The sequence below is a fragment of the Bufo gargarizans genome, chromosome 5 (assembly GCF_014858855.1).
Source record: "Bufo gargarizans isolate SCDJY-AF-19 chromosome 5, ASM1485885v1, whole genome shotgun sequence".
Taxonomy (NCBI): Eukaryota; Metazoa; Chordata; class Amphibia; order Anura; family Bufonidae; genus Bufo; species Bufo gargarizans.
Window position 1 is genome coordinate 74,388,090 of NC_058084.1, and position 72,089 is coordinate 74,460,178.

The following is a 72,089-nucleotide window of genomic DNA, read 5'->3' on the forward strand; positions in this document are numbered from 1 at the left end:
CTTAGGCCTCATGCACACGACCGTTGTGTGCATCCGTGGCCATTGTGCCGTTTTCAGTTTTTTTTCACGGACCCATTGACTTTCAATGGGTCCGTGGAAAAATCGGAAAATGCACCGTTTGGCAGCCACATCCGTGATCCGTGTTTCCTGGCCGTGAAAAAAATATGACCTGTCCTATTTTTTTCACGGCCAACGGTTCACGGACCCATTCAAGTCAATGGGTCCGTGAAAAATCACGGATGCACACAAGATTGGCATCCATGTCCGTGATCCGTGTCCGTTTTTTCCTATCATTTCAATGGCAAACTTGACTTTTTCATTTTTCATGTCCGTGGATCCTCCAAAAAACAAGGAAGACCCACGGATGAAAAAACGGTCACGGATCACGGACCTACGGACCCCGTTTTTGCGGACCTTAAAAAAAAAAACGGTCGTGTGCATGAGGCCTTAGTCGTCCGTACCAAAGGAGCCTTGAAAATTGAAAGCTGGAATCTGTTTTCCTTTAAAAAGTTTTCCTCTACATCGTTTTTGATAAATCTCCCCCATATGTTCTGGTTATTGGTCTGGTGCTAGGGGACGAAGGCCCTCTACCTCCTCAGGAGCTAAATGTCAGGAAGCACCGGTGGCACATCATCAGACCGTCTGGAGGATAGAGATCAGGCCCTGTCACTTTCTTTTTGTGGTATTTTCAGTGGCATTTTTCACTGATTCGCACAATTTTAAGTTAAAAAATGCTTTGGCCAAATCTAACTTTAGAATAGCCAAATATTGGAAAGTACTTACACAGCGTTGTGGGGGTGAGCAGTGTCGGGGTGACTAGTATTTTTTTCCAAAGACATTGGCGGTCATTTATCAAAGACCAGCGTTTCAACATCGCTCTTTGATATCCCTGCGCCGCTGTAGGATGTGTCTAATGTATGACTTGGCGCATGCCTCATCATAAATTAAGCGCATCTTCCGGCAGTCTCTGTGCCTAGATTGAAATCTACTCCAGTACAGAGCCACAGTAGATCTCAATCATCATTTACGCCAGAAAACTGGCAGAAATGATGGTGAATGTGCCAGGACCGATAGCCCAGCCCACACAATATCATCGCCAGGCTCCATTTTCAGAAAATGGCAAGGGCGGAGTAGAAACGTCACTTGTGCCTAAATTTAGACGCAATGACGTTTAAAGAGTCACAAACCTGCCGTGATTTAGAACACAAAAAAGTGTGTGTGTGAGAGGGGCCTTAACCCCTGCAGGACAGGGCCATTTTCCGTTTTTTTTTTTTTTTCGTTTTCTACTCCTAGCCTTCCCAGGGCCATAATTTTTTTATTTTTCCACTCATATAGTCGTATGAGGGACAAGTTGTACTTTCTAATGGCACCATTTACATTTGCATACTATGTAGTGGAAAGCAGAAAAAAAAAATCTAATGGGGTGGAATTATAAAATAAAAACACAATTACTGCACAGTTTTATGGGTTTGGTTTTTACAGTGGTTTCTATGCGGTAAAATTGACCTGTTACTTTCATTCTCAAGGTCAGTACAATTACAATGATACCGCTTCAATATAGTTTTTCTTGCGTTTTAAGGGTGCATTCACACAACCGTATAAATGGATAAGTTTGCAGAACAGGTGCGGACCCATTCATTTCAATGGGGCCGCAAAAGATGCGGACAGCACACCGTAAAAAAGAGAGAGCCTGTCCTATTCTTGTCCACGGTTGCGGACAAGAATAGGCATTCTCTATATAGCGCCGACCATGTGCGGTCCGCAAAATGCGGAACACACACGGCCGGTATCCGTGTTTTGCGTACCGCAAAACACTTACGGTCGTGTGAATGCACCCTTATACTGTTGAAAAATAAAATTTTGAAAAACCTAATTTTTTCTTTGCATCGCCATATTAAGATGCACATAACTTTTTAATTTTTATGTCTACGGAGCTATGTGAGGGCTCATTTTTTGCAGGACAATCAATGTTTTTATTAATATCAGTTTGAAGTGTGTAAGACTTTTTAATCACTTTTTATTCCATTTTCTGGGGGAAGCAAAGTGACAGCAATGGCCAATAGTTGATTTTTATTTATTTTTCCATTACGCCATTCACCATATGGGATAAATATTTGTATATTTCAATAGTACAGATGTTTTTATATGTTGCGATGCCTATGATTTTTTGTTTATTTTTATTTTGGGGAAAGGGGAGTGATTTGAATTTTTATATATTTTTTTTATATTTCCTAAAAACTTTTCTTACACTTTTTAATAGTCCCCTAGGTAACTTGAACAAGCAATCATTAGATTGTTCCTCTCATAGACAGCAATTCATTAGCATTGGAGTCTATAAGCATTTCACTATGTTTCTATAAAGATCTGCCACGGGCCATAGGAACCTATCTGTGGCAGCCTGTCTGTGGCACCCACCATCTGGCTCACCTGATCCTGCTATGGGGAGCCGTTGCTCGGCAGGGAGTGCGTGCTCCCGGTTTTTGAGTTCTCAGATGCTGTGGTCACATTTGACCACATCATCTGAGAGGTTAAATGTGTGCAATCAATGTTATTGTCAATCGCATACCTTAACCCTGGGTGTCTGCTGTTTAAAACAGCAGGCACCCAGAGGTCATGGCACCCGCTGCGCTCACGATTGGGCACCATCTTTAAATACCTGACTCCCAACGTATATTTACCCTAAGCAGTTGGGAAGGGTTAAAGAGATTGTCCCAACTACATTTATCACCGATCCTGTGGATAGGTGATAAGTGTATGATCCTGGGGGGTGCAACTGCTAGGACTCCCAGTGATTAGGAGTCCCCTGTATGCATGCGTGACCACTGCCCTTACATTTTAGTGCAAACATAGTCTCCTTGACAAGGACCTGATTAATTTATCATAAAGGGTTAGTCCTATCTCACCAGTTCCACGGCAAGATGAGAAAGTCGCTCCTATGTTTCCGTAACTCCCATTGCAAGGCACTGGGGCTAATGAGCGCCGTGGAAGGCGTCACATGGGACAACCTCTTTAAGAAGCACTACAAAGCAGATGGTAAGGGTACGGCCACACGGGCAGGTTTCTGCATGCAGTTTTGGCAGTCAACATCAGAAGTGGACAGATACAACTTCTCTTTTTTCCAATTTACTTCCGGCTTTGGCTTCCAAAACTGCATGCGGAAACCTGACCATGTGGACGTACCCAAAGAATTCCTCTGTTAACAATATACTCCTTTTGTGTCAGCAGTGTCGACAAGGAAGAGGGTGGAAGATGATGATGACATGCAGATGCTGGCGGCCTGGGCTACCTAATCAGGAACTATATCAGCCGGCATTCCCCAACCAGTGCCTATATGTGCCCCCCCGCATTTGACTTTCCAACAGGTGACAGCTGCAGATGCTATTGTGGATCAATGACACCTGGGATGCCACAGCAATGATGAAACGTGGTACCAGGCTAAGGACCTCATCATTGTCACTTGGCTTCTGGGTCAGGATGATATTATGGAGACATCTGGCACCATAATGTGGACTGACAAACTGAACACTAACAAAGCATCACTGCCATGTGGCTTTTTTCGCAGCAACAATTTCTCCTTCATTATTCGAATGTCAAATTTTTATTTTATTTTTTTACATGTGTTTGACCTCAGTCAAATACAGCTCAATGTTTGGACGGCGGCTCTCATGATAGTACAGGTTGGGGACCTCTGCTCTATACAGATTTGTACAGATGTGTAAATTGTATGATTTATATTGCCTATATCCATACGTGTGCTCTTGTACCGCAGCTCAGGGAGAGCAAATGTGAGATCTGTTCTGAAATACACTCATATATCTATGTAAATATTCATAGAGAACATCATTGCAATTGATTCTAGACACCGTTTCTCATTCTTAGGCCTAGTTCACACTTCAGTTATTTGATCAGTGATTTCCATCACTTTTTGCGAGCCATCATCAGATGAGGGTCAAAAATAGAGAAGAGGTACAAATCTTTCCATTATACCGAATCTCTGTGGACATCACTGACCAAAACACTAAAGTCTTGTAAATTAGTAATAGTCTGTAACTTCCGTTTTGCACCGCAGTTATAGGGTTATCTGCTTTCTATCGTTTGGTGGTCTGAATAAAATCCTATTGTGCTTACAGTTTGGTATCTACAGTGTGATACACAGAATGAACTACTAATAGATGTGGTACTGACCACTAGAGCAGGACTCTCTGGTTGGTGTGAAACTACAACTCCCAGCATTTTGTAGATCATTGCTATGAAGTTTGATACTGCAGTCTAGTTGTCTCCAACTTTTATAACTTTACTAAATAATAGGGGAAAAGTGCATCAGATGTTGTGCTGCTTTCCTGAAGCTAAGGCTACTTTCACACTAGCGGCAGGACGGATCCGACAGGCTGTTCCCCCTGTCGGATCCGTCCTACCGCTATTTCGCCGGACCGCCGCTCTGTCCCCATTGACTATAATGGGGATGTGGGCGGAGCTCCGGCACAGCACAGCAGTTCGCGGTGAGATGTCGCCGGACTAAAAAGTCGGACATGCAGTACTTTTAGTCCGGTGGCCTTTCGCCGTGCACTGCCGTGCTGCGCTGAAGCTCTGCCCCCGTCCCCATTATAGTCAATGGGGACGGAGCGGCGGTCTGAAGGCACGGCAAAATAGCGGTAGGACGGATCCAACAGGGTGAACAGCCTGTCAGATCCGTCCTGCCGCTAGTGTGAAAATAGCCTAATTTAAAAAAAAATTAACTAATTTATCTGTTATATCTGTAAGCAATCCAGCGGGGAATTTATCAATTCCTGCACGTCAGAATTCTTGCTTCAAAAAGTCACTAGTATGGGCTTTATGACTTTTTGAGGTCAAAAATATTTAGCAACTTTTTGAGCACCTACCTATTTGAAGTGAAATTTGGTCAGAATTTCAGAGTAGATGACTTTTCTGACACATTTATAATTTGCAGCTCCAAGTCAGGCATCCCCAGGAGTGCAAGTTCTGAAATATGCTCAACTACCTTGCACTGGCACCAAATGTATTATTACTGTGGGCCATATTCACATGATTGGTGTAGGTAAGCATAGCAACTCCAATCTAAAAAGTAAACTGAAATACAGCTACAATGATAAATTCCCCCCTTAGAGTTTTTGCAAGTTTGGCCCATAAGAAACCATTTGTTCATACTGTATTGTCATACCTCATGTGACCACCAGATGGCAATACCATCATTGACTGGGAAGTCTATTGAATATATACATTTATTTTTTTAAACTTGGGGAGGGGAGAGAATTTATCATGAAGCTAATATTTGAAGTCAGCTTTTCTTAAGGCCTCATGCACACGACCGTTGTTTTAGTCCACATCCGAGCCGCAGTTTTTTGCGGCTCGGATGCAGACCCATTCACTTCAATGGGGCCGCAAAAGATGCAGACAGCACTCCGTGTGCTGTCCGCATCCGTTGCTCCGTTCCGTGGCCCCGCAAAAAAAATATAACCTGTCCTATTCTTGTCCGTTTTGTGGACAAGAATAGGCATTTCTACAATGGGCCGCCCGTTCCTTTCCGCAAATTGCGGGCGGCTTCTGTTTTTTGCGTGTGCATGAGGCCTAAGCCTGTATTGGCATACTTTAAACCTAACAGTTTTGCTTCTCTGATTTTTTTAATACTAGAGTGAGTTTACCACTTTTCCCCCACATTCGCAGTTGTTAAGGAAATGATTCCAATAAATATACATGTTACATGTGCACTTGGCAGCTGAAGACATCTGTGTTGGTCCATGTTCATATGTGCCCGCATTACTGAGAAAAATGATGTTTTATTATATGGAAATTAGCCTCTAGGAGCAACGGGGGCGTTACCATTACACCTAGAGGCTCTGCTCTCTCTGCAACTGCTGCGCCCTCTGCACTTTGACAGGACTAGGCAGTGTAAATGCTATTATGTTTGGCCCTGTCAATTAGAAGCGCAAAAGAGGGTGCAGCAGTTGCACAGAGGGCAGATCCTCTAGGTGTAATGGCAACGCCCCCGTTGCTCCTAGAGGCTCATTTACATATATGAAAACATCATTTTTATCAGCGATGCGGGCACATATGAACATAGGACCACCACAGATGTCTTCAGCTGCCAAGCGCACATGTAACAGGTCAGCCAGTGTCATAGGGACAAATCTGCTGACAGATGCCCCTAAATACCTTGTTTCCCAGCCTGGGTTACCTGGAGTTATGGAGCATGTTGGAACCAGGTCAGGGGGTTACCTTAGAAGACAGGAACAGTAACATGTGTCACTTTTAGGAAGAATTCCCATGTGGCAGATTTGTTTCAGACATTTTGTCTTTTCATGTAGAATACAATGACACGTATTTACTAAAACAGACATGTCAGGAGTGGTGAGAGGTCGTCTTTAGGAATGACAACTGAAGCTAATGATAGTGAATGTGGTTGCACAGAAATCCAGCAGGTTTGGATGATTATATTTTAATAGCAAGAAGAATAAAATATATAATAAACGGCAGGTCATGAAGAATCACTTTAATATTCATTGAACAAAAGCAGACCGTACAAAATCCCAAACCTGACTAACCCAGGTGAAGCTGGAGCCCATTCATAACTAACATGTTAAAAGAAACAAATAGATATATATAGGGATTCGCTCTGGTAGTTAGGACTAGCGGATGCAGTATAGCGGCACACATAGAAGTGCACAGTTCTTGAATCAAACAGAAGTGTTTAGTCACACATTGGTGTATAACAAAATGCAAGTGGCTTGGTGTTTGTTCACACACAAGTAAAAGTCACCTTTTCTTCTGGGTGTTAATTCACAGCCTGTTAGCCATTCAGCCTCATCAAGTCCATAGGCGACCTGTTCACCTTTGGAGGGGCCTGAGTCCTCCAGCCCGGCTCAAACCTCAAATCCAAGCACAGTCCTCAGTTCACAGCACACCGACTCCTGAGCTCCACTGTCAGAAGGAGGTAAATCCACACACCTGGCAGTTCTGGTTGGTTTTTATGCCTGGCAAAACCTGGCCTGGAACATGGGGAGTAGTCACCCACCCAGCACTTTGACTACTCCCAGTAAGAGCCGTCCTGGATCAGCTATAACAGCCATGCTAATCTTTAGGTGTCAATTAGCAATAGCTGCTGCTGACACATAAAATACCGGCTCTTACTTCACCGGGGCCAGGAACCTCGGTGACACATACCTTGCATCCATGATGATTCCAGGTACCTTCTTACAATATAATTTCCGGCAATTCCTGCAACTCCTACTTTTTCTTGGTCCTATTTTGTCTCATATTACTATCAAGGACTGTGTCCGGTTTGCGGTCTGCAAAATGCTGATCCACAAAACACGGATGCCGGCTGTGTGCGTTCCGCATTTTGTGGAGCAGAATGTCTGGCCCTCAGTAGAGCAGTCCTATCCTTGACTGTGATACGGACATGTTCTATTTTTTAGCGGAGCCGTGGAACGGACGTACGGATGCAGACAGCACATAGAGTTCTGTCAACATATTTTACGGCCTCATTGAAGTGAATGGGTCAGCATCCAACCCGCAAAAAATGGGGCTCGGAAGCGAAGCCAAACCACAGTCGTGTGCATGAGGCTTAAAACTGAGACAAATATGTATTATAAATAAATATTTTCTGTTTCCCAGAATATCAGACACGTCCTCCCTCCTCCTCACAGTCCTGTGAGGAGCTGTAAGACAGGGTGATTGCAGCAGGAGCCTCCCTACTGTCTGCAGTACAAGAAAAGACTGTTAAAGGCGTTCTCCGGGAATTAAGAAAATGAAAACACTTACTGTAAATATTACTTTATTATAAATATAAATGAAAGTATAGACCGGCACTCAAATACAGGAAAAAGCAGGATTTATTAATATTAAAAATAGTTGATAAAAAAGACCTAGTGAGGGTCAGTCCAAAGTGTCCAATGATAGAGGTGAAGGGATAATGTAATAGAAAATGTATTATATAGTAATAAAAATTGTATTATATAATAAAAATAAAATAAGGGTAAGGTGACCCTATGTGGGTGTTCTCGACTCTGTAGCAACCGTGAGGAGTGGCTCAAAATACTGATATACTGTAGATGACAGTTAGTAATGTTCTTAAAGATCACAGGATAAAGCTGTCAGCGTGTAGTGCTTTCCTGGCTACTTTGCTGCAGTCACTGTTATTAGCCAGGTCTATACTTTCATTTGAATTATACTCCTTCTGACTGGGTGAGCCAGACCAGATCCAGAGCACCTCTCATATTGCAACACTAGATGAGCCACCCCTTCCACACAGTCTTTATTATAAATATATTCCCAAATACTTTTCATTAGTTATAATGGATCGTTTTGTCTGGGGAGCAATCATTAAGAGAAATAAAATGGCCGCCGTCCTATTAGTACATACAAAACCTGTCCTCATCCCACAGCAGGACAAGTTACTTCAGAACACTGAGGTAAAGAGCTGCCTCATCCTCCTCTCTACCTGTCAGAGATTATGATCTTGAATACAGATGATAAGAATTTCAGCTGAATCTCTGTAGGAAACGAGTTCATGAGGAGAACATGAAGTACAGCGAGGATGAGCAGGACAAACTGGGAATAGAGACTGCATACAAGATCTGCTGCTCATCAGCCACACCTCACCCTCCTCTCTGTACTTCATGTCTCCTCATAAACTCTATTCCACAGAGATTCAGCTGAAGATCTTATCAGCTGTATTCAGGATCATAATCCCTGACAGGTAGAGAGGAGGATGAGGCAGCTCTTTACCTCAGTGTTGTGAAGTAACTTGTTCTGCTGTGTGATTAGGACAGGTTTTGTGTGTACAAATAGGATGGTGGCCATTTTATTTCTCCTAATGATTGCTCCCCAGACAAAATGAGCCATTATAACTAATTAAAGGTAATGGAATATATTTATAATAAAGTAATATTTATGTATTTTCATTTCCTCATTTTTGGAGAATCCCTTTAAGCCTTATCCCCTCTGTGAGTCTCCAGCTGCAGACGGAGCAGATTAACCAATTTATTCTCTGCAGGATTTCGGCAAGACTGTGTACAAATGACGCAGAAAGTGCTGGAGACTGAAAAACGGTGGGGGCAACTATACTTCTTTTCTACGTTTAGTATTCATTTCTAGGTTTGGTGTTCCTTTAACCAATACCAAGCCCTAGCCGCTATACAATGAACAGCGCTGTGCTTGGTATGCTGAGGAGGCCGCAGTGCTCACTATCCTGAGGATAGGTCATCGATATCTTAATCTCAGAAAACCCCTTTAATTCAAAGGGAACATGTCACCTCGAAGTGCAATGTAATTTGCAGGCAGCGTGTTACAGAACAGCCTTCCCTGTATACTCCCTCATGCAGCTAGGCTACATGCACACGTGAAAATAAAATCCATTAAAAACGGATAAACTGTCCAGCGGACGATTTTTTTTCACTAATGCCTTTCTGTGAAATGGACGTTAAAAACGGATCCATTCAATTGTATGGGGGGCAGTCGGTCAGTGAAAAACGGACAAGAAAGAACATATTCTATTTTTTGAAGTCCATTGTTCACTGGCCGTCAAAAAAACTGCTGTGTGAATTACCCCATGGACCACCATTGGTCTTAAAATGGCCGTTAAAAAAACGTCTATCACATGTCCGTTTTTCATGTCCGTCGTGTACATGTAGCCTTAGTTGTCAATGACTGAGTAAGACCGCCCTCATGACTCCCATGCATAAAAAGAGCAGAAGTTTAAATAAATAAATTGCAAGCTTTTCACACAAAATTGCATATCAATCTGCTCAGCTTCTCCTGGTCTATAACATGAGCTTTAGGCCTCATGCACACGACCGTTGTGTGCATCCGTGGCCGTTGTGCCGTTTTCCGTTTTTTTTCACGGACCCATTGACTTTCAATGGGTCCGTGGAAAAATTCAGAAAATGCACCGTTTGGCAGCCGCATCTGTGATCCGTGTTTCCTGGCCATTAAAAAAAAATATGACCTGTCCTATTTTTTTCACGGCCAACGGTTCACGGACCCATTCAAGTCAATGGGTCCGTGAAAAATCACGGATGCATACAAGATTGTCATCCGTGTCCGTTTTTTCCTATTATTTCAATGGCAAACTTGACTTAGATTTTTTTTTTCATTTTTCATGTCCGTGGATCCTCCAAAAAACAAGGAAGACCCACGGACGAAAAAACGGTCACGGATCACGGACCTGCGGACCGTGAAAAAATACTGTCGTGTGCATGAGGCCTTAAGGTAGCAGCACTTGCAGTAGCGCCGCAGCCTTCTTTATGCTCACCAAGGACAGCGCTATACATTGTATCGTGTACATAGCCTTTAATTTCTAAATTTAGATAAAATAAAGACAACTTTTTAAATAGTATACAGACCTAGGCCTCTCCATGGTTACAGACTACAAACACATTTGTGTAGTCTGATCCATAGTCGTCATAGGGGCACATCTGCATATAAGATGTTGACACTTTCATTATTTTCTTCTTGGAGAAATAGCAAAAAAAAAAAAAAAAAGTTGCAAAAGTAAACCTAGTTAACTGTAGGCAAATGGCAACGCAATACATTAGGAATGGTCAGCACAGCACTACTCGATGGATGATAAATACAATATAATTTGCATGAGGAGGAAGTGAGGAAAAACAAAAGTGCATTACTGATATAATAGATCACAGGCAATCAATGATCTGTGGGCAGGGAATGTAATGAATGCATATAATGTGGCTGATCAGGCCATGGCACAATCTTATATAATGTGTCACTTCCTTCACAGACTGAGATCATTCTGCTGTTTTTAGCTTTGTTTCTACCATATACTAGAGACAAATGCCTTCTTCTAGAGCTATCAGTGGTTTTCTTCCTTTTCAAAACTAACATTCTCTCTGAAATGAATGAGAATTAGGCCTCCTGCACACGAACGTGTGTGCTCCATGGCCGTATTGCGGACCCGCAATACACTGGCACCGTTCCATGTGCATTCCGCATCACGGATGCGGACCTATTCACATCAATGGGTCCGCAAATCCGGAGATGCGGAATGGTGCGGAGTGGAAGCACGGAACGGAACCCTACGGGAGCACTGCAGAGTGCTTCCGTGGGGTTTCGTCCAGGACTTCCGTTCCGTAAAAAGATAGAACATGTCTTATCTTTTTGCGGAACGGCTAGATTGCGGACCCATTAAAGTGAATAGGTCTGCGATCCGCTGCGGCTGCCCCACGGACGGTGTTCGTGCACAACCACGGGGGGGGGGGGGGGCACACGTTCGTGTGCAGGAGGCCTTATTGTGAGACTAAAGGCCCTATTACACAGAGCGAATATTGTACAGATCCTCGTGCATGCGAGCGAAAATGAACGAGAATCACATGATGTAATAAGTATGAACGATTCAAAGAAGAGCGATAAATCAAAATCACTCGTTTCCTGTCCATTGTGATATTTCAGCCTGCTAAAATATTATCGCTTCTCATTAATGGATTGGTTTGTATAATATGGAGTCCTTTACTCACTAACGATCTCATACATGCCTTTTGACCAAGTATCTGTTCCCCTCCACCATCTTTATATGTAATAACTAGGAATGATTTAAAAGAGAACGAGTAATGACCGCAAGTACAAACGATTATCTATGTGTATAATTAGCAACATTTTCGTTGTTAGCGAGTCACTCATCTTTGTGATCTGTATGACATCTGCTGGTGTAATAGTAGCAAAATCTTCGCTTCGCTCATTCATTGGGTAATCAGTATCACCTTTTGACCAGCAGATAATCACTTACAAGTGTTTGTTAACAATTCTTGGCCAGTGTAAAAGGGCCTTAAGACGGGCTGCCTGCTCACCGAAGAATCACACTACAACATTCTATAGCCGTCTATGGAGAGAGGAGGAGGGAGGTATAGGTACAGAGACCAGGGAGCACAAGCATGACTAGGAGCTGATTCACACGGCTCTGCTCAGTCCGGAAAAACATGTCCTGTATCTCCCGGATCGACTGTGGCAACCCTGACCTGAACTGACTGCCTCATAGTGATTTCTGATGTGAGCACAATACAATATATCACTACGATGCACTCAGTTAAGGTCTGGGTTGCCGCAGTCGGTCCGGGAGATGTGGCCAACACACTGGTCAGGCTTCCCAAACCAAGCACAGTCACGTGAATCAGCCTTCAGCCAGTGTTAGGCCTCTTTCACACAAGCGTGTCCGGATAAGTCCCGGTGAATTGCGGCAAACCCCCGCGAGTAGGTACGCAATTGCAGTCAGTTTTGACTGCTATTGCGTTCCGTTGTTCAGTTTTTATCGCACGGGTGCAATGTGTTTTGCATGCGCGGGATAAAAAAAACTGAATGTGGTACCCAGACCCGAACTTCTTCACAGAGGTTCAGGTTTGGGTTCAAGGTTGGGTAGATTGTATTATTTTCCCTTATAACATGGTTATAGGGGAAATAATAGCATTCTGAATACAGAATGCATAGTACAATAGGGCTGGAGGGGTTAAAAAAAAAAAAATATATATATATATATATTTTAACTAGCCTTAATCCAGTTGTTCGCACAGCCGGCATCTCTTCTGTCTTCATCTGTGAGGAAAAGGACCTTTTGATGACATCACTACGCTCATCACATGGTCATTCACATGATCCATCACCATGGTGATGGATCATATGATGAGCGTAGTGACATCATCAAAAGGTCCTTTTCCTTACAGATGAAGACAGAAGAGATGCCGGCTGCGCGAACAAGTGGATTAAGGGGAGTTTAAAAAATATAAAAATTTTAACCCCTCCAGCCCTATTTTACTATGCATTCTGTATTCAGAATGCTATTATTTTCCCTTACAACCATGTTATAAGGGAAAATAATAATGATTGGGTCAGCATCCCGATCGTCTCCTAGCAACCGCGCGTGAAAATCGCACCGCATCCGCACTTGCTTGGGATTTATACGCAACCCCATTCATTTCTATGGGGCCTGCGTTATGTGAAAAACGCACAAAGAGGAGCATGCTGCGATTTTCACGCAACGCACAAGTGATGTGTGAAAATCACCGCTCATGTGCACAGCCCCATAGAAATGAATGGGTCTGGATTCAGTGCGGGAGAAATGCGTTCACCTCCCGCATTGCACCTGCGCGGAAATCTCGCCTTAAACAGTATCTCACCCCAGTAGCTTTATTCACATCTATACTAATCAACACTTCTCTATAATGTCCTACACGGTGGTTCTGAGTGTGTAAGAGAGAACATTAGGGAGCAGAAAATGCTGTCTCTATGTATAGTCTATGGTCAGACATGATAGACTGTCTCCACCCACCAACTCAGAGACAACTGAGAATTATTAATGTAGCCGTCTAAGAAAAAATACCCCAGATACAAGTTATATAATGGTTAGATATAGTGCACTTATATGCATACATTACAGCTTATTCTGAAAATCTATCTGAAAGTGTATGTGCCCTTTAAAGGCTATGTACACCTTTGGCTATGCTTTTTTTTTATCATTGCATTGTACTCATTTTGAGCTAAAAATCATTTTTTTCAATTGGTCTTTATTAAGCATATTGAGCCCCTTTCTCTGTGCAGCCTTGAGTTTCTCTAGTAAAAGGCTCTGTATTTTTATTCTTTCCATCAGGCAGCCCAGCTGATGGCTCCTTATGTCTGACCTTATAAACACTCATTATAGCTCAAATCTTATCTTAATGATAAGAATGTGGTTTAAATAAGTGTTTATGACATTTAGTTATTTGGAGATAAGAGTTATTAGATAACCAGCAAAAAGTGAAAGTGAAAATATTATTCACTCAGCCAGACAAACAGAACGGCTGAATATTTTTAAGGCTGCTTTCACACTAGCGTTCGGGTGTCCGCTCGTGAGCTCCGTTTGAAGGGGCTCACGAGCGGACCCGAACGCAGCCGTCCAGCCCTGATGCAGTCTGAATGGAGCGGATCCGCTCAGACTGCATCAGTCTGGCGGCGTTCAGCCTCCGCTGCGCTCGCCTCCGCACGGACAGGCGGACAGCTGAACGCTGCTTGCAGCGTTCGGGTGTCCGCCTGGCCGTGCGGAGGCGTGCGGATCCGTGCGGATCCGTCCAGACTTACAATGTAAGTCAATGGGGACGGATCCGTTTGAAGATGCCACAATGTGGCTCAATCTTCAAGCGGATCCGTCCCCCATTGACTTTACATTGAAAGTCTGGACGGATCCGTCCCAGGCTATTTTCACACTTAGCTTTTTTTTGCTAATATAATGCAGACGGATCCGTTCTGAACGGAGCCTCCGTCTGCATTATTATGAGCGGATCCGTTCAGAACGGATCCGCCCGAACGCTAGTGTGAAAGTAGCCTAATAAAGACCAACTGAAAAAATTATTTTTAGCCCAAAATGAGTAAAATGCAATCATAAAAAAAAAAAAATTGCCCCGGAAGGTGTACATAGCCTTTAAGGCTCCGTGTATACCATCCTCTAACTGTTCATGCCATACAAAGTCTGTGCACACAGCAATGATTTATGCATGGATCGTAAGTTTGATGTAGGCTATGTGCAATCCAATGAAATATCACAAATTAGGCCTCGTTCAGATGGCCATAATGTGGGAACATATTAAGGTCCACATTACAGATACAAATCCTGGCCAACTGTGGATCTAATGACCCAAAGTAACATAATAATATAGATCTGCGATGCTGTAAGCGTGGATCATTAGACTGTGGCCGGGATTTGCAACTGTAATATGGATGCTAAAATACCATGCATTACGGACGTCTTACTGAGGCCTAATATCACGTGTATGATTGCCTGGGCACTGCAGCTTGGCTCCATTTACACGAAAGAGGTGGTTTGCAAGTTCCCTAGGACACCATGTAGATAGGAGCAGAGAATCAGCACTGTGGTCCCTCCATTCTCACAATTAGTGATGGTCCTATAGACTGGAAACCATGATCAAAGTGTGGTATATCCTAGCGATCCAGATCCAGTTTTAGGCTCTAATCACATTTTATACTGCGTGTCCTTTTAAAGGCTAGTGATGAGCGGCGTAGGCAATATTCGAATTCGCTATATTTTGTGAATTTTTGCCCGAATATTTGCCATAAATTTGCAAATTCGGGAACTCCAGTCATTATTAACTTGATTGCGAAAACTGGTAATGTAATATATTCGTCATTAGAATATTCGCGATCAACACTAAGGGGTAGGCAACTTTCCTATTGGTTGCTAGGGATGTTGCTAAATGGTGATATTCGCGATAAATTCCCGAAAAATTTGCGATTAGAATATTCACGATCAACACTATTTGTGAATACGAATATATAGCACTATATTCTAAATATTCGCAAATTCTCAAAGTGGCGATATTCACGATTAAAATTCGCTATTCGAATATTCAAGCTCAACACTATTAAAGGCATGAAACACAAACTGTATCCACTTCAACCATAAGGACCAGTGCGAGATACTGCCATAAGGTGTGCTTGTATTCCACCGCCATAAGGTGTGCTTGCATTCCACCGCCAGCACCTGCAGGAAAGCCGTGGAAACTTTGATTTCCATGCAGTCATAGTACAGATCTATTCGGAAATTTTGAACTTTATTTCAACAATAAAAAGAGAACTAAAAGCAAAGTTAAAAGGCACTTCCAGAAGACAAGAAATATTACTAAATTACAGTCAAAGTAAAAATAAAGGCACAAGGGAAAAATATACAAACTTTGGCAGAACAGAAATGTGATCACTTCAATTAGAGAGAACAATGATAACCTTTAGGCCGGGTTCACACAGTGAAGACTTGACGCAGTTTTGATGTGTTTCTTTTCAGCCAAATCAGAATTGGATCCCAAAGAAGGAACAGTGCACATATTTCTATTATAAGTTTATTCACTTTAGTATTAAGACACAGATGTGGTAAAAACAAAAGGCACTGTGTGAACCTGGCCCAAGTTAGCTTCCATTAGACGTGCTGCGTAAAGGTCCAGGTTAGTGACAAAACAATGGAGTGAATTCTCCGGCAGTCCCATAGAGATGCATAAAGAGTTGCTGTGCATGCTCGACTAACGCTCCCTCCAAATGGGGGTCACGGATACCCCCCTTCCTGTGATCGGTGAGGTTCCCAGTGGATGGACCCCTATAGAGTGGATAATTGACATCTGTTGATTTATCACCCAATATAGGAATGTGGTCAAAGCTTTTAACAATATACGGTATGTTCTAATGCACTACTGTGTCTATATACTACATGCTGTATGTCACTTAGAATGCATTGAGCAGCTTTTCTAAAGTGTCTTCATCCCTTCATCTAAGGTCACATTCACCCAGACTTAAAGGGGGTTTGCAGGGGCGTAACATGGATGTCCTATCCTCAAGATAGGTCATCAATATCAGATTGTTGGGGGTCTGACTCCTGGCACCCCCACTAGTCAGCTGTTTGAAGGGCTCCTGGTGCTCATGCGAGCGCTGCATCCTCTTCAAAGTTTACTTGCGCATGGTCTCGTTCGCAATAGGGGCGCAGGGTAATTAGAACACCTAGTCCCAGTCACTTGAAGATGAGCAGTTGTATTTACACTGCAGCGCCATTATAAAAGGAGAAGATATACAGGTAAAGATTGAAGAGGGCGACACAGGCCCCTCAAACAGCTGATCGTGGGGGTGCCGGGATCCCTGCCAATCTGATATTGATGAAAGGTCATCAGTTACGCCACTGCGCAACCCCTTTAACATGGCCTCATTCAGGAACGGAGCAGCGGCGGGATTGAGGTCAGATGACTGGGAATTTTTTGTTAAGGGGCACAGATTAGGACCCAGTGGGTTGTTGGCTCCAAGGTTGGGCCCCCTTAGGGCTCATGCACAGGACCATATGTATTTTGCAATCACACAGATTCGCAAAAAAAAAAAACAACCTGATGACATCTGTGTGACATCAGTCTTACATCTGTATTTTTTTTTGCGGATCCATTGTCACAAAGCCTGTCCTTGTCCTATTGTCCGTTTTGTGGACATGTTCTATTTTTTTGCTGAACGGACTTACGGATACAGAAGGTACGCAGAGTCATTTCCGTGTTTGTTTTTTGCGGCTCCATTGAAATTAATGGTCCCGCATATAGGCTCCAAAAAACTAAAGGAATGGACAAAAAATAAGTTTGTGCGCATGAGCCCTTCTAAAGGGGTTGTCCAGGATGAGAATTTCTAAGAAACAGCACCACATCTCTCCATAGGCAGCATGTGGTATTGCAGCTTAGCGTTATTGAAGTGAATAGGACCAAGCTCCAGTACCGCTGTGTTTAGGTCTGCTAGACTGTCGGCATTGTGATGTTCTTTCAGTCACGAGTTCCAATATTTTTCAGATGGAGCAGCAGTTAAAAATAACCAGAACCTTGACAGAGCTCTTAAGAAGTCCAAATGTGGGATCCGTCAGGATACGTTGTAGCTTGTCTCAAAGCATATCCCACCATTATAAATGGAAGCTGCAAGACTAGTGTGAATACAGAGATACCAAGCAGTTTTGGAATTTCTTCCTGAAGGTCCTCTACTATTGGGCCTCATTTGGATGGCCGTGGACATGTATTAGGGTACCTGCAGATGTTGCGGATTATGTTCATTTTTCCCACACAGAAAAACTGCAGGGTAATACAGTAGCAGCAAAAGTACTATTCTCATGTATCATTTGTGTGGAAATCCGCAGCATGCCGACTGTTTGTGCGGTTTTTTTTTTTTTTAGCGGATTTCATCCTTGTCAATGCAAAGGTGAGATCTGCAGAAAACCCACATTAAATCCGCACCGAAAACTGCAAGTAACACATGCATTTTTGGTGTGGATTTTCTATTTTGAAATCTCCATTTGTGTGCCCGTACCCTTAGGCCTCTTTCACACAGGCGTCACAGATTTGGGCCGGATAGGATGCGGGTGCGTCGCGGGAAAATGAGCGATTTTCCTGCGTGAGTGCAAAGCATTTTAATGCAATTTACACGCGCGTGAGAAAAATCGGCGGGTTTGGGATCGGTGTTGTGTAGATTTTATTATTTTCCCTTATAACATGGTTATATGGGAAAATAATAGCATTCTTAATACAGAATGCATAGTACAATAGGGCTGGAGGGGTTAAAAAAAAAATATTAAAAAATTTAACTCGCCTTAATCCACTTGTTCGTGCAACCCGGCATCTCTTCTGTCTTCTTCTTTGAGGAAAAGGACCTGTAGTGACGTCACTGCACTCATCACATGATCCATCACCATGGTGATGGATCATGTGACGGACCATGTGATGAGCGCAGTGACATCACCACAGGTCCTTTTCCTCCTGATCATCAAAGAGGAAGAAAGAAGAGAAGTTGGGCTGCGCAGACAAGTGGATGAGGCGAGTTAAAAAAAAGATGTTTTAACCCCTTTATCCCTTTTTTTTACTAGGCATTCTGTATTAAGAATGCGATTATTTACCCTTATAACCATGTTATAAGGGAAAATAATAATGATCGGGTCCCCATCCCGATTGTCTCCTAGCAACCATGTGTGAAAATCACCCTCATCTGCACTTGTATGCGGATGCTTGCGATTTTCACGCAGCCCTATTCACTTCTATAGGGCCTGCGTTGCTTTAAAAAAAAAAGACAAAATAGAGCATGCTGCGATTTTCACGCAATGCACAAGTGATGCGTGAAAATCACCGCTCATGTGCACAGCCCCATAGAAATGAACGGGTCCGGATTCAGAGCGGGTGCAATACGTTCACCTCACGCATTGCATCCGCGCGGAAAACTCGCCTGTGTGAAAGGGGCCTTAAGAGTCCATATTACTGTCACAAATCCTGGCCCGACTGCAGGTCTAATGATCCAGCCCGCATCTATGATACTGTAGGTCCAGATGCTTAGACCTGCAGGGTTAATGGCCGTAACGTGTCCACGTTAAGGCCTCCTGAAAGACAGAGCACACAGACCCTAAATTGCACCCGTCTGAATGAGGCCATCTTCAATGACCATCCAATAAAGCAGAGCATTTGAATCCATCAGGTCCCACTGACTCTGGATTACGGATCTACACACAGTCACTCTGAATGTCAACCTCAATAAACGGAATGAAACCTATTATCCCGGTAGGGGACATGTGAGGCGCACAGCCGCCTGCGAATGGACTAAAGCTCTGTCCGCTGATATGAAAGAAGCCAGAGAAATGCTAGGCGGATGGCAGAGCCGCACTTTCATGCCGCCATTGTACAGGCTGTGCCATAAATTAGCAGAGGTATGTCAATGTACTGTACATCTGAATGTGCACAGTTTGCGAGTTCTCCTACATCCAAACTTTTTAATGAGTTTTCCTGCACTTTGCTGCCTTTTAATCTGCAGCTCTCCAGAGAGCATTAATTTAACACCGGGGGAATTCGGCGCATATTCCATTCTTTCCAGACGCGGGAACCTGCGCTGCCCTTGGCTAACAGCATAAAACAATTTCCCAGATGGTAATAAAATCAGAGCATTGAGATGGGAGCTGCTGAGCCGCCTCTCGGTGCCACATTCCTCCTCGATGATCTACTGCCTTTTATTCTGACACAAGGGGTTTAAAAGTTCCAATGAAATCCTATCCGAAACGTTATCCAATTTACTGATGAAAACAGAGTCGAGGCACCAACAATGCACTTAGAGCTGGAAAGGACAGCGAGGCCAAGTGGTAAGAACCGTCATAGGATGTCTCCATAGAGCTGCCCGGGACATGATACACATCAGGATGGGGCTGGCAGAACTCAGATTTAGGCTAGGTCTACACCGTGACAATAAGTCACGCAACACATAGGGCACAACTACACTGCAACCAATGATGCACCGATGTCGCGCGACAATTTTTATAATGGCAGTCTATGGTGTCGCACTGCAACATGACGCAGCAGTCGCAGAAAAAGCCATCTCGAATGGATTTTCTGCGACTGTCGCGTCTCAGTCGCAGCATGTTGCATTGCGACACCATAGACTGCCATTATAAAAATTGTCGTGCGACAAATGTCGTCGTGTAGACCTAGCCTTAAGGTGCCCATACACATTAGATGAAGGTTTAGCAGAACCGCGGCTTTTGGCAGGACTACTTGATGGACGGTGGGGGCTGTGATCTCGACTCCAATATATTGGAAAAGAAGGGTCGGGCATGTTGGATGTCAATATGCCTGATGCGTTGTTCTCAGGGCAGATACGTATGAGGGTGTGGGGTCATGAGGAACAGCTTGTAGCTGAGGGAGCATACAGCCAGCAGCTATCTAGTTAAAGGGATTATCCAATATCCTAAATATCCTCCCCCCCAATGCCAGGACCCCTTGTATGGATTATACCTACCTGCTCCCCGGCCGCCGCGGGCTGGTACTGGCTGATGCCCCCGTCGCAGGATGTTTTGATCCGAGCGATGGGGAGATGCAGGCGCTTCCGCATGTCGTTTGTTCCCTTCTGCTTTTCTGCACTGATGCATTTTTTGCTGCAGAAACACCAGCTCCAGATGGCAGCTGACCGCCTATGGGAAATAGGAAACCATGGACACACAGGGTCTTTTCTTTTTGCTACTGGAGTTTTTGTACATTAGTTAGCATTTTTGATCTTTCTTGTTTCTTTTCAAATATGCTTTTGGTGTTTTTCCAGGTGTTTGACAAACCTTCTCTATAGGGGAAAAAAAAAACAAAAAAAAAAAACGGAAAAACCACTAGCGGTCCGACACACTGAGGGACATTTATCAAGACTGGCACTCGCATACCGTATGCCGGTCTTGATCCCTTAGTGGGGTAAACGCTTTAGTAAATGCCCCTCATAGGGAGAGTGTCATCAAAACTAGTGCAAATGAAAATTGACTTAGTTGGCCCAAACAACCAATCAGATTGATTCTTTTATTTTCCAAATGAGCTCTGAAAAATGAAATGTGGAATCTGATTAGTTGTTGGGGGCAACAAAGCCAGTTTTCCTTTGCACCAGAAAGGCACCCTGCAAAAATTACACAAAGCCAAAATAAAAAACGCCAGCGCTTATTCTGGTGGTTATTGTTTTTACAGGTAAAAATTTCAAATTCATATGTGCAGGACCCCTTAGGAAAGGGAGCAGATTTTTTTTGTGGGATCTAAAGGGGTTGTCTTTTTCCTTTATTTTTTATTTTTATATTGATGACCTAGGTCAGGTCATCAATATCCGATCGGATGAGCAATCTCATTGAAGTGAATGGGGACGGCGTAGTTGTAATGACACTGCTCACCGCTGCGCTTGCGCTGGCGAGCTGGTAAACAGTGCGGGGAACACAGCACTCGTAGGAGCATTGCGTTCTCTTCAAACAGCTGAGCAGCGGACGTGCCGGGATCCAGACATCCCCGCTATATGATATTGATGACCTATCCTGAGGATAAGTTATCGATATAGAAAAACCGGAGAACCCCTTTAAAAGCCTTGGATGAATGTGAGAGCAATATTGGTCAGCAAAGAATCCAGCTTTAATCCAGACATTCAGACTCGATGCTAAGTAAAACCGTCATTTCCAGTTGTACAAAGATTTTTAATGAATAATGAATGGATAAAAATGAAGCTGAATGGATAACAGAGCCAGCATCTGAAATGCAGCATTTAACCATTTAGAAGCATACTACTATTAATCATTACACTGTTATCATTTATGAAGTGTTTACTGGCAAAGTAAAAGATGGGAGATGACTATGAGTTTTAAGGCTTGTGCTAAAAACAGGTCCAGATGACAGTGGAGCGAAAGAGATTTTTTTTTGCCCTTGTTGGATAGAAAAAAATAAAATAAACTCTCAGCACGTTTTACTTAGTTGTCCTAAAATCTGCCAAAAAAATAGTCCCTAATAGTCCTCCCTGTCCTCGAATGTCCCCTGTACCTGCGTTAATACACATATGGTATGGTAGCATAAGGATATAATGAGAACAAATCCTTCAAGGGTGTGCCATCAATGTCTGACTGGTGGAGCTTCAATTACTGGGACCTCCGCCTCCCAACCAGACAAAGCAGCCACAGCACAGTGCCGTAGTACAGCTAAACCCTCCCCGATTAAACATTGATGATATTGCCTATTCTAATACTATAGTAGTTAAAGGGGTTTCCTGAACTTTGATGTTGACGACCTACCCACAGGAAGCTGAATGACAGGATAGGTCATCAATAACAGATTGGTGGGGGCCCAACGCCTAGCACCCACACCCCGATCAGATGATCTGGGTGCCCGCTGATGCTGGAAACTATACAGTAGACGGAAGGATCTGTCTACTGTATAGTTTGCCGCTCAGTTCCCATTCACTTGAATCAGAGCCGAGCTCCAGTACCCCGGCATGGCCGCTGCACAGTGGACCGAACCTTGTGCTTACAATACCATTCCCGGGGCTGGCCCGAAACAGCGGATCGCTGGGGGTGCTTGATTACCATAGATCTGATATTTAGGACCTATCCTGAGGATAGGCTATCCATAACTAAAAGCCCTTTAAAGAGGTTTCCAGTAAAAAAAAAAAAAAAAAAAATTATATATCTATCAATCTCAGTAAGGTCAGAAATATATATATATATATATATATATATATATATATATATATATATATATATATATATATATATATATATATAAAGTTACACACCTGAATAACCCACAAAAGGTTGGAATGGTGATCTTGATTAAAACGTAACTTTTAATTGGTATAAGGATAGAAAAAAAGTCCCTAAATTTACACCAATAATCAATTTTTTCCACCTGAATAACCCCTCACTGCTCTTGGAACACGGACGGTGACTAGCTTTTTTTTTTTTTACACCCCCGCATGGATAAATTTTTTATATGTAGAATTTCCCCCCCACCCCGGAAAACCCCTTTAAACCAGAAGAAGGATAAATGATTAGATATCATATGAACACACATATACACGAGCACAGCAGACGCTGCAATTACACCATAAAAGACCAGCTAACTATGGTGCACGTTGATTTAAATAGTGGGAGCAACTACTTTACCCCAATATCAAAATGGCTGCCTATGGTGTTTGATGAGATTATACGTATATCCCTCATCTTCTACGAGTGCAAAATTAAAAAGTACATTTCGCTCCCCTCTGCCCGCGGCGTAAAATATACATGACCAGTCAGGTTCTCACTGTATAAATACAGTACTTTTGCATTTGGTACATCTAGTCTTGGATTGAGTCTTTAAAATATTGGAAATTCACAGAGCTCCGTCTTTAAATAAAAGCAGGCGTTATTTGGAGATATGCAAGGGTTGCGATTGTGCTGACAAACAGTATGGTGCCGGTCTTACCCGTCATGTCTGTGCAGAGACTCTGCTTTATTCAGACAGCGGCACTCGCACTGGGTTTAGGCAATCGCTATGACAGAGAATTGCCGGGCGCCAGGCGTGTCTCCTATGAATCACTCTAATAATACAACCTATGGTCGAGTTCGGTTATTTGCGGCTTTTTTCTTCTGAGCTGCGCTTGATAAAAATAACTGTTGGCAACGTCCACGGCACTAAGCAATTGCTTCACGGTGTACAAAAATACAGAAATCAAGTCTTGGCAAAGCAGAACATGCCCTTGTGACACTGGGGAGAATAGTGACAATTTCTACAAAAGTGCTTGAGACAGTGCCGCAATCAGACAGATACAGCTAGGCCATTACTGGTATATGGAGAGTACGGGAGTTGTCAGATGGGCCTCAGTTCTAAGACTCCGGACCATTAGATCCTTAGGTAGGTCAGCCGTCTCCACTAGACTGGTCAATTAGCAGCAAGGGCCACACATCCTTCTCTAGAACTTGATTGTGTAAACTATTTGTGTGGGTCCCCGATAAAGGCCCTGGTATGTAAGGATCCACAAAACTCAGGCACATCAGACTTCTTCGTCGGGGTCTGCCACCTCTGCTACTTCAATCTCCGGCAGGGACTCATTCCAGCAGATCTCATGGTTCTCTTTAAAGGAGCTGAAAACCAGGGTAACAGAAGAGGTCATGGGTTAGATACATACCAACAGAACCTGGCATCCAAAGGTTTCAAGAATTCATCACAATCATACGGCAGAGCACTTCATAGGGAATTTAGCCATGTCCTTTAAACATTAAAAGGTATTGGCCCATCTGGGACACTGATGGCATATCGCTAGGATAGGCTATCAATGTCAGATAGGTGCAAGTCCCAACTCTGGGACCAACACCTATATAGAGAACGGAGACCAGAAGTGAAGGCCAGTGCATCACGCATACACGGCGTCCTCTCCTTTCATCGCTATGGGAGTTCCAAAAATGGCTGAGTGCAGGCACAAGCTTGGCTATTTTCTTAAGTCCCATATCGGTGAATGAAGAGTGCACCGTGTAAGCACCGCCACCTCTCCATTCACCGCTATCTCCTTAAAGTTTATGGCAGTACTGAAACACTAGCCTGTCCCAGCAACGCACAATAGCGAAAGAGACACTTTCTGGAGTGCGAAATTAGGAGAAGGGGACCCCAGATGGGGGTCCTGGAGGTGGAGCCACCACCTATCAGTTATTAATGGCAAATACTTTACATATGCCATTAATGTAATAGATGGTAAAACCTCTAAGTTTTATTGTGGCCCTCGCTTGGGAATGGTTCAATCGGGCAAAGAGGTCCTTGGACAAGAGAAGGTGGTCATTGCCCAACATGAACGATACAGAACTTCCATTCTGGTGATACTAAGCAGCCCTAACTAATAACCCTGGAGGTACATGTGGCTCCAGAGATTTATAGGATTGCTATGCCTGGAATGTATATAATGGTGTCCATGTAACATGAGAGCAGGGGGTATAAAAATCTGCATAGGAAAAAGTCCAAAAGTGAAAGCAATCATAAAAAATTCCTCCAAGGTGTCCATAGCCTTTAAATAACCCACAAAGGCATAAATTCCCCATTGGAAAAAATCAGAATGAATAGAATTAGAGTCCAAAGGTGCAAGACAAGTGCCCATTTTCAAGACAGCTGATCCATAAGTAAACATGATTGATGTGAATCAAGCATGACCACATGCAGATGCAAAGTTTTGGGGTCCAACTGCTTCCTCAAGATGGTGGACCCAGAAAAGTTGTATCTGTGTGCGATCATGCTCGAATTCACCTCCATTGTGCATTCCTGTGGAATACCAGTCTTGAAAATTGGCACCTGTATTGCACCTTTGTACTCTATTCACATTCAGAATTTTTCTGATGTGGAATTTATAACTTTGTTATGTGGGATATTTAAAGGCTATGGACACTTTTGAGGAATTTTTTGAAATGCATTCTACTAATTTTGGGCTAAAAATTAGGGATCGACCGATATAGATTTTTTAGGGCCGATACCGATAATTTGTGAACTTTCAGGCCGATAGCCGATAATTTATACCGATATTCTGGGAATTTTCATTTTTGAAAAAAAAATAAAAAATTCCCACAAATCTGCTGAAAATTAATGTTTATTGTTAATGTGTATTTTTGTTTTTGTAAATCTTTCTTTTTTATTTATACTTAATATTTTGGTGTTTATTTTTTTTACTAACTTTTAGCCCCCTTAGGGACTAGAACCCCTTGTCCTATTCACTCTGATAGAGATCTATCAGGGTGAATAGGAGCTCACGCTGTCCCTGCTGCCCTGTGCTTTGTGCACACAGCAGCATGGAGCTTACCATGGCATCCAGGGCTTCAATAGCGTCCTGGCTGCCATGGTAACCGATCAGAGCTCCAGGATTACACTGCTGGGGCTCCGATCGGAGGAGCAGGGGAGAGGGGATCCTGTGGAGGTGCGCACTGCGCCACCAATGATGCGCCACCACTACTTAATACTGGGGGGAGGGGGGCGCACTGCGCCACCAATGTTTAATACTGGGGGGGGGGGGGAGGCGCACTGCGCCACCAATGCTTAATACTGGGGGGCTTGCGTGCGCCACCAATGAAGCGTAATCTCTAATTTATTCATATACAGGAGGCAGTAGCTGGCTGCAGGATCACATAGCCGGCTCCCGACCTCTATGAGCAGTAGCTGCGATCCGCGGCACCTGAGGAGTTAACTACCGCAGATCGCAGCTACAGCTCATAGAGGTCGGGAGCCGGCTATGTGATCCTGCAGCTCCCGCCTCCTGTATATGAATAAATGAGAGATTAAGCTTCATTGGTGGCGCAGTGGCCATAGCTCCTCCCCTCCTCTTGTCCCCTGTCCTTTCATTGGCGGCTGCAGCGCAGGGGGAGGAGACACTGCTTCCTTCTCCCCTGTGCTGCTGCTGAGGGAACACGGAGAGCGCTGTCAGCAGCGCGATCTGTGTTCCCCATACGCTATCGGAATATCGGCAAAATAAATGCAGATACCGATAGCGTTCAAAATCCTGAATATCGGCCGATAATATCTGTAAATCCGATAATCGGTCAATCCCTACTAAAAATGGCCATATAATCCATCGAAAATGTAACAGGACGCTTTGAAATATTTCTTCACTTTTTTATTAAAGGGGTTTATCCAACCCCTAAAATGCTGCCCCCCCCCCCCCCCCATATGCCCGGGCCCCTCACAGAGATTGTACTTACCTGGCTCCCCGGCAACTGCGTCACTTCTGATGCCCATTACTGCATCTCCCTATGCAGGGGGGAAAGCAGCCAATAGCAGGCCATGAGGTCCCCATCGCGGCCTGCTATTGGCTAAACAGACCCCCCCTCCCCGAGACCGGATGCTTTCATCTGCGTGACTGGGAGATGCAGCGGCAGCTGTGTGGGCGTCAGAAGCGACAAGGGTGCTGGGGAGCCAGGTAAGTACAATCTCTGTGAGGGGCCCAGGCGTATAGGGGAGGCATTTTAGGGGTTGGATAACCCCTTTAAAGGCTATGGACACCTTGGATGCAATTTACTCATTTTGGGCTAAAAATCTTTTTTTCAATTGGCCTTTATTAAAAATTGTCAGCAGCTTTTGTGATACATGCAGTTAAAAATAAGTCTATTTTTAGACTGTCCCTCCTTAGTTCTGTCAGCTGACCTCTCATGTGAAGCCTTATCTCTGATCTAATTTTTTTAATAACGGCAAATTAAAAATGATTTTTAGCCCAAGATGAGTAAATTGCTCGTAAAAAGGTGTCCATAGCCTTTAAAGAAGGACTTAAATGGGGGCGACAGAATCCCTTTATCAATTTTCAGTTTCGGACAATAGCCATTTGCTAATGTGAGTTGAGTCCATATATATGACTCTTACCTCTCTCTGTGCTGTAATTTCTTTAAAAAAAAATCGTACTTTTATAATATGCTAATTACTTCACTACCAGCAAGTTGGGCGGTTACTTGCTGGTAGCCGCCGCATCCTCGGACTATAAACATCCCATGAAATCCAGCACCTGCGCCGTACCGGTCCTCATTCGGCGCAGGCGCTCTGAGAGAAGGACGCTCGCTTGCCCGCTCCTTCCTCAGTGCGCCTGCGCCGATGACGTCAGCCTACACCTGGAAAAGCGTCCTTCTCTCAGAGCACTCAGAGAAAGACGCTTTTCCGGGTGTAGGCTAAAGTCATCTGCGCAGGCGCAATGAGGAAGGAGCGGGCAAGCAAGCGCCCTTCTCTCAGAGCGCCTGCGCCGAATGAGGACCGGTACGGCGCAGGTGCTGGATTTCATGGGATGTTTATAGTCCGAGGATGCGGCGGCTACCAGCAAGTAACCGCCCAACTTGCTGGTGAAGTAATTAGCATATTATAAAAGTACGATTTTTTTAAGAAATTACAGCACAGAGAGAGGTAAGAGTCATATATATGGACTCAACTCACATTAGCAAATGGCTAATGTCCGAAACTGAAAATTGATAAATGGGGGTGACAGAAGCCCTTTAATAAAGAAGTGAAGCAATATTTGGAAGCCTCCGGTTGCATAGTCTTTTATTTCATTTATTGGTGACATGAAAACAGCGCACAAAAATACAATGGCATTGTAAGGGTACATTCATAGGTGGGAAGTCTAATACACAAATGTCTGTCTGTAGCTTGTAAAACAAAAACAACAACAAACAAATAGAACAGATTTTCACTTACAGAAATTTCTGCAAAAAATCTGCCATATGTGAACACACGCCAAGATGCATTTCACTAAGTGCAGATCTATAATTCTATTGCCAAGGCTACTTTCATATTAACGTTTTTTTGCGGATAAGTCGTGGATATGCAAAAATTCTTCCGTTACCATAATACAACCGCCTGCATCCGTCATGAATGGATCTGGCTGTATTATGTCTTCTATAGTCATGACGGATCCGTCATGAACACCACTGAAAGTTAATGGGGGACGGATCCGCTTTCTATTGTGTCAGAGGAAACAGATCTGTCCCCATTGACTTACATTGCGTGTCAGGACAGATCCGTTTTGCTCCACACCACATCGCCGACAGAAAAACACGGACAAGAAAATGCATTTTCTATTATAGTGCAGAAGATGTCCGGTTTCACGTTTTGCGGATCTGCAAAACACTTAACGGATGTGCGAATGGACCCCAAGACGGATCTTAATAGTGGAATTGAAACCGCTAATGTGAAAGTAGTTTAAACGTACTTGTCTGCAGAGGTGATACAATGCACTTCTCCCTTTATGAGAGCTAGCTGTACATCTTTACTTGGATGCAAAGTCTTTTTTCCAGTTCTCCCTATGAAGGGTCAGGTACCCAGGACAAAAAGCAGCTTCGCAGCAACAACAGATTGTTTGTACGCTTCTTACCCATTGTCTGCGGAGGCCACCTGATCCGCTTCTATGGCGGAGGACTCCACCTCGCCACTGCACTCGCTCTCTTGTCTTGAAGGTCTGCGCGCCTCACCAGGCCCGGTGCTCGATTCCCTAAGAAGAAATGATTTACGTACTGTATGCTGAATTATTTAGGACAGGCAAATCGAGGTAATAGAATATTACAATATCAGGTAGACTCTACTACAAGTATTCTTATCTCCATGAAATATTCAATAGGTTTACTAATGGAATTTCTACCATTAAAACCAGAAGGGACGCAAAAGAAATAATTTCGGCACCAAGCAGGCTACAGACAACCTAACAGTACATGGACTACTGGAAGTTACCCTGCTGCCCTCATGTCAATATCTGAGTAGATTCATTTCTATATGTATTTTTTATAATGGTTGAGGCTCCATTTTCGCATGCAAAGATCTACATTCCCTGAATAGACTCAGTTAAATGATGAATAGGAGCTGAAATTCCGGGGAAGCTTACCGTATACGGTTTTTATTATTCAGTTCAATGTATAAACAGTATGCAGCAAGCGCCCTCTAGTGGTCGCAGCAGGCAAATCTTATTCCTACTGTCTCTCCAGACCGCGGTGTCCCCGCTATATTCCGCTAAGCTCTGCCCCCTCCTTTTTTGTTTAAAAGAACAGCAGAATAAGGCAAATATTCACACATATTTGTGGAATAAAAAACATTTGTGCAAAAATTGGCAGCTTTTGTATGGCAAATAAATGGTTTGTAAATGACTTGTTTTTTTACTATTCTCATTTAACAATTTTGGCTTTTCATAGATTAGAAAGACAAATCACTTTTGCATTCAACAATAAAAAATAAAAATAAAAAAAAAGACAGTAGATGGATTTAAAGGGGATATCTAGTTCGTATATCCTGTAGCTACTTATGTGGGGCCACTAATGGCTTTGGGTCCTCATATCAGCAATTCAGTATTCGATGAAATTTAAAGGGAGTGCGTCATCAGAAAACGATCGGCTGTTTTATGTTTGACATATTTTAAACAATTTTTGATGTTATTTTAAATTTTCCATGTCACTTTTTATATTTAAACTAAAACCAAACATCCTGCAGTTTTCGCACTGGCCACTACGTCTAATAATTGGCGCCACTTCTTGGATTGTACAGATCACTTTACTGCAGTTAACCCATTCTAATCCTGTCTGTAATGATATCACCTCTGTGTATAGAGAGGGACCTCACAATACAGGTGAAACTCGAAAAACTAGAATATCCTGCAAAGTTAATTTATTTCAGTAATGCAACTTAAAAGGTGAAACTAACATATGAGAGACTCATTACATGCAAAGCGAGATATTTCAAGCCTTTATTTGTTAGAATTTGGATGATTATGGCTTACAGCTTATAAAACCCCAAAGTCTCAATTTTGAGGTCCCCTTTGCTCAGGGGGTATGGATTAATTAGCTGACTACAGTGTGACACTTTGAGCCTAGAATATTGAACCTTTTCACAAAATTATAATTTTAAGCTGCATTAATGCAATTCCTTTTAAGTTGCGTTACTGAAATAAATGGACTTTTGCACGATATTCTAATTTTTTGAGTTTCACCTGTAAGTGATTGTCAGAGCTTAGCTATTCTTTCCTTGTACAATGACCTCTGACAGGTCACAGAGCGTGCCCAGGAAACTCTCCATAGAAGTCAGTGAGGTCCCCTCCTGACCACTGTGTCTATGGCCCATGGGGCTGCTGCCATCAAGCAATTTTAATGCTGTTTAAATGCAGCTCAGGCAAGATGGCCGCTCCCATAATCATGTTCAGGAAAGAAAGTAAAAAAAAAAAAAAAAAAAAAAAAAAAAAAAAATAGATTTGTTACTATCTGGGTGTAACTGGCATATAAAATTTTTGGTGACACATTTCCTTTAAATCAGTCGGTCTTTGTAATGTATTCACATGCTGGATCCACCACAGAGAGAGAGCTACTGTACCAAACCTTTTCAGTTTCATTTGCCGATTTCCGGCTCGATATGAAATTTCTTACTGATCAGTTGCTGGGGACTCACCATTATCCCAGTTTTTAAAGGGATTTCCCGAATGTTCATAAGGGTTCTCTAGGAATGATTTAAAGTGGCCACCAACAACCTGTCCTTCAATGTCGGCAGGACTGGTTTCCACGACTTGCAGTGCTGGGCCTCACTATAGATGGTAATGGTGTGATCCTGCCTACGATATGCCATCATGGCTGAGCAGCCTGACAGGGCCAGAGCGTGCAGGGAGGCCCTGCCCCCTTACCTCCTAGGCAGGTCTGGAAGTGAAGGGAACTAGCCCTGCTCACACTCTAGGATAGGTTGCTGGTGGGCATTTTAAATCATTCCAGAAGAACCCCTTTAATATTGATGAGCTATCCTCAGGATAGGTTCTCAGTATGTGTTTGGTTGGATTTTGATACCTAGGAACCCCGCCAATCGGCTGTTTGAAGAGGCCAACCACCGATCAGATACTGGTGACCTATCATGAAGACAGACCATCATTATTAAATACTTGAACAACTCCTTTAAGTAATATTTAGATCCAGGGGGCATGTATTTTTCAGACTGCTTCAATTCCAATTCCTCCATACAGGAGGGAAACTGCATGTAAAACTAACTAAGGCTACTGTCACACCTGAGTTGTGCTGTCCGGTTTAGAGATCCGGCAGAGGCTCTCAGAATCGCAGTACAACGCTTCAGTTTTGTCCCCATTCATTGTCAATGGGGACAAAATAAATAAACCGGAACAGTGCGTCCCAGAATGCATTCCGTTCCGGTTTGTTGCATTCCCATGCAGCGTTCTTTTTGTGGGGAATGGGAAACTGAAGAAGCATACGAGACACCAAAAACCATGCAAGTCAATGGTGCCGGATTGTTTTTTTTGGACATGATAAAACCCGGATCCGGCACCCATTGACTTGGAATGGTTTTAATGCCGGATCCGGGTTTCTTTATTTTCAATATAATACAACCGCATCCATTTAGAATTGATGCAGCCGGTTGTATTATAACAGAAGCGTTTTGAGATCCCACGCCGGATGTGAAATCCAAACAGCAAAAGCGCAGTTGAGAAAGTAGCCTGAACATTTTTTAAAACAAGGGATTGAAAAACTTGCTATACTCACTGGATCCGGCTTTCAAGCGTCTGTATGTGCAACTGCTTTTCATTTAAAAGCTTTTTCAAGGCTTCAAGCTCCTTCTGCTTCTCAGCAAGATCCCTTTGAAGTCTGTAATTCGTTTCTTCTAAAGTCTCACAAAAAGCCTGGACACAAACAGACAGATACAAACACATGGTCAAACTTTGCCACGAGCCTCCGGCTGCATTCACATCTGCGGCAGAGGCCTCCGCTGTAGTTTACGCCAAAGATGTCACAAAAATAGCGCCACTTAAACGTCCAGTAAAATGTATGGTCACATGATGGAAACCCGTGGGACTCCAGTATAGTCAATGGGATCAATCAGGCACTGTCTGTGACATGTTGGATCTAGTTTGTGACATGATGTGTCAAATATTTTCATTGTCCTAACAGAGCCGAACCACCGAAATAAGAACGCAGATGTGAACACAGCCTTAGGGTCCATTCACACGTCCGTTGTTTCTTTCCTGATCTGTTCCGTTTTTTGCGGAACAGATCTGGACCAGTTCTGTACCCATTCATTTTCAATGGGTCTTGAAAAAAAAAAATCGTACAGCACAATGTCCGATTTTTTTTCAGGACCCATTGAAAATGAATGGGTACAGAACTGGTCCAGATCTGTTCCGCAAAAAACGGAACAGTTCAGGAAAGAAACAACGGACGTGTGAATGGACCCTAAAGCTGATAAAAAATAAAGTACTTAGAGGAGCTTGTTGCTAATGCCAGTGAGGTAAAAAATTAAGAAAAGATAAAAAGAAAAAACAAACCAAAAAAAACTAAGAAGAAACAGAAAAACAATGGAACACACAAACGTGTATTTTCATTTCCTCACCCTGCTCTCTTCCAGGCTATCAAAAGGACCAGGCGGCTCATCCAGACACAGAAATAATCTCACAGGGGCGCTGAAATCAAAATATGCTCTTTAAGAAGCTTTCCAGACAGTTCAGACAGTATACATTTATCTCCGAGCTCATTCTTACACTTAACCCCTTCAGGACCGGGCAATTTTAAATTTTTGCAGTTTCATTTTTTACTCCCTGCCACAACTTTTTATTTTTCCGTTCACATAGTCCTACGGGCTTGTTTTTTGCAGGACAAGTTGCATAGGATGTAATGGGAAGCTGGACGGAAATGGGAAAAAAAAAATATCAATTCTGCCACCGTTTTATGGGTTTTGTTTTTTGTTACAACGATACCATTTGCATAGTCTTCCATGCGTTTTAATACTGAAAAAAATAATAAATAAAAAAATTTGGAAAATATATTATTTTTCTTTTTATTGCCATTTTCTGACCATATAACTTTTTTATATTTATGTCTATGGAGCGGTTTGAGTGGGGCGATCTTTAATTTTCAGCAATACCATTTTGGGGTGTGTATGACTTTTTGATCACTTTTTATAACATTTTTTTGGGGAGGTGCAGTGATGAAAAAAAATTGCCAAATGGACAATTCTATTTTCTGTTACGCCATTTGCAATATATATTTTTAGAATTCTGTGCTGTCACCTGCAGGCCTGTATTGGAATATACCAGTGATAGACCAGAGCCTGCCTGGTCTATCACTTCAATTTAACAGATTCCCCAATCTCAGCGCACCGGAACACGGCTCCTGCATTTTTGACGACTGACAGTCTGCATTATAGTCCAGAGCTGCATTCACAATTCTGCAGGCTTACAGCAAAAAACAAAACAAACACCATTCCTTGCTGTAAAAAGTCAGCACATATCCTGTTCAAGTAATTTTCATTTTGTTAAAGGGGTTGTGTCACTTCAGCAAGTGGCATTTATTATGTAGAGAAAGTTAATACAAGGCACTTACTAATGTATTGTAATTGTCCATATTGCCTCCTTTGGTGGCGGGATTCATTTTTTCCCCATCACATTATACACTGCTAGTTTCCATGGTTACGACCACCCTGCAATCCAGTAGTGGAGGCCTTGCTTGCTAAATAAAAAAAATAAAGTTCCAGCCTATGTTCGCTCCCACGGTCCCGGCCACCAAAGAGGCCGGTGCTTTTTCCTATATTGTTGAAGCACAGCCACCGCTGCTGGATTTCACGGTGGTCGTAACCATGGAAACGAGCAGTGTTTAATGTGATGGAAAAATTAATCCAGCCAGCAAAGGAGGCAATATGGACAATCACAATACATTAGTACGTGCCTTGTATTAACCTTCTCTACATGATAAATGCCAAAATACTAAACACGGCCAACTTCTTTTTAAATGATAATGCTCTGTCATTGGTCAGCTAAAATAATTGTTCATTGTTGTTTTCTGAGATTTCTATCCTCTGTAAAGGCCATCAGTATTTGGTCGGTGGGGGTCCAACACGCAGCATACCCGCCGATCAGCTGTTTGAGAAGGAACCCCCACCGATTAGAACTAATTACCTAGATCCTCAGGATAGGTCATCAGTATCTGAAGTCTCAGAAAACGCCTTTAAATTTCACTTTTGATCAACTTTAGACTAATGTGTGTGTATGGCCGCCTTAATAGAGTGCGTGACCACCAGCTTTCTGACAGTTTCCAAAATCAGCCAGCAGAATGGGGAGTGCCTGTCTGCACCTTTAGCAGCAGGTCTGCTTGGTATTACAATTCAGTCCCAGTCACTGTTATAGCAGGAACCATGACTACTAAAAGTACCGTACATAGCTGTGCCTGGTAGACGGTGAGGGTTGCGGCCCCTTCAAAGGGATGGCAGCTTAAACCCACCGATCTAAGATGGATATTGATCCCATATGGACAGACCATAGATTTTAAATAACTGTAAAATCCCTTTAAGAATAAGGAAGACTATGGGCGCCGGTTTCTAACACATCCATAGTTTAATATGTCCACATTTCCAGACCACGTCTTCACACATCACAGCCTTTATTTTGGGCACTAACGCACGCCGCCTTCATTGCAGCGATTATTTTAACCATGTATCTCCCCGGCAGTCGCTGCCTTTTTAGTACAGTAGCAGGAGCCGGGGCCACTTTGTAAGTTAACATCCCTGTGAACACTTTCTGGAGGTGCGCTGACGTCCACTTGCTTCCACGGCTGATAAAACTAAACTTCACTTTTCTGCTCGAGTAGTAAACATTCCTGCTCTAAATATAAACCAAACAGCAAAGCCATAAAGTACAGAAGGAATGGGGTCCAGACGTGCAGGCTTTCTGCTGGCGAGGATGGCCGGCACATGTGACGGAGCGGACACTGTACGCACATTGTTCAGGGAGACCGATTCCCACAGAAATCTGCATTTTCTACAATATACGCTGCCAAACGTGTACTGCATCCTTCCCAGTCAGTTACAGAGAGGGAGGCTAGCCCACAGGTCAGGAGAACGAGCAATTATTCTTAATATAAAGCTCCATTATACCACCAGGACTACTGAGCGGCATTGTTCTCCACCCAGACAATTCCAAGTGACCTCCTTCACCCTCCGCTGGTGGAGGCGATGCTCCAAACATCAAGCAGGCTGTCACAGGCACAGCTAGAAAGACTGGGGCACGAATCACTGGATCTTCTGATGTGATAGATTGTTAGTGTATTATTTCTTGGTGTTTCTGGTACGTTTTATACTTTTCAGTGCATTTGACCCATGTAGCATCAGGCTGTATGCGATTTCAATAAGGAATCTGGGTAGCGACACTTATTATAGCATTTACGCCACTGTACATATGTATTTAAAAGGGCATCTGTCAGCAGATTTGTCCCTATGACACTGGCTGACCTGTTACATGTGCACTTGGCAGCTGAAGGCATCTGTGTTGGTCCATGGTCATATGTGCCCGCATTGCTGAGAAAAATGATGTTTTAATATATGCAAATGAGCCTCTAGGAGCAACGAGGGCGTTACCATTACACCTAGAGGCTCTGCAACTGCCGTGTCCTCTGCACTTTGAATGACATAGCAGGCAGGCGTGATGACGTTTTCAATGGCTGGCCCTGTCGATCAAAGTGCAGGGGACATGGCGGTGGCAGAGAGAGCAGAGCCTCTAGGAGTAAAGGCAACGCCCCCATTGCTCCTAGAGGCTCATTTGCATAAAACATCATTCTCAGCAATGCGGGCACATATGAACATGGGACCAACACAGAGGCCTTCAGCTGCCAAGTGCACATGTAACAGGTCAGCCAGTGTCATAGGCACAAATCTGCTGACAGATCCCTTTAATCTGCCTGTTTTTGTCCATTTTAATAAAGTCATCATTTGCGTTATCTAATTTATTAAAACCGCAGTAGGAGAGAGCAGTGGCCTTGAAATACCAGACTTTGCTCATGGGTAAGAGTATAAAAAATAAATAAAAAAAAGTCAGCAATGACTACCAGTGGTTAAATGAGGCCGCCTTGTACTGGGTGGATAGGTTTACATTGTTATGTAGGTCTTATGATCAGCGATTATCCCTAGAGCAGAACCTGTCCAACAACTTCAAAATTAAACAGGATCTGCAAGCCGTGATATGTAATTAAAGTGGCACACCGAAAAAGTCTACCCGTCTACAAAGGGTAATGGGGGAAGAGTTAAAACTCTCCAGTACATGCAGTATATAGTACTGTGTGCTAGTTTCTCTCCTAGGGAACGTTGGGTAAATGGGGCGACTAATTTCTCACCAGGATGCAACTATTGCAATCCTTCTTGTTTCTCTTTACACAGAAAGACCTCCTGCACCGATATGATGATTTTGGGGCCATCTGGTGAAACCACGCTTTCACCAGATGAATGAATGTTTGCTCATTCATCAGGTGGTCGGGGGCACCTTTACACAGCCTAGTTATCAGGACCACCTGTTTGTTCAAAGAATCATAAAACGGTGCCCTTTTGGTGTCTGCCGTGAATATTGGTTTTTACCCGTATGGAGCAAAACCATACAGAGGCATCTAGCAAAGAAATAAAGTCCTCCCGAGGGAAACCTCAGATGGACACTGCATGTGAAGAACCTTAGATAGAGGTTTTGTGCAACTCTGAATCCCCATCCACAAATAAAAAAAAAAAAAAAAAAATAATCATAAATAATAATAATGGCCTCGGAGGATAAAAAATAAAATGTCAGTCAACCTCGTGACTGTCTCATGATGTCTGCTGTCAAGAGAAATAAATGCTGAGATCTGTAGGGGGTACTTTCTGTGCAATGTATGGGTGGCCCATGGGGAGAGGTGTACCGTAGGTGTACTGACCAGAGCTATAATGTTTCCACGCAGCTCCTGTACTAACATTATAGTTGTGGTTGTACTGTAAAACACCTACTCCATGAAAGAAGATGGGGGTTAATGTTTTCCTAGCCCGCCAACAGATTATCCCATAAATGCCTCCTCTTAGGAGACCAGACGTGACCGGGCAATTAACACATCTATGTATCAGCGGCATTCTGCCAGTCATTATGAAGAAACGGACACCCTACAATTGCTGGAATGAGGTCCCACATGGCTTCCCTGAGCACTGGATTCATAGGAAGTGACGGCTTCGGTTTCTGACGTGCCTGCTTTTACAAAACATAAGTGCAAAAGGTGGAAAGCAGAGAATGTCATTAAATAAAACGAAGAGCATAATTATACTAGTGGAAAAGTCTGACTTACCAGTTCGAAATGTCCTTGTGGGCGACCAAGTTCTGTAAGAAAGCCTGCAGGCCCAGCTGCCTGTCCTCCAGGAAATCATACTCATAATTGTCCTTAAACCAGCGTTTAGGTGGGAGAGCGAGTCGGAAACCGGGGAACATTTCCTTCAGCTACAGGGATTGGAAAGTGAAAGTGACCAGTGAATACGGTTTGTCTTAACTGAAAGTGATACGCCATACACTGCGAGACCCCCCACTGGTCTTGTGAATGAAGGAGGGATGCAAAGCTGGGGCAGGTACAGGGCTTTAAAGCGCCAGGTATTCTGTGCCAACAGACCTATAAAATGATACGCACAACTATTCGCGGTAATCTGCAGGCAGCATGTTATAGAGCAGGAGGAGCTGGCGGCAGATTGTCATACAGCTTTGAGGGGGAGAAAAAAACCAAAAAATGTGTCATTTATCGGCCATCATTGATGACTGAAAGCATTCTCTGTGTGAGGCCTCATGTGCACAATCGTATTTTGAATCTGAATCCAATCTGCATTTTCTGTGGGGCACACACGGACCCATTCATTTTTATGGGTCAGCAAAAATAGGAATTTTTTGTGCTTACCTGTAAAATCCTTTTCTCGCCGAGTTCATTGGGGGAAAAAGTGTTCGCTCCTCCTCTCAGCTATACCCCTCCTGCAGACACTGAGCTAATCAGTTTTGTACAAAAGCAGTAGGAGCAGCCAGGAGAAACCAACAGAAAGCAAGAATAAGAAGAGAAGTGAAGATGGGTCAGAACCGAGGACAGGCGAGACCCATCTGGAAGATCCAGCAATGTCCTTACTGGGTGGGTGCTGTGTCCCCCAATGATCCCAGCGAGAAAAGGATTTTACAGGTAAGCACATAAAAATCCTATTTTCTCGTCGTTCGTATCATTGGGGGGGGAAACGGGGGGGGGGGGGGGGGGACGACGACGACACAGGAGACCATGGGACGTTCTAAAGCAGTAACATGGGGAGGGGACAAAAGACCAAAGCAAAGCTAAAGCTGGCCATGGGGTCCCATGCAGAACTGCGAGGAAAGGATGCACAGGAACCCTGGATAGGACACGAAGAGCATGAACCAGGACGGCCGGCCAGAGAGCATAAAGGATGCAGTGACTTAGACTGGGCAGAAGAGAAAAGCCCAGTTAAACAAAGCCAAAGGACTGGAGATATTTCAGAAGATGTGGCTAGCAGCACAGAATATCCACAAGAAGGATAAGCCTTTCTGACAAATGACCATGATGTCTGGGAGGTACCTCTGGGTATCGAGGACCACAGAACTGGTGTTGAAGTCCGGAATGGAAGGCCAGGACGGTTTGCATGACAATAGGCCCCCCAGAAAGCGAGGGAGGTTTACCAAATAGAAATGGGTTTGCAGAATCTGGGTACATATAAGACCCGGCCAAAAAGCGGGGAGGACCCCGACAAAAAACTCAACCCAATGTTTAAGTACCAGAAAGGGAGATTTCAACACAGAGAAAAAAACATGGTAGTCAGGAAGGAACCAGCTGGGCAGAAGACAGAGGACCATTCCTGGAGAGGCCTCCCAGGTAGGTGAGGAGACCTCTCTGGGCCAACATGTAAAGAGAAAGTCAGGAGGACCACGGGAGATAAAAGCCACAATGGGAACCCATCAGTGGAACTGACCCGGAAAAAAAACATGCTCGGTGAGAAGTCTGAGGAAAAAAAAAAAAAAAAAAAAAAAAGATCTTCAGGGAACGTAAGGTTCCAGCCATGCTCAAGAGAGAAATGTAGCATGCGAGTACAGCCACATGAATGACAAAAGGAAGACTGCCAGATGCTTGGTCCAGGACAATATCATGACTGATGAAGCAAAGCAGAGACAGAGCAGCTGCACTGTAAAAAGAGAGCAGGCTACAAAAAGTGAGAGCGTAGACGCTCCCCAAGAATATCTAGGGATGTAGCTATGAGTACACCCCTGGAAGAAGATTAGGAACCGCTGTGTACACCGCTGCAAAAAGAGAAAAAACTCCTGAAGAAGAAGTAATATGGTAGGAGGATGCCCCCAGAGGTTTATCGTAAGTTCTCTTGCAAGAGAAGCAGTCTTCTACACCTCAGACAAAACTGCCTGGACCGGCCAACGCCACCAGCAGGCTGAAGAAATGCCCACCTCCTGACGAAGCCGCTGAGGTGAAACGCGAGTATAGGTCTTGCGCTTAGGGTCACTTATCCTTCTGGGTTATCTTAAGTTCTTCAGGTACGTCCTGCGTTAGGTGTAGTTAGACACCAGTACATAGTTTACCATATACCATATTCATATTAGGCCTACGCTATCCTTTAGGCTGTTTATATATATGTACTGTGTCATGGACTAGGCTGTAGCTATATTGTACTAAGCCTGCCAGTTATATGTTGTCCATGACTGTTTAGGACGTTGCTGTGTATCTCACGGACATTCTATTGTGTATCACGTAACTTAGTCCCCTATTGGGGTGGTATTTATCATCAGTTATTTGGGTGCCTGTGAGTCACAGTATTTAACCTGGTATCCACCAAGTGCTGATTTGCCTTGTGGAGATGCATGAGAGTTCAGCTGTGTATACTTTGCCCTTCGCTTCTCTGTATACTGTTTTCCCATCTTGCCCTTTTTTCTACATATTTTAATACATAGAAAATTTATATTATTTTGGATATATGATCTCCACTTGCTTTTTTGCTATGAAGCAATGCCCACGCCAGAAACGTGGGGGGTGCGTAGACTCGTCAGAGAGCAACTCCGGCCCCGAAAAATGTCTAAAGTGGCCAGAGTCGGGAGAATACTCCGCCCTAAGGGGAGTGTAATGGCGATGTCCAACTCCGCAGAAGTATCAGAGAAAAAAAATAAAAAAGCAGCGGCAGTGCGGGTACTCCAGAGCAATAATACACCAACCCCAGGGAATATGACACTGGTTGGGTAGACAGAAAACAGTAGCTTGGGTGTGTAACCAATAACTTTGTGGAAAGGCATAGAGTAGGAAGGGTGTTGCGTTCCAGCAACAAATCATCCATTAGCTGTGACAACAAGCGACAGCACAACCGCTCATCTGGAGAGGAGAAATATAGGCAATTCACAGTAAGGGCGCTGAATAGGTATGTCCGCTACAACTTGACATGTCAGAGCCCGTACTTGAGGGCAATGCTGAAGCCGTCACCGTGTTAAATGTTAGCGCCAATGACTTGTGAAGGAAACAATACCGTAGACTAGCGCCACAAGAACAAGGGGGTTACGCCAGGCTACCGCAAATACTCCACCTGGTAAGAGAGCCATACCGTAGGGAATATAGCATCTAGCGCTTGTGCAATCCGCCAACTGAAAGGGAGGCCGTGCAGTCGAGAACACTGCATCCAGTGCTTGTGTGCCACTCCACCCGTGGGGGAGGCCATGCAGTAGTAGCCACAGTGGCTAGGGCAATACTCCGACTGTGGGGGAGGCCATATCTCATGGTGTGTAGTACTGGCATAGATACTCCACCTGAGAAGGAGGAGAGCTGGCCGTGGATACAGTATACCGAGTCAGTGAAATGCACAAAACCGCTAACCGAATGGATGTGGAAGCAATCACCGTATTCTGTGCCAGTGCAGATGCTCCACCGATTGGGGGGAGACAATGACTACCATTTTGTTAAAGCACAAGAAAGGTTGTGTTGTAAGGAACCCCTGAGCAAGCAGAGGCCGCCATGTAAGCGCTCAATGCCAATACACAAAGTACCTAGCTAATGAAAGGGATAATGTGGACATAGTGCAGTAACCAGTGGTTGCCCCGTATTCCACCTCCTGAGGAGGGGAAGGCAATAGTAGGTACTGTCTCTTGCTAATACTCCCCCTGAGAAAGGGAAGGAATATGACGGGAAGAACAGAGACGGAGCTGAGACCAATGCTTTGCTATGGTGTACCACCCGTTAGCATGAAAACTCTACCTGCAGAAGGTCCGGTGCTAGGACCAATGCTCCACTGTGGCATAGTGGTCACAGTATCCAATGTTAGTGTAATCATTGCACCAGAGTGATTACCCAAACTGTGAAAGGAGGTAATGGGATAGGCTATACTGTATCTAGTAGTAGTGTCATTACCCCCCCCTGTGGAGGGGGAGGAATAGGATAGGTGGCCCCCCATCCAATGCAAGTAGCACCATTCTAGCATGGCGTGGTAGTCACAGAATGCAAATGTGGGTGGAGGAAGCAATGAGATAGGTTATAGCATCCAGAAGTGGAAGGGGTTAACGCGACAGGATGCACAACATCCAGTGATAGTGCAATTACTCCGCCTATGGAAGGGGGTAATGCTACGCGGTGTACGGTATTCAGCAGTACTCTGCCGGCGGAAAGGGGTCATGCTAGCGGATGCACCGTCGCCAGTGGTAGTGCGATTACCCTGCCTAATGAGGGAGGGCAGGTAATGTTACAGGACATATAATATTCAGTGCAATAACGCCACCTGAGAAGGGGGTAAAACAACAGTATGTACCGAAACCAGCGCCTATGAGCGGAACGGTGGAAAGTAATGCATATGTGCCACCTGTAAAAGGGCTTAAACACTATAGTAGGCACCTGTACAGCGCTGAGAGCACCAGGGGCTAAATGGGATTTTATTTTTTAACCCCCATAATTGAAGTTTACCCAGTATCTTTAAATACGTATAACATTTTTGCGCCTGGGTGGCCATTCCTGCCCCCGGTAACTCAGCCTGGAAGTTGAGGCCTAGCAGGGCGCAAAGCCGGGGGCTCGTGTAGGCGCGGGCTGCACGGAAGTACCTCCGGCCAGAACGGAGGTATGGAAGACGGGCCGTGGAACTGCCTGAAACCTGGGCTAGGCATATCTGGTGGTGACACGCAGCGGCCGCCCCAGTAATGGATGTGGCCACTTGAAACAATATCAGCAGGCCTCGGAGGAAAGGCGCGGGTCCTGGAGGGCAGGTGAGGGAGAGAGGCGAGGGAGGGCCTCAAGCACCCGATTAAAATAGGAAGATGAACCCAGGCCAATGGGGTGATGGGGGAGTGGAGTGAGTGGGATGGTGGTGGATGGCGGGGGTTATACTTACCCTGTGGTCAATACTCACCCCATCTTCATCCTCTTCACTCCCCCCTCGGGGTACCAGCAGGGTCACCTCCTCAGCCACTAGCATCAAGGTGGTAGGGAGGCTGGAGTGGAGGGGGGAGACTGCAGAAACGCAGGTGACCCCATGGCTGGCAGGATGCAGGGGAGCTGGGCTGCCCTGGTCCACTTTTTCTTCTTGGGGGGAGGTTGGGCGGTGAGGGGAACCGACACCGGCCTTCCTCCCCGGGTAAACAGAGAGGCCTGGTGTCTCTGTTTCAAGTACCTAAAGAGGAAAAAAGGTAAAATAACAAAATAAATGGCAGTTAGGAGCCTTGCCTCCTACAGACACTAAGCTAAAACTGATTAGGTAACACTTTATTGCCTAGTGTCGCCTCCTAGTGGCCGCAGTAGATCTACTTATGGTGTCCTGTGTCCCCCAATGACATGAACGAGAAAACCGGACAGCATCAGTACGTCCTTCCGGCAAATTACAGAACGCGTCCTACTCTTGTCCGTTTTGCGCTTGGCCATTTCTATTAATGGGACGGAAAAATATGTGGATTGCACACAGAAGGTATGGGTAATTTGCAGACCGCAAAACGGATATGGACGTGTGCACATAGCCTAAGTGTGTATACACAGCAGTCATTGATAAGATGACCCCCATGTATAACATAAGAAAAAGAGATTTAAAAGGTACAAATGACAAGTTCACCATTTCTCATAAACTATATATCAATCTGCTCAGCGCCTCCTGCTCTGGAAGGCTGCACTGGTGGCCGGGTCGCTCCATGAATAGTATGCACTCCCAATGCTATTGTAGGTCCGTCTGTTCTATCCTCAAGTTGTGCAAAAAAAAAAAAAAAATAGCATTTTGCTAAGCTCGCAAAATAATATAATTGCTGTAATAACAGATAGAGCGACAAATGACATTATCCTTACTCCACAGAACTTACCTTGTCATTAAGCCTTGAAAAATCTGTGTATCTCCGGAAGACCACCCAGCTCTCGTCCGGGCTTCTTCTAACTAGAATCTTATATACCTGTCAGTTAAAAAAACAGCCTTGAGGTATTCCAATAGACAAAATGTGACTCCTGTTGCAGCAAACAAATTTGACTCTAAATATAGTAATGAGTTATTTTCAGTAGTTTCCCAATCAGTGATGTGTATAGCCCGCTGTACGGGGTTGCGACCTGTAGTCTAGCTATAGACTGCTGGCCGAATATGCCCAGTTCCAGCAGAAGGGGGCAGCTGTAACTGGGCACTAACGTGAGCAAGGAAAGGGAGCGCAATGTGAGGTTCATCAGTTTTCCAAGACTTTAAAGGGATTCTGTCACCAAGTTTTGTGCTATAGAGATGCGGACATGCACGGCTAGATCGCCGCTAGCATGTCCGCAATATACCGGTCCTATAGGGCTGTGTGCTTTTATTTTCTTTAAAAAAGGATTTTAGAGATATGTAAATTAGTCTTGTAGGTGCCCAAGGGGCTATACGAACCTTCCTGGTGCCCAGCCGTGCCCACCTGTGAAGGAGCCCAGCACCACCTAGGTCCTCCGAATCTCCTCCTTTCATCAACGATAGATTGCCGTAATCTCGCGATGCGCGAGCTTGCGCATGCGCAGTTCTTTCCCCGAGGCCGATGCCAGCACAGGGAAGGAACTGCGCGAGCTTGCGCATGCGCAGTTCTTTCCCCGAGGCCGATGCCAGCACAGGGAAGGAACATTATACCGGCACTGCGCATCCCTTTAATACCGATGACCCATCCTCTGCATAGGTCATCAGTATCTGATCTGTGGGGGTCTGACGTCCCGGGTGCCGGCTCTCAGGGGGGTGCCAGAAGCAATGAGCACTTCCATCAATACAGATGGAAGCGCTCATTGCTGGAGCGCTGACACCCACATACTGTGGCGGGGCATGGGAGCGCATAGTTCCCTTCCCTGCCGCCGATCACCGCCATAGGCTTCAGGCCTAGTAGGCCTATGTAGTAGTGAAATCCCAGTGCAGGCGTGCGTGATGACGTCATCGTGTGCGCCTGTGCTGGGCGGCAGCTGCACAGTGAAGTGTGCGCGCCTTCCTCTCCTCTGCAAGCGCAGGTGAGTAATTATTATTTTGTTTTTTATGTGCCAACTTTGGGGGAAAAAAAATATTATGGTGGGATACTGTGTGGGGGCAAATAATTATGGGAGGGATTACTATGTGGGGGCAAATTACTATATGGGGCAATGTGGGGGAAACTATTGTGTGGGGGGGGGCAGTTTTGGAGAAATTACTGTATGGGGCAGTGTGGGGGGAATTACTATATGGGGGCAGCGTTGCTATTGAGGAGGCACTGTAGGGGCAATTCTATTATTTCTGGGGACACTATAGAGGGATTATTACCTGGAGCGCAATATAGGGTGTTATTATTACTGGGGCACTCAAGGGGACATTATAACTGCTGTAGACACTATAGGGACATTTGGGTTAATTTATGAAACTGGTGTAAAGTAGAACTGGCTTAGTTGCCCATAGCAGCCAATCAGATTCCACCTTTCATATTTGACAGCTCTTTTGGAAATCCAGTTCTACTTTACACCAGTTTCATAAATGACCCCAATTATGTCTACCGGGGTCACTATAGCAGCCAATCAGATTCCACCTTTCATATTTGACAGCTCTTTTGGAAATCCAGTTCTACTTTATACCAATTTGATAAATGACCCCAATTATGTCTATTAGGGTCACTTTTTTCTGCAGTATAGTACCTGGGGCATTGGGGAGCACAACGGGCACAGTATTGGGGGTGGCAGCAGGATGACATTGTCGGACACCAGGATGGGGAGGTTGATGGAAAAATTTAGACGAGATGCGGCTGAAATAATTTCTCATGGCGGTCTAACGGAGAAGAAGAGGAAAGAGAAGGTCTACATCACAGGAGACGTCCCTGGATGTAAGAGGTATGTGGTCAAGTATTTGGGGGTCGGGGGGAGTACCAGAGAAAGGACCCGCCCCGGGTGCCAAACACCCTAGGCACGCCACTGGCTCCCACACCGAGGCGTGACATCTACCAGTCTAGAGTGGACTTCAGTCTCTGACTCCAGACCCCATACACAACACAGCAATAAAAACTACATTCAAACAGAAATACACATTAGTGCCATACGATTCCAAAAAATCCTTATATGAAGTATAAAAAGATGATCAAGATTTTTAAAGCAGGTCAGACAAGTTTACAGCTGGGCTAAACCTTATGGTTCCAACACAAACCACAGATGGGAAGATCATCTCCATGTATAAAGGGAAGCATTGTCCCCGCAGCCGCCGTGTCAGACTCCTGGAAATTACCTGGAAGTACCAAGGTTTTATAAAATAGGTAAACCCCTAGAGAAGAAGAGCGGCCTGTTCATGTCACCTCCTGTCACAGGGAAGCTGGAGTAACAATAACCTCCCAAAACGTAATGCAGCTTCAGGCAAGAGAACAAATGCCATTGACTTCTGCCAATGGGACAATAGAAAATAGTGATCTGGACTACGTAGCAGCAATATGCATGTATTACTGTAGAGAACAGTCTGAAACTGGGGTGAGAGATCCCCTTTAAGCCTAGGGTTACATAGCGACTGTTATGCAACGTAGGATTTGTTGTTGCGTTTCTTACCAATACTTGGATTAAATAATATCAATTTTATTAATGACAGGACAAGTTAAACAAAAATACATAAATCAGGGACACAGTACACAGATATGGTACAGAAGGTGACGATTAGTAGGTCACACCCATACAGGTCCTGTCATGCCCCTGAAGAAGACACCAGAGTCATGGGTTGGGCAGATTTCTGCTCTGCTGTTATGAAATATACTTTTGTGGATTTTATGGCATCTTTAGTCGTGTTTTGTCTACTGTATTATTGTGGATAGGTCATTAATATAAACAGGCTGCACAACCCCCAGAATCACTGGGTCAATTAAAGGGGTCCTCAGCTTCTGCTATACTGATGACCTCTGCTGAGGGTCAGTCACCAGTACCAGATCAGCAGGGGCCCCACTCCTGGCACCCCGCAGTGCTGTCAGCTGTGAGCGCGGGGTTCTTCTCATCGTTGTCGACATTGCAGCGGTGAGCAGATGTAACTACAGCAAATTGCAGTGAATGGGGATGGCGGAGTTGTAGTTACACCGCTCGCCACTGCGATGTTGAGCAGGTAGTGGTTATGGCCTAGTTCTCTGGAAACAGCTGATCGCTGGGGGTGCCGGCAGTCGGGCCCCGGACGATATGATATCGATGGATACATCATCAGTACAGCAATAGCCGAGAACCTCTTTAAGAAAGGGGCCCAGTGTTTCGCTCAGAGTCCGTCACGTTCATGCTGTGCTCAGAACTGCATAAAACTGCTGGTAAACGCTCTCTAAATCTTCTTCCTATAAAACCATCTCAGCCGCGTGTATAGAATAGTATAGAGGTAATGCCTGTATATTCTCTGCATTTAAACGGAACCTGTCACCTCCCAAAACCGCCCCAAGCCGCCAGCAGTACCTGCCTGTAGCGAGCAGCGTGTTTCTGATGATGCCTTTCTTCCTGAAGTCAGATGCAGCAAAAGTACTGAAAACGTTGTTTTATCCCCTGCCCGGCGCGCTTCTCCACACAGGCTTGAAGTCACGGGGGCAGCGGCGTCCTTGCTTCAAGTGACGGTAACCGGGCCCCCTTCCCTGCCCCTTCGCTGTGACTGACAGCCGGCAGTTTGGCTGGCTTTGCCGAACTCTCTGCATTAGCGCTGTCAGTTTACAGTAAAGGGGCAGGAAGGGGCCCGGTTACAGTGACTTGAAGCAAGGACGCCGCTGCCTCCGTGACTTCAAGCATATTGCCGGGCAGGGGATAAAACAACGTTTTCAGTACTTTTGCTACATCTGACTTCAGGAAGAAAGGCATCATCAGAAACACGCTGCTCGCTACACGCAGGTACTGCTGGCGGCTTGGGATGGTTTTGGGAGGTGACAGGTTCCCTTTAATATGTTGGCTCCATACAAATAAGGAATAATTACTAATTAGGTGTGACGGCTAACCTTCCTTTCTATGACCAATATAACACGAGTGCACGGTATTATTCTCCAAGCACATCGGTCACGTCAGGTATAACTTCCCTTAATCACTAGAATTCCAGTTTCTTCCTCCTAAAAATGCAGAAATCCCAATACAATACAATGTAAAAACCCAGAACAAGCCAGTATTACAAAATAAGTAGCAACCGTATTATTGTCTAAAGGGCCCCTGAAACCTCCAGCAAACAAGCAGGGACGTATTACATGGGGCTATTCAAATACCTGGCCACCCACGAAATCCACTGGCAGATCAGGTCTTATACACCCACCCAAGCAGGGTAAATGGAAAGCTGTTTTTCGAAATGTGACAACCATTTCATACAGGCAATGTGACAGAATTATTCAGGCTCCGAGCAGGATGCAGATCCTTAAGGCTACATTCACACTTGGGCTTTCCCTTTCCGCTATCGAGATCCGTCATAGGATCTCAATAGCGGGGGAAACGCTTCCATTTCGTCCCCATTCATTGTCAATGGGGACAAAACTGAACTGAAGGGAACGGAGTGCACCAGAATGTATTCCGTTCCAATGCGCTCCCACGACGCATACATCGTTTTTCTGTCCGCGATGTGGTGCGGAGCTAAACGGATCCATCATGAATCACAATGCAAGTCAACGAGGACCAATGCGTTTTCTCTTACACAAAAGAAAATGGATCTGTCCCACCATTGACTTACAACAGTTTTAGTGTTGGATCCGTCATGGCTATATAAGACATAATACAACCGGATCAGTTCATAACGGATGTAGAAAATAACAGTCGGCACTCCATCCTTGTGAATGGCGTGGTGCACGTGTCTAGGGTCGGAGTCCCATAGATCAGCAGACCGGTGTTCTGCAAGAATCCTATACCTTGCCAGGAATCAGCTGGAGGAGGGTGTGTGCAAGCGCACATCCACTGGGTTAGCAAGATAAAATCATTGCAGCGCCACAGAAGAAGGACTTCATGCGCATGCGCGAAACCATACACCGCGCGTGCGCACTTAGGGGTGGGTAGATTTTCCAGCGCAAAATGTTCCATCAGCTCTCCCTACCCCTGAGTGCGCACAAATCATCCGGAGCAGCTCATCCTTTCCTCAGAGCTGAGTGCAGAATATCGAGGTCATCACATAGCAGAGCTGAATGCGGGATATTACCCCCAATATCCCGCACTCAGCTCTGCTATGTGGTGACCTCGATATTCTGCACTCAGCTCTGCGGTAAGGATGAGCTGCTCCGGATAATTTGTGCGCGCGTGCGCACTAAGTGGTAGGGATATCTGATCGAAGATTTTGCGCTGGAAAATCTACCTTCCCCCAAGTGCGCACGCACAGTGTACGGTTTGGCGCATGAAGTCCTTCTTCAGCGGCACTGCAATGATTGTTTGCTAACTCGTTGTATAGATGCACTTATATTTTTATGTATCTATCATATCTATGTGACAATAAAAATATAAGCGCATCTATACAGTGAGTGCCGGTCTTCTCTTCTATGCATAACGGATGCAGGCGGTTCTATTATCATGACGGATCTAGCAAAAACGCAGATGTGAAAGCCTAACAAAAGGTGTCATCTGACTATGGCCAATTTCACATGAGATGATTCAGGCCAGGAAACACACGGTGTGACGGCCGTATTTGCCGGACTGAACACCGCATCATAATGCTGTGTGTTCCTGACTGTGGCACTACCTGCGAGTACAGTACAGTAGACCTGCGGTCAGGCAGGAGTACACAGCATCATAAATCATTATGATACAGCGAGTTCACTTCAGTGTTCAGTCTGGGAAATACAGCTGTCACACGAAGCGCGTTTCCCAGGCCAGACAGAATACACTCGTGTGAAAGTGGCCAAAAGAGACGCTAACAATAATTAGGGTCCTAGACATGGGGTCTCAAACTATTTGACATTGATGGCATATCCTATGGATATGCAATAAGTCTCTCTTGTTGTGCAATCTGTTCAGAACCTGAACAACTCTTTTAGGCCTCATGCACACGACCGTTGTGTGTTTTGTAGTCCTCAAAACACGGATGGCGTCCGTGTGCGCTACGCAATTTGTGGAACGGTGCGGACGGCCATTAATATAACTGCTTATTCTTGATCGCAAAACGGACAAGAATAGGACAGGTTATATTTTTTTTGCGGGGCCACGGAACAAAGCAACGGATGCGGACAGAACACGGAGTGCTGTCCGCATATTTTGCGGCCCCATTGGAGTGAATGGGTCCGCATCTGAGCCGCCAAAACTGCGGCTCGGATGCGGATCCAAACAACGGCCGCGTGCATGAGACCTTATATACATGATCCAACACGGCTTCATGAACAAACCCAAAAACACACAGACCCCACTAAATGATACCAGGAATCAATTCATGTCCAAAATGAGCAACCGGGAATCCGCCACCCCAGGAGATACATTAGGCGAGCCCATTAAAGAGCAAGATTTTCACAAGACATAGTCTAGGATTGTAGACTAGAAATACAGTGAAACCTCTGACACAACAGCCCAAAAATTGTAGTGAAGTGTGGAAGGTCCAGCCAATAAAAACTAAAATATAAGGGGATCGAAAATCCATTTTCACAAAAATCTGGTCTAAAAGGGCGAAAGGCGTCTCTTTGGACAGATTTCACTGATAATGGAAAAGATATCTTTCAGGCCAATTATGGAGTCAACCAATCATGTCGTATAAATGATTGGCACCAATGATTAAGGCCATACATTGTGGGTAAGTGTCAGCTCTTACTCCTGACCACCACATACACATGCATGCTCAGTCTGGTTGAGCGTGAATGTGTTTTCTAAAGGGAGAGGAGAGTAAGGCTACTTTCACACTAGCTTTTTACTGGATCCGGCAAGGATCAGCAAAAACGCTTCTGTTTCTGATGATACAACCGGCTGCATCTGTTATGAATGGATCCGGTTGTATTATCTTTAACATAGCAATGATGGATCCGGCATTAAAACCATTGTAAGTCACTAGGGGACAGATGCGTTTCATGCCGGATCCGTTTTGCTCCACATCCCATGCCGGACAGAAAACCACAGCCTGCAGCAGTTTTCTGTCCGTGATGGGAGAGCAACCAAAACGGAACGGAATGCATTTTTTTGGAGCACTCCGCTCTGGAGTTAAACGCAATTGTGAAAGTAGCCTAAGCCAGTCCCAGACCTCAATCACAGCAATCTATTGCCTCTGAGACCTAAAGGAAATCCAACATGCCCAATCCTTTTTTTTGCTTGCATCCATGGCGGAGGGAATTGTGGGACACCCCTATACACATTATATGGTCGCCAGGTCTCGGTTTGGCTGTCATTCGTCTAATGTGTATTGTCACCTTTGTACCAGGGCTAGAAAGTCACATGGCCATCAAACCAGAATGAGCACTGAATAGATCAGAAAGTAGGATATGCTTACGGTAAACTTTGCCCGTTCTTCCATCACTTCGTATCCCAAGATGGTGGGTGTTGAAGGCCTCTCTTCCAGCTCTGCCGAGTTAGGAATATGCTCATGGGGTACTGGTCGCGAGCTGTACTCCACAGAGGAGTCAAATTTAGTCCTTACCAGGGGGCTGCTACACACAGAGGAGGTACAGCTCAGCTGATCGGGGGCACTGAGCTTCTTGCGGTTTCTAGGGTTGCCATCTTCAGGTGGCTCTTTAGAGGAGGTCGAACTTGTGGAGCTGCTTCCAAGGGATGAGCTTCTTCGGCTTCTAGTTGTTATGTTGCCCGAAGATGGATTTCCTATTGGCACGGGGACATACGGTGTCGCCATCTTCTTTGCGGCTTATTAGCAGGGCCAAAAAACGCCAGCCATTTATCCAACCATAATGTTCCTTCAAACAAGTGGCATCTGTCATGAAGAAAAGGTGCAAACGTTACAACGTTGACAGAAAAGAAGGTAACGAATAACAAAAATAAGTAAACAAAAGCCGGAAAATAAACAAATAAAACCAGACAAGCAAAGCAGTCTACAGCGACAAAGACGACAACTGGGGCTTTGTGCCGACTCCTACGCCCCATAATATTATATAGCACTACAGACGAGCGCACATGGCCCCTACACAAAGCCCCGTCCGGGAAAAGAGCCAAGAAAGGCAACAAAGATGTCACCAGGATAAGCATTAGGGAACCCGAGGCCACTTACCTCCACAGGAAACCAATCTAAACGCTAAAACAATCCAGCGAGGACTGCGTGAAGATTGTGGTCACATTGCAATTCACTACAATGGTGAACGCAGCCGGGCTACTACACCACGCGATGCGACAGCGACACCGCGGTCACGGAAAATCCAAGCTGCTGGATTCTGGATGCAAAGTGCAAGCAATGTTTTTCAAAATGGGCACCCAGGTAAGTTGCATGCAACAGTTACTCCGTTTATTTATTGTCTAACTGGAGCTGCAAATCCAAAATCCTATCAGACCCGCCCCTAAAACAGTCACGTGACTTCACTGCACACAATTTATTGGTCACATGACCAAAGTTGCTGACTAGAAGTCTGATCAGCGATGGATTCAATGTCTGGGACCAACAGCATCTAACCTTTGGCTGTCCGGGCATGCTGGGAGGTGTAGTTTTGCAACAGCTGGAGGCACGCTGGTTGGGAATCACTATTATATGCCCCCGCCCGCCTTATTTTATATTCACTGAATATGAAATGGAGAGAAAGTAACTAAGCCTCTCCTCCATGTCATGCACCGTACCCACCAGGCCTACTGTAATCCTTCCCATGCGGATGCACCAGAGTACTGGAAGGAAGTGGCTTTAACTTCCTCCCAGTGCTAGGCAACCGCATGGGACTTGGGAGCCGCCGCACAGAAGTCCCGCCCCCACGCCGATCAGCTGGGACACGATCATCTGGAGCCAGCTGAGAGGTAAGGCACATGCGCATTAGGTGGCCCCTTCTTCCCAACTCTGGTAGGAAATTTCCCTACCCCGTCGTTCTGCTTCCAAAGCTGGGAACGTCATGTCCGCTGCAGCCATGTCACAACAGAAAGTGACGAGGGTAGGGAAATTTCACGGAACACCACCGCCGTATGGAAACCGACACGGGAACCACAGCCGCAGTTGACACGGGACCTGCAGCTGCCATCCCCACTGCTGATCATCTGGGACACGGGACCCACCGCTGCACGGTGATGTATCGGCGACATTTGCACGAGTACAAGTACGCGTGCAAATGCCCGGTATCGGTCCAGATACGGGTATCGGGACAGCCCTACTAATTAACATATTGAATAAGAGTCGGCGATGGACAGCAATGTGGAAGGTCGCATTCTAATATGGGGAATGTAATGGAGATCCTGATGTTAGTGTTCTATAATGGTGATTTTAGGTGAAAGACACTCTTTACAGGGCATCTGTCAGCAGTTTTGTGCCTATGACACTGGCTGACCTGTTACATGTGCACTTGGCAGCTGAAGACATCTGTGTTGGCCCCATGTTTTCACTGCCTGGTCCTGTCAATCAAAGTGCAGATGATGCAGCAGTCGCAGAGACATCAGAGCCTCTAGGTGTAATGGTAACGCCCTCGTTGCTCCTAGAGGCTCATTTGCATATATTAAAACTTTATTTTACTCAGCAATGCGGGCACATATGAACATGGGACCAACACAGATGTCTTCAGCTGCAAAGCGCACATGTAACAGGTCAGTCGGCGTCATGGGTACAAAACTGCTGACAGATGCCCTTTAAGTGCTGCCGTCTATCACCTGGCCTATAGGTTAACAACACAAACATCCGCAGATACAACTGCCCAGAACCCCAGCCCGGGCTTCACTATACTGCAGACGCCATGTATAACTGATGTCAGGCCACCATCTCCCAGGACCAGACTCGGCTCATTTTCCCTATTCTCCTGCCAGGGGTCTTCCATCCTTGAAACCCACAATACACCAGGGATGATGGGGGTTGTAGGTCCAGAATTTGGAGACCACTGCTCTGGGGTTGGGTTACCATAGTGGTGGAGAGATGGATATGGAGCCAACAGTTGTCACTGGCACATTAGTCACAGCTGCCCAAACACATCCTCAGGAGACCTGTGAGAATAAATAACCGCACCTCACAGTGTGATCAGGGACCTAAGCTGGCCTAGTAATAAACATAAAAGTACACTCATCCCCACATGTTACCACAAACAGCCAAAAGACTGACATAAGCCGGAGCCCAGCGCATGCAGCCTGCTACACCTCCATACACACACAAGGCGGTACCGCCGGACGCGGTCACCTGTGGTGCCGGACTAGTTTCCGGTGCGGTCTTATCTACTTACAGACGCTCGGTAGACGCGGGGTGACAGCTCCGCACTCTCACACTACACCGACCAGCACAGAGCCCGTCAGCGCAAGGACCTTTGATGATGTCACAGTCATGTGATCAGTCACGTGCATGGGAGGGGTCGCTTCTGTGATTTTAGGAAGTGCTGGGATTCCGGGAAGTTATGTGCTGTGCAATGTATTGTATCCTAGGAGGAAGGGAGTACTGTGTGTGGATGAGCAGAGCTGTGTGTGGATGTGTAGTGTTGGTGAGGCAGAGCTGTGCGTGTATATGTAGTGTTGGTGAGGCAGAGCTGTGTGTGTATATGTAGTGTTGGTGAGGCAGAGCTGTATATGTAGTGTTGGTGAGGCAGAGCTGTATATGTAGTGTTGGTGAGGCAGAGCTGTGTGTGTATATGTAGTGTTGGTGAGGCAGAGCTGTGTGTGTATATGTAGTGTTGGTGAGGCAGAGCTGTGTGTGTATATGTAGTGTTGGTGAGGCAGAGCTGTGCGTGTATACGTAGTGTTGGTGAGGCAGAGCTGTGCGTGTATATGTAGTGTTGGTGAGGCAGAGCTGTGCGTGTATACGTAGTGTTGGTGAGGCAGAGCTGTGCGTGTATATGTAGTGTTGGTGAGGCAGAGCTGTGCGTGTATATGTAGTGTTGGTGAGGCAGAGCTGTGCGTGTATATGTAGTGTTGGTGAGGCAGAGCTGTGCGGGTATATGTAGTGTTGGTGAGGCAGAGCTGTGCGTGTATATGTAGTGTTGGGGAGGCAGAGCTGTGCGTGTATATGTAGTGTTGCCGAGGCAGAGCTGTGCGTGTATATGTAGTGTTGGCGAGGCAGAGCTGTGTGTGTATATCTAGTGTTGGCGAGGCAGAGCTGTGTGTGTATATGTAGTGTTGGTGAGGCAGAGCTGTGTGTGTATATGTAGTGTTGGTGAGGCAGAGCTGTGTGTGTATATGTAGTGTTGGTGAGGCAGAGCTGTGTGTGTGTATATGTAGTGTTGGTGAGGCAGAGCTGTATATGTAGTGTTGGTGAGGCAGAGCTGTGTGTGTATATGCAGTGTTGGTGAGGCAGAGCTGTGTGTGTATATGCAGTGTTGGTGAGGCAGAGCTGTGTGTGTATATGCAGTGTTGGTGAGGCAGAGCTGTGTGTGTATGTGTAGTGTTGGTGAGGCAGGGCTGTGTGTGTATATGTAGTGTTGGTGAGGCAGAGCTGTGCGTGTATGTGTAGTGTTGGTGAGGCAGAGCTGTGTGTGTATATGTAGTGTTGGTGAGGCAGGGCTGTGTGTGTATATGTAGTGTTGGTGAGGCAGAGCTGTGCGTGTATGTGTAGTGTTGGTGAGGCAGAGCTGTGTGTGTATATGTAGTGTTGGCGAGGCAGAGCTGTGTGTGTATATGTAGTGTTGGCGAGGCAGAGCTGTGCGTGTATATGCAGTGTTGGTGAGGCAGCGCTGTGCGTGTATGTGTAGTGTTGGTGAGGCAGAGCTGTGTGTGTATATGTAGTGTTGGTGAGGCAGAGCTGTGTGTGTATATGTAGTGTTGGTGAGGCAGAGCTGTGTGTGTATATGTAGTGTTGGTGAGGCAGAGCTGTGTGTGTATATGTAGTGTTGGTGAGGCAGAGCTGTGTGTGTATATGTAGTGTTGGTGAGGCAGAGCTGTGTGTGTATATGTAGTGTTGGTGAGGCAGAGCTGTGTGTGTATGTGTAGTGTTGGTGAGGCAGAGCTGTGTGTGTATGTGTAGTGTTGGTGAGGCAGAGCTGTGTGTGTATGTGTAGTGTTGGTGAGGCAGGGCTGTGTGTGTATATGTAGTGTTGGTGAGGCAGGGCTGTGTGTGTATATGTAGTGTTGGTGAGGCAGAGCTGTGTGTGTATATGTAGTGTTGGTGAGGCAGAGCTGTATATGTAGTGTTGGTGAGGCAGAGCTGTGCGTGTATATGTAGTGTTGGTGAGGCAGAGCTGTGCGTGTATATGTAGTGTTGGTGAGGCAGAGCTGTGCGTGTATATGTAGTGTTGGTGAGGCAGAGCTGTATATGTAGTGTTGGTGAGGCAGAGCTGTGCGTGTATATGTAGTGTTGGTGAGGCAGAGCTGTATATGTAGTGTTGGTGAGGCAGAGCTGTATATGTAGTGTTGGTGAGGCAGAGCTGTATATGTAGTGTTGGTGAGGCAGAGCTGTATATGTAGTGTTGGTGAGGCAGAGCTGTATATGTAGTGTTGGTGAGGCAGAGCTGTGTGTGTATATGTAGTGTTGGTGAGGCAGAGCTGTGCGTGTATATGTAGTGTTGGTGAGGCAGAGCTGTGCGTGTATATGTAGTGTTGGTGAGGCAGAGCTGTGCGGGTATATGTAGTGTTGGTGAGGCAGAGCTGTGCGGGTATATGTAGTGTTGGTGAGGCAGAGCTGTGCGGGTATATGTAGTGTTGGTGAGGCAGAGCTGTGCGGGTATATGTAGTGTTGGTGAGGCAGAGCTGTGCGGGTATATGTAGTGTTGGTGAGGCAGAGCTGTGCGGGTATATGTAGTGTTGGTGAGGCAGAGCTGTGCGGGTATATGTAGTGTTGGTGAGGCAGAGCTGTGCGGGTATATGTAGTGTTGGTGAGGCAGAGCTGTGCGGGTATATGTAGTGTTGGTGAGGCAGAGCTGTGCGGGTATATGTAGTGTTGGTGAGGCAGAGCTGTGCGGGTATATGTACTGATGGAGAGGCAGAGCTGTATATGTAGTGTTGGTGAGGCAGAGCTGTATATGTAGTGTTGGTGAGGCAGAGCTGTATATGTAGTGTTGGTGAGGCAGAGCTGTGCGTGTATATGTAGTGTTGGTGAGGCAGAGCTGTGCGTGTATATGTAGTGTTGGTGAGGCAGAGCTGTGCGTGTATATGTAGTGTTGGTGAGGCAGAGCTGTGCGGGTATATGTAGTGTTGGTGAGGCAGAGCTGTGCGGGTATATGTAGTGTTGGTGAGGCAGAGCTGTGCGGGTATATGTAGTGTTGGTGAGGCAGAGCTGTGCGGGTATATGTAGTGTTGGTGAGGCAGAGCTGTGCGGGTATATGTAGTGTTGGTGAGGCAGAGCTGTGCGGGTATATGTAGTGTTGGTGAGGCAGAGCTGTGCGGGTATATGTAGTGTTGGTGAGGCAGAGCTGTGCGGGTATATGTAGTGTTGGTGAGGCAGAGCTGTGCGGGTATATGTAGTGTTGGTGAGGCAGAGCTGTGCGGGTATATGTAGTGTTGGTGAGGCAGAGCTGTATATGTAGTGTTGGTGAGGCAGAGCTGTATATGTAGTGTTGGTGAGGCAGAGCTGTGTGTGTATATGTAGTGTTGGTGAGGCAGAGCTGTGTGTGTATATGTAGTGTTGGTGAGGCAGAGCTGTATATGTAGTGTTGGTGAGGCAGCGCTGTGTGTGTATATGTAGTGTTGGTGAGGCAGAGCTGTATATGTAGTGTTGGTGAGGCAGAGCTGTGTGTGTATGTGTAGTGTTGGTGAGGCAGAGCTGTGTGTGTATGTGTAGTGTTGGTGAGGCAGGGCTGTGTGTGTGTGTGTATGTGTAGTGTTGGTGAGGCAGAGCTGTGTGTGTGTGTGTGTGTATGTGTAGTGTTGGTGAGGCAGAGCTGTGTGTGTGTGTGTGTAGTGTTGGTGAGGCAGAGGTGTGTGTGTGTGTAGTGTTGGTGAGGCAGAGGTGTGTGTGTGTGTGTGTAGTGTTGGTGAGGCAGAGGTGTGTGTGTGTGTGTGTGTAGTGTTGGTGAGGCAGAGGTGTGTGTGTGTGTGTAGTGTTGGTGAGGCAGAGCGGTGTGTGTGTGTGTGTATGTATAGAGTGTTGGTGAGGCAGAGCTGTGTGTGTGTGTGTGTAGTGTTGGTGAGGCAGAGCTGTGTGTGTGTGTGTAGTGTTGGTGAGGCAGAGCTGTGTGTGTGTGTGTAGTGTTGGTGAGGCAGAGCTGTGTGTGTGTGTAGTGTTGGTGAGGCAGAGCTGTGTGTGTGTGTGTGTAGTGTTGGTGAGGCAGAGCTGTGTGTGTGTGTGTATATGTGTAGTGTTGGTGAGGCAGAGCTGTGCGTGTATGTGCAGTGTTGGTGAGGCAGAGCTGTGCGTGTATGTGTAGTGTTGGTGAGGCAGAGCTGTGCGTGTATGTGTAGTGTTGGTGAGGCAGAGCTGTGCGTGTATGTGCAGTGTTGGTGAGGCAGAGCTGTATATGTAGTGTTGGTGAGGCAGAGCTGTGCGTGTATGTGCAGTGTTGGTGAGGCAGAGCTGTGCGTGTATATGCAGTGTTGGTGAGGCAGAGCTGTGCGTGTATATGCAGTGTTGGTGAGGCAGAGCTGTGCGTGTATATGCAGTGTTGGTGAGGCAGAGCTGTGCGTGTATATGCAGTGTTGGTGAGGCAGAGCTGTGCGTGTATATGCAGTGTTGGTGAGGCAGAGCTGTGCGTGTATACGCAGTGTTGGTGAGGCAGAGCTGTGCGTGTATACGCAGTGTTGGTGAGGCAGAGCTGTATATGCAGTGTTGGTGAGGCAGAGCTGTGCGTGTATACGCAGTGTTGGTGAGGCAGAGCTGTGCGTGTATACGTAGTGTTGGTGAGGCAGAGCTGTGCGTGTATACGTAGTGTTGGTGAGGCAGAGCTGTGCGTGTATATGCAGTGTTGGTGAGGCAGAGCTGTGCGTGTATATGCAGTGTTGGTGAGGCAGAGCTGTGCGTGTATACGTAGTGTTGGTGAGGCAGAGCTGTGCGTGTATACGTAGTGTTGGTGAGGCAGAGCTGTGCGTGTATACGCAGTGTTGGTGAGGCAGAGCTGTGCGTGTATATGCAGTGTTGGTGAGGCAGAGCTGTATATGCAGTGTTGGTGAGGCAGAGCTGTATATGCAGTGTTGGTGAGGCAGAGCTGTGCGTGTATACGCAGTGTTGGTGAGGCAGAGCTGTGCGTGTATACGTAGTGTTGGTGAGGCAGAGCTGTGCGTGTATACGTAGTGTTGGTGAGGCAGAGCTGTGCGTGTATACGTAGTGTTGGTGAGGCAGAGCTGTGCGTGTATGTGCAGTGTTGGCGAGGCAGAGCTGTGCGTGTATATGTAGTGTTGGCGAGGCAGAGCTGTGCGTGTATATGTAGTGTTGGCGAGGCAGAGCTGTGCGTGTATTTGTAGTGTTGGCGAGGCAGAGCTGTGCGTGTATGTGCAGTGTTGGTGAGGCAGAGCTGTGCGTGTATGTGCAGTGTTGGTGAGGCAGAGCTGTGCGTGTATGTGCAGTGTTGGTGAGGCAGAGCTGTGCGTGTATGTGCAGTGTTGGTGAGGCAGAGCTGTGCGTGTATGTGCAGTGTTGGTGAGGCAGAGCTGTGCGTGTATGTGCAGTGTTGGTGAGGCAGAGCTGTGCGTGTATGTGCAGTGTTGGTAAAGGAATAGCTGTGCATGTAATGCTGATAAAACAAACCCGCACAGTGTGCATTTTATTCTGCCTATGGACAGTGTATGTTGCGGTACATTATGCAGTTGCACACATGTGGCATGGAAAAATGTGATGTGAAAAAGGCCTGACCGATATCAGGTTAATCTGCAGCACAAGTTTTTTGTTTAATATGACATTAATGATATTACATCAATAAGATATTTCCAAATAAAGTAATTATTCAGATATTATTACCAAGGCTCCAGTCAGGTGTTCCCTCAGCGTGCTGACAGGTGCGGTATTATTTATTTTATGCACTTACCGTATATAGCGCTACTATATTCTGCAGAGCTTTGCAGACATTATCGCACTGTCCCCAGTGGGGCTCACTATCTAAATTCTTTATCAGGATGTCTTTGGAGTGTGGGAGGAAACCCACACAAACATGGGGAGAACATACAGATGTTGGTCGGATTCAAACCCAGGACCCCAGCGCTGCAAGGAACCAGTGCTAACCACTGAGCCACCGTGCTGCCATGAATGGTTTCTATGTTCTGTAGAAGGCCTTTCTATACAGTAGGTGATGGTATCACCAGCCAGTCACATGCACAGAGGTCCGAGCTCAGGTGGTTTTATTAACAAGGTGTTTTTCCAGGACGTCCTCCATGACAGCACTACATGGAGGTTGTCTCCCCCGCCCACTATTGGGACAGGAAACAGAGAGGTTAAAAGCTCCCCCCCCACCCACCTTCACCAGTGTTTTTTTCCTGTCCCAATAATGGACAGGGCAGAGAGAGGGTCTCTCTTCAGACCTTCTTTTTTTAGTTTTCATTTTTCTTTTTTCTAAACGCCAGGCTAAAATCCCTAAGCTGGGGTCCCTTAGCCTCCCAGCCCCTCCAGTACCTGTGGGTCACGCGGCTCACTGCTGGGAAGGATGTTCGCAGGGGCTGGGGAATGGTAGCCGCAACCCCGCTGGGGCTCTGGGCTGCAGGATGCTCTCTCCAGGGACGCGGGAGCCGGAGCGCCTTTTTTCTTGTACTTCCGGTTTCGGCGCTGATCCGGAAGTGACGTTGAGGCGCCGGTGAAGGAGTGTGCATGTGCGTGACCTCCGACACCGGATCCAGCATGGCAGCGCCCTGTGTTTGATCCCTGCGGCAAGGGACGCTAGAGGCCTAGCGTTTGGGCCTCGCGTCCCGTCCGGAACCCCCTGCAATGACCGGAAGGAAGGGGAGGAGCATCCACGCCAGGAGGGGTAAGTGCCAGGGGCATTTAAAGTCTGGTGGGGTTTAATGCGAGTCCCTCAAGTCATGGAGTCAGCCAGTATGAGAGACCAGTCCCCAGACCCTCCTGCCCAGGGACATGTGAGTAAACCCAGCACTGCAGGGTGATGTATGGTGATAGGGTTAGCAAGCATTATAGCCTGTTTCTATCATCATGTCTCCTAGGGGGAAAAAGATCCTACCTTAAAGGTGGATGCTAAAAAGAAGCCTAAGAGATGCGCTATCTGCAGCAAAAGGCTTCAGGAGTCATATGCAAAGAAACTTTGTGCGGATTGCATTAACAAGATGATGAAAGAGGAACAGTCGTCCCTTTTAACAGACCTTAGAGCCATCATTAAAGAAGAAGTCAAGGCATCAGTTTCCTCCTTAATAGCGCCTAAGGTGGCAGAGCAGACCACGGGGATTAAAAGACCTAGGGAAGCCTTGGAATCAGACCCAGAGGTTATTGAGATGGAATATTCAGGAGAGGAGGAGGAAGAAGAGTCTTTACCTTCCTCATCCCACGAGGAGAAACGCAAATATTGTTTCTCATCTGAGGATATGGACTCCCTTCTGACTGCGGTTAGACAGACCATGGATATCCCAGACGAACCAACTAAAAGGTCCATTCAGGAGGAAATGTTTGCAGGCCTGATTACTAAACGGAAAAAAGTTTTTCCTTTGAATTCCAGCCTAAAGCAGATGATCCTGGATGAGTGGGAAGATGTGGAAAAGAGGCTTTTTATTCCCAGAGAATTCAAAAGTCGTCTATCCTTTGACAAAGAGGACACTAAACTATGGGAAGAAATCCCAAAGATAGACGCCCCGGTCGCCAGGGTAGCTAAGAAAACAGCAATCCCATTCGAGGACTCCTCCCAGCTGAAAGACCACATGGACCGCAAGGCCGACGGTCTCCTGAGGAAATCTTGGGAGGCGTCGGCGGCCTTGATCTCCACTAACGTGGCAGCCACATCTGTGGCTAGGTCTTTACTATTGTGGTTATCTCAGCTGGAGAATCACTTGTCAATGGGAACTCCCAGGGAGGACATCTTGGAGACTATCCCACTCCTGAAGATGGCAACGGCCTTTACAGCGGAAGCCTCGGCTGAGTCAGTCAGGTTCGCAGCTAAAAGTGGGGCCCTTCTAAACACCGCTAGAAGAGCTTTGTGGCTAAAGAACTGGTCTGGTGATCTCACCTCAAAGAATAAATTATGTACAATCCCTTTTTCAGGATCATATGTGTTTGGCCCTAGCCTGGACAAGATTCTTGAAAAGGCCTCAGACAAAAAGATAGGGTTTCCTGAAACAAAAACTAGGAGGACACATTTTTTTCGGAAGAAATTTCAGCCAAAGAACCAAGCGTATAAAGACAAGGGTAAATCGGGAAGATGGTCCTATCCTAAAGGGGGTAAGGGCAGAGGATTTCTGCTTAACCCCAACACTTCCCAAGACAAACAATGACGCCAGGCCAGTCGGGGGAAGATTAAGATCTTTTCTCCCAGCATGGAGCCAAATAACCCAGAACCCTTGGGTGCTCCAAATTATTCAGGAGGGATACAGGATAGAGTTTATGTCTGTTCCGCAACACAAATTTGTGCTGACAGAGTACGGAGGAGATACACCTCAGGAAAACCTTTTAAAAGACGTCACAAAATTGAAGAAGCTGGGCGCAGTGACTCGCGTCCCTGCGGGTCAGGAAGGCAGGGGCTTCTATTCAAGGTTATTCCTGGTCAAAAAGCCAGACGGTTCATTCAGAACCATAATCAACTTAAAACCCCTGAACGTCTTCATAAAGTACCGTCGTTTCAAGATGGAATCGATAAGATCGACAACACCCCTCATTTCTCAGGGAGCGGTAATGTGCACCTTGGACTTAAAAGATGCATATTACCATGTACCAATACATCCGGACCACCAAAAATTCCTAAGGTTCGCGGTAAGGGAGGCAGGGAAAGTAAACCATTATCAGTTTCAGTGCCTGCCCTTTGGGATTTCAACAGCGCCCCGGGTGTTTACAAAGTTAGTCATAGAGATAGTGGCCTTTCTCAGACTGAAGGGAATAAAGATTGTACCCTATCTAGACGATCTTCTCCTAACCGCAGACTCTGCTCCAGTTCTAGCAGCACATACACAGACAACAATATCCCTCTTACAGGATCTCGGCTGGATCATAAACTGGGAAAAGTCGGACCTAGTACCAGAGACCAGAAAAATCTTCCTGGGAACGCTGCTAGATTCGAACCTACAGAGGTCTTTCCTTCCACCTCAAAAAGCAGCAAAACCTTGTCAGGAAATTGAAAGCGTTTCAGGGGAAATCCGTGTGCACCATCCGAAACGCCATGAGCGTCCTGGGCTTGATGACTTCTTGCATATTTACGGTACCGTGGAGTCAACATCACACGAGGATCCTACAGAAGATGATCCTGTCCTGTCTGGGACGGGGACCACCGATCCATAGACCGGAAGATCCTGGTAAAGGAGAATGCTCGGAGATCCCTGGATTGGTGGCAGATAGCAAGCAACCTGTCAGAGGGCGTCTCATGGAACCTAAGTCCATATGTCGTAGTAACTACAGATGCCAGCCAACAGGGCTGGGGTGCAAAGGTTGGAATCTACTACTACCAAGGAACTTGGAGTCAGACCATAAAGAACAGGTCTTCAAACTTCAGAGAACTTCAGGCTGTGTGGGAGACTCTCAAACAGAGTCAGGATCTTCTAAGCGGCCAAAACATACGAATCCTATCAGACAACATGACAGCGGTTCTCTTTCCACAAACATCAGGGAGGTACAAGATACCCTCTTCTCCAGAGTCTAACAAACAAAATTTTTTCCTGGGCCGAGGAGAATGTGCTATCAATCTCTGCAGTACACCTACAGGGTTCAAAAAACCAGTCGGCAGATTTCCTCAGCAGACACCTTATAGATCCAAACGAGTGGACTCTGAACAGACAGGTGTTTCTAGAATTGACAGCTTCATGGGGGTACCCAGAAATCGACCTCTTTGCTTCAAGGGAGAATGCTCAAACAACCTCCTTCTTCTCCCGGAACCCTGCCGATCATCCCACAGCAGTAGACGCTTTATCCCAGTCCTGGGACATGAAGCTAGCGTATGCGTTTCCTCCCTTCCCCCTGATTTCAGTAGCCCTAAGAAAAATCAGCAGGGAATCGTCCAAGGTGATCTTCATAGCTCCCTTTTGGCCGAAACAAGCCTGGTTCCCAGTCCTGTCCTCCCTGAGTCAAGAAGATCCGATTCCTCTCCCTCTCAGACCAGACCTGCTGCATCAGGGTCCAATCAGGAGTCCGGAAATAAACAAGCTGAAGTTAACAGCGTGGCTTCTGAAAGGGACTTGTTGAAATTACAGGGGTTCTCGGACGAAGTAATAGCCACTATCCAGAGAGGCCATAAGCAGGTGACATCGGCGATTTATAATAAAATCTGGAAGAAATTCTGCTCCTGGATGACGCTGAGAGGGAAGAGTCCCCTGCTCCCGAGTCTAGGAGATATTCTTGATTTCCTCCAGGAAGGATTCAACATGGGTCTTAGGCCCAGTACCCTCAAGGTGCAGACTGCAGCCTTGAGTTGGTTTCTAAATTACTCTCTGTCAGAAAATCGATGGGTAAGCAGGTTCTTAAAGGCAACCACGCGAATTAGACCAACACTAAGATCTCCGGTTCCGCCTTGGGACTTGTCGCTAGTGCTTAGGGCCTTAACAAAACCACCCTTTGAGCCCCTACACGAGAGTAGCTTAAGAAACCTAACCTTAAAAATGATGTTTTTAGTAGCCATCACATCAGCCCGTAGACTAGGGGAGATCCAGGCCCTCACCATCCGTGAGCCGTACCTTACAATCTGTGAAGATAGGGTCATATTAAGGCTAGACCCGTCCTTTATACCTAAGGTAGTTTCTTCCTTTCACCGGAACCAGGAAATTGTACTGCCAACCTTCTACACAGATCCAAAGACCGAAAAGGAGGAAGAATTCCACCTTCTAGACGTCAGACGTTCCCTCCTTTCCTACTTAGACGTTACTAGTACCTTTAGACTGGACTCAAATCTCTTTGTTCAGTTCTCAGGCCGCAATAAAGGCAAGAAAGCTTCTAAAGCGACATTGGCAAGATGGATTAAGATAGTCATTAAAGAAGCCTATCAGAGCCAGGAGCTCCCCTGTCCCCAAGAGGTTAGGGCTCATTCTACAAGAGCAGTCTCGGCTTCATGGGCCGAGCATGCGAATGCTTCTATCGAACAGATATGTAAGGCGGCCACCTGGGCAAGCTCCCAGACCTTTTGTAAGCATTACAGATTAAATGTGTCAGGGAATGTTGACCAGTCTTTCGGGCGGAAAGTTCTTCAGGCTGCAGTCCCTCCCTAGTTATTGGATTAATTTGGTATTCCTACTCCATGTAGTGCTGTCATGGAGGACGTCCTGGAAAGTAAGAATTAGTCTTACCGGTAATGATGTTTCCAGGAGTCCGACATGACAGCACTGGTAGTTCCCTCCCTATTAGTTAATTGTTTCTTTTTGGCTATGATACCCATTATTGTGTGATAATCTATAAAACACTGGTGAAGGTGGGTGGGGGGGGAGCTTTTAACCTCTCTGTTTCCTGTCCCAATAGTGGGCGGGGGAGACAACCTCCATGTAGTGCTGTCATGTCGGACTCCTGGAAACATCATTACCGGTAAGACTAATTCTTACTTTTTCCCTTCATATAGATTTGGTTTGTGTAGTGTGAGGCAGTGACAGGACTGGTGCAGGAATCCTGTTAGAGGAGATGTATGGTATGATACCCCCCAAGGTATTTCGCTGCTTCCACCAGGAGGACTGGTGGGTTGCACTGGTCACAGCTAGGAGGCTGTCTGACCGAAGCCGAATACTGCAGTGTGAACACTGACCTGTTTTCTTCCTTGTTTCTTTGAGCGCTGTGCTGCAGTCCTCCCGCTGCTGATGTCACCTTGGCTGCAGTGGTGACTTTCCGTGTACAGATCACTGCTGCAGCCAGAAAAACAGAGAGCAGCCGCGCGGACCGGAGAGCATCGCAGGAAGTACAGAGGGGAAAGAATAGACATTCATTTGTTTTTTCATGCAGTTTGCAGGGGTTACCCGAGTATGCCGATGGGTATTTGGCCTGACTTCTTTCCCTTGTCATGTTCCAAGGCTTTTTGAAAAGTCAGACTTTGACTCATAGGGAGTCACTTCCACACGGTGGCGCTAGTGAGATGGTTTCCCTGGGATACAGTGGGGCAAAAAAGTATTTAGTCAGCCACCAAGTTCTCCCACTTAAAAAGATGAGAGAGGCCTGTAATGTTTATTATTGGTATACCTCAACTATGAGAGACGGAATGGAGGGAAAGAATACAGGAAATCACATTGTAGGGTTTCTAATGAATTAATTGGTAAATTCCTCAGTAAAATAAGTTTTCCCCGGCGCCTCCACAACGGCACTCCAGGAGGGTGTCCCCGCCTCCCCAGGACAGGAAACAACGTAGAAGCTTAAAGGGAACCTGTCACCGGGATTTTGTGTATAGAGCTGAGGACATGGGTTGCTAGATGGCCGCTAGCACATCTGCAATACCCAGTCCCCATAGCTCTGTGTGCTTTTATTGTGTAAGAAAACAGATTTGATACATATGCAAATTAACCTGAGATGAGTCCTGTCCCTGACTCATCTCACATACAGGACTCATCTCAGGTTAATTTGCATATGTATCAAATAGATTTTTTTTAAGCAATAAAAGCACACAGAGCTATGGGGACTGGGTATTGCGGATGTGCTAGCGGCCATCTAGCAACCCATGTCCTCAGCGCTATACCCCAAATCCCGGTGACAGGTTCCCTTTAAGTTTAAAAGGCCCCCTCCCCTTACCTGCTTCAGTTTTTTTTTTTTTCTGTCCTCGGGATCGCGTGGAAGCCGCTCCTGCTACGGCGGGGGTTAATGCGCATGGCCTGGAGGATTCCCCGTTCGGGAGGGTCATGCAGAGGTGGAGGGTAACGGACTGCCCTGTACCTTAGGCGTAAGTCCGTCCATTGAAGAGAACCACGGGCCTCCGTTCCTTAGGTAAAGGAACGAGGGATCAAGCGCATACGCGCAGGCACAGGCGGAAGTGAGCTTGCCAGTCCTCGGCGTCACTTCCGGTGGCGTGTGACGTCAGAGGACTGGCGGATATAGAGCTAGGAAGTGAGTCGGCGTCCTGCTTCACTTGCTGACATGTCGGCTCCCGTGGAAGCTCCCGAAACTCGCAAACCTGTGGATCCTGCCGCCCAGAGCCCGTTAAGCCTCCTTCCCTCATGTGTTAACCCTGTTTGGGGGGGAAGGGGGGTGGAAGATTGCACTCTATTCCCACTCTTTCCCTCACTAGTGGTGCTGGTGGAGCATAGGCTATTACATGCCCTAAAAGAGGTTCAAATATTACCTTTCAGGGCCAGGATACCAGCACTAGAAGATCTGGGGAATCTTTGTCTAAAAAGAAATGTGCTATGTGCAGAAAATCCCTACCCTCTAAAACCAAAAAATCACTATGCCCCAAGTGTACGGACAAAATAGTGTCGGAAGAATCGCCCTCTCTTCTGGAATCCATTCGTGGTATGATTAAAGAGGAGGTGAATTCGGCAATTGATGCTAGACTCCCTCCATGCTCTCCTCAGCCTTCCACCTCGCAAAAATCTCAGGTGTCGCACCATCAGCCGGAGCCTGACTCCGAAGAGGGAGAGGTAGTGTCTCTTGAGGGATCCGAATCCTCTGAAGAGGAATCAGGGAGACCCCGCTGTAGCCCAGAAGAAACCGAGAGATTATTAAGGACCATCAGGGCCACAATGAAAATTGAAGAGACCAAGGAGCCTCAGTCCGTGCAGGACAAGATGTTCCAGGGACTGGGAGAGAAAAAGAGAAAAGTTTTTCCTGTCCATAATAATATTAAAACTTTAATTAAAAAAGAATGGAAAGATCCAGAAAAAAATAATTTAATACCGGTCTCCTTTAAAAGGAAATACCCATTCCTGGAAGAGGGATAAGACACCTAGAATTGATGCGCCGGTCGCCAGAATATCCAAAAAGACGTGTCTTCCCTTTGAGGACATGGGCCTGCTTAAAGACCCCATGGATAAAAAATGTGAGGGACTATTAAAACGAACCTGGGAGACTAACACAGCCATGCTCAGGCCCAGTATAGCAGCTACCTGCATATCAAGATCCCTGTCAATGTGGCTAGACCAATTGGAAGAACACCTGGCAGTAGGGACACCTAGGGAAGAAATCCTAGCCTCAATACCTACCCTTAAGCAGGCATAAGCTTTTTGGTTCAGTTCTGGAGGACATTTTAGAGAAAGCGTCTGACAAAAAGAAAGGGTTTCCATCAGAATCAAAATTCTACCGACAACGTCGGTCCTTTCGTAGCCAAAGGAGAAATAGAACAGACCAGAAGAGGAGGGATAACACTAATAAATGGCAATCCTCCAGAGGGGAGAGGAAGGGGGTTTCTTTTTAACCCTGAGTCGACCTCTAAGCCCAGTCAATGACGCCAGGTATCAAGTAGGGGGCAGATTAAGAAGGTTTACCACAACTTGGGGGAAGATCTCGTCCGCCCCTTGGATTATAAACACTATATCCATGGGGTACAAGCTAGAATTCGATACGACTCCTCCAAAGCATGGCCGAAGTGACAGGGTTCCTACACCTTCAGGGTATCCTAGTAGTCCCATACCTAGACGACCTCCTGATAGTGGGCTCATCTCTTCAGGTTCTCCAGGGTCATCTACAGCTGGTGCAGGAGAAACTGACCGAGCTAGGCTGGCTAATAAATACTCAAAAATCCGACTTAGTCCCCAGTCAACTGAAAAAATTTCTAGGGATACTGTTAGATTCACACAATCTCATGTCCTTCCTGCCCCCAGAAAAACAGATAAACATAGGCCAAAAGGTCTCCAAAATTTGCGAAGCAAAGAAAGTGACCATAAGAGACATCATGAGACTGTTAGGTCATCTGACATCCACTATTCCCGCAGTGCGATGGGCACAACATCACACGAGAAACTTGCAAAAGTTTCTCCTAGAATCCTGGGACGGAGAACAAAGCTCTCTAAACAGGAAGGTAGAAATTCCACTAAAAGTGAAAATATCTCTCCTGTGGTGGAAAATAAAAAGAAACCTCCAAAAAGGAGTCTTTTGGTGACCGATAAACCAGATCACTATAACTACCGACGCCAGCAGCTGGGGCTGGGGAGCCCATACAAGGTGTCAGGTAATCCAAGGCTCCTGGAGTCCAGAGATGTCAGCAGCCTCTTCAAACATAAGAGAACTGTCGGCAGTATGGGAGGCGCTAACACATCTTCTTCCATTCATAAAGACCCATCATGTAAAGATACTGTCCGACAACGCTACTACTGTAGCCTACCTGAACCGACAAGGGGGTACCAGAAGCATAAAACTACAAAAATTGACAGGGGAAATCTTCAGCTGGGCAGAAAAGAATATAAAATCCCTGGTAGCAGTTCATCTGAAAGGAGAGGAAAACAAAATAGCAGACTATCTCAGCAGAGAAGTTCTAAAAGGGGGAGAGTGGTCTCTAGATCCCAACATGTTCAGACAAATAACACTCGAATGGGGGCTACCAAAAGTAGATCTCTTTGCAAACCTGAAAAACAGACAACTCGAGTTATTCGGTTCCCTCTCCAACAGGGATCACCCACTGATGGTGGACGCCCTGTCCTGTCCATGGCCAAAAGATCTCCTGTACGCATTTCCCCTGTACAACCTAATTTCAAGAGTGCTAATGAAAATAATCGAGGAGAAGGCACAACTAATATTAATCGCCCCGTTTGGCCCAAAAGGTCCTGGTTTCCCCTCCTCTACAATCTGTCGGCAGGTCAATACTGGTCTCTCCCATCATATCCGGGACTACTATGTCAGGGGCCGGTACTTCATCCAGAGGTAGCAAACCTTCACTTAACAGCATGGAGAGTGAACGGGTTCACTTACAGCAAAGAGGTCTATCAGATTCCGTAATATCTACCCTACTATGCAGTAAAAAGGCCTCTACCTCTCGGATCTATAAAAGAACTTGGGAAGCCTTCCTAAGATTTGCAGGAGACAGGATATACCACAGTCAGGAGACTAATATCCCACTCATACTGGACTTTTTACAGGCAGGCCTGGATAGGGGCCTCAGACCCAACACCATAAAAGTACAAGTCTCAGCTTTAAGTAGCTTCCTTGATGTAAGATTGGCAGACCTTCCATTGATAAAGAGGTTCATAAAGGGAGCATTCAGAAAATGCTCATTTGTTCATTCGACCATTCCCCCGTGGGACTTGAACCTAGTGCTAGAAGTCCTAATGGAGGCACCCTTTGAGCCTTTAGAAAAGATCTCACTTAAACTCCTATCCTTAAAGACTGCCTTTCTGCTGGCTATAACATCAGCCAAGAGAGTAGGTGAGATTCAGGCATTCTCCTGTAAAGCACCTTATCTTACAGTTTTAGAAGACCGGATTATTCTTAGACACACCCCAAACTGGCCTCAAGGTTCCACCGCCAACAGGAGGTGTCACTTCCATCCTTTTGTGAGAATCCAACTTCTGAACTGGAGAGGAAATTCCATAACCTGGATGTCAGGAGATGTCTATTAAAATACCTGGAAATCTCAGCGACATTCAGAGAATCGGACCATCTCCTCCTTCAATATCAGGGGCAGTGCAAGGGATCAGCGGCAAGCAAAGACACTATATCCAGATGGATCCGGAACACCATTGAATTTTGCTATCTACAGAAGAACTTAACCCCTCCTGAAGGGATAAAAGCACACTCTACCAGAGCTGTGTCGGCCTCATGGGCGGAGAACGCCTCGGCCTCAGTAGAACAAATATGTACAGCAGCTACATGGAAAAATCCAAATATTTTTTTTAAACATTATAAGTTTGATATACTCAGAAGTCATGAGTTATCATATGGCAGGAAAGTTTTATCTGCAGTAATCCCACCCTAGAGTTTATTTCGCTATTAATCCTCCTGGAGTGCCGTTGTGGAGGGGCCGGGGAAAAGAGACGATTACTCTTACCGGTAATTGGATTTTCCAATAGCCTCCACAACGGCACTGGATTCCCTACCCAAGTGGCATAATTTATGTGGAATGTTATGTTACTCATGTTATGTTGTCATTATATCAATACAGTTTTGAACCAACTAACTAACCGAGTCCTATCTCATTAACTGAAGCAGGTAAGGGGAGGGGGCCTTTTAAACTTAAGCTTCTACGTTGTTTCCTGTCCTGGGGAGGCGGGGACACCCTCCTGGAGTGCCGTTGTGGAGGCTATTGGAAAATCCAATTACCGGTAAGAGTAATCGTCTCTATTTGGTCACCTACAAACAAGCAAGATTTCTGGCTCTCACAGACCTGTAACTTGTAAGAGGCTCCTCTGTCCTCCACTGTTACCTGTACTAATGGCACCTGTCTGAACTTATCAGTATAAAAGACACATGTCCACAACCTCAAACAGTCACACTCCAAACTCCACTATGGCCAAGACCAAGGAGCTGTCGAAGGACCCCAGAAACTAAATTGTAGACCTGCACCAGGCTGGGAAGACTGAATCTGCAATAGGCAAGCAGCTTGGTGTGAAGAAATCAACTGTGGGAGCAATTATTAGAAAATGGAAGACCACTGATAATCTCCCTCGATCTGGGGCTCCATGCAAGTTCTCACCCCGTGGGGTCAAAATGATCACAAGATCTGTGAGCCAAAATCCCAGAACCACACGAAGGGACCTAGTGAATGACCTGCAGAGAGCTGGGACCTCTTCCTTCTCGCCGCTGCTTTGTAGACATTGAACAGGTAGAGAGACAGGAGACCACACACGGCGCATTGTTTTCATGAGAGCTGATCGGTGGGGGTGCCGGGTCATCAATATTAGCCGGGAAAACCTCTTTAACCGCCTCCGGACCGCCTAACGCAGGATCGCGTTCCGGAGGCGGCAGCGCTGCGCACAGTCACGCATATACGCGTCATCTCGCGAGACGCGAGATTTCCTGTGAACGCGCACACACAGGCGCGCGCGTTCACAGGATCGGAAGGTAAGCGAGTGGATCTCCAGCCTGCCAGCGGCGATCGTTCGCTGGCAGGCTGGAGATGCGATTTTTTTTTAACCCTTAACAGGTATATTAGATGCTGTTTTGATAACAGCATCTAATATACCTGCTACCTGGTCCTCTGGTGGTCCCTTTTGTTTGGATCGACCACCAGAGGACACAGGCAGCTCAGTAAAGTAGCACCAAACACCACTACACTACACTACACCCCCCCCCCCGTCACTTATTAACCCCTTATGAACCCCTGATCACCCCATATAGACTCCCTGATCACCCCCCTGTCATTGATCACCCCCCTGTAAGGCTCCATTCAGACGTCCGTATGATTTTTACGGATACATGGATCGGATCCGCAAAACACATACGGACGTCTAAATGGAGCCTTACAGGGGGGTGATCAATGACAGGGGGGTGATCACCCATATAGACTCCCTGATCACCCCCCTGTCATTGATCACGCCCTGTAAGGCTCCATTCAGACGTCCGTATGTTTTTTACGGATCCACGGATACATGGATCGGATACGCAAAACACATACGGACGTCTGAATGGAGCCTTACAGGAGGGTGATCAATGACAGGGGGGTGATCACCCATATAGACTCCCTTATCACCCTCCTGTCATTGATCACCCCCCTGTCATTGATCACCCCCCTGTAAGGCTCCATTCAGACGTCCGTATGATTTTTACGGATACATGGATCGGATCCGC

At 45.8% G+C, this 72,089-nt stretch overlaps 2 protein-coding genes across 3 annotated transcripts in view; one reads left to right on the forward strand and one right to left on the reverse strand.

The window, feature by feature from the left end:
• CHMP4C (charged multivesicular body protein 4C) overlaps nucleotides 1–4,129 on the forward strand; it is a 21,359-nt gene extending 17,230 nt beyond the window's left edge. The window contains exon 5 of one of the 2 annotated variants that reach the window (XM_044293896.1): nucleotides 3,223–4,129. In XM_044293896.1, coding sequence (XP_044149831.1) covers nucleotides 3,223–3,290 — 68 coding nt within the window. In that variant the 3' untranslated portion in view covers nucleotides 3,291–4,129. The remainder of the gene's footprint in view (nucleotides 1–3,222) is intronic. The other variant, XM_044293897.1, reaches the window with a different exon arrangement.
• An 18,402-nt stretch (nucleotides 4,130–22,531) lies between these two features.
• Nucleotides 22,532–53,799, reverse strand: SNX16 (sorting nexin 16). Its single transcript, XM_044293502.1, has 8 exons — nucleotides 53,710–53,799; nucleotides 50,856–51,290; nucleotides 43,345–43,431; nucleotides 37,343–37,491; nucleotides 32,613–32,682; nucleotides 31,769–31,905; nucleotides 28,627–28,743; nucleotides 22,532–23,890 (listed from the first exon to the last, which is right to left on the reverse strand). Exons 2-8 carry the CDS (start codon nucleotides 51,210–51,212, stop codon nucleotides 23,800–23,802), a joined length of 1,008 nt encoding a protein of 335 aa, XP_044149437.1. The 5' UTR covers nucleotides 51,213–51,290; nucleotides 53,710–53,799; the 3' UTR covers nucleotides 22,532–23,799.
• Between the last annotated feature and the right edge of the window lie 18,290 nt (nucleotides 53,800–72,089).

Coding starts and splice junctions, on each gene's coding strand:
- SNX16 (XM_044293502.1), bottom strand. CDS start 51,212: ATGGCGACACCGTATGTCCCCGTGCCAATAGGAAATCCATCTTCGGGC. Junction 37,492..43,344: donor TTTCAAGGCTTAATGACAAG/GTAAGTTCTGTG, acceptor CAATCCCTGTAG/CTGAAGGAAATGTTCCCCGG. Junction 31,906..32,612: donor ATAGCCTGGAAGAGAGCAGG/GTGAGGAAATGA, acceptor GTTTGTGTCCAG/GCTTTTTGTGAGACTTTAGA.